The sequence below is a fragment of the Ascaphus truei genome, chromosome 4 (genome assembly GCF_040206685.1).
Source record: "Ascaphus truei isolate aAscTru1 chromosome 4, aAscTru1.hap1, whole genome shotgun sequence".
Classification (NCBI taxonomy): Eukaryota; Metazoa; Chordata; class Amphibia; order Anura; family Ascaphidae; genus Ascaphus; species Ascaphus truei.
Genome location: NC_134486.1, coordinates 304,283,254 through 304,355,342, shown reverse-complemented (window position 1 = coordinate 304,355,342; position 72,089 = coordinate 304,283,254). Strand labels below are relative to the sequence as shown.

Here is a 72,089-nt window from a genome sequence, read left to right as displayed (position 1 = left end):
TAAGCTTAGATGCGGAAACGGCCTTTGACAGGATTGATTGGCCATACCTGGAGTCCACGCTTGGCGCATTTGGGTTTGGAGGCAAATTCCAACAGGCTGTTAAGGCATTATATACGGCACCATCAGCCAGGGTGGTTCACCAGGGATTCCCCTCGGAACTATTCCCAATTAAAAGTGGTACGAGACAGGGATGTCCGCTTTCGCCCCTGCTATTCGCCTTATGCATCGAACCACTCGCAGCACAAATTCGGAGTAACGCTGATATCTCTGGGGTACAGATTCATTCGCAGGAGCACAAAGTGGCTCTGTACGCGGATGATATTATTCTAACCCTTGCCAAGCCGCTCATCTCGTTGCCCAATCTGTTCGAGCTTCTAGAGCGTTTTGCCCAGATCTCTGGCTTCAAAATAAATCAATCTAAATCAGAGGCCCTAAGCCTATACATGCCAAGAGAAATGGAGAAGCTGATAGAACTCAACTTTGAGTTTAGATGGCGCCCATCCGCCATGAAATACCTAGGAGTGCAGATCACAAAAAAGACGAGCTCCTTACATTCGGCTAACTATCCCAAACTGTTGAGGACTCTCAAAAAAGAGCTACAGGAGTGGAAGGCATATGGTATTTCTTGGTTGGGGAGGATCTATAGTGTCAAGATGAACATCCTTCCCCGAATTCTATATCTGTTCCAAACTCTCCCGGTTGCCGTGGTTAGAGCAGACATTGCAGGGCTCCAAAAAGCTATTTCTCAATTTATTTGGAAAGATAAAAAACCACGGATTAAAGGAAAAATTATGCAGAAAGCTAAGGAAGCTGGTGGACTGGCAGTTCCGAGCGTCATATCCTACTACAAAGCGGCACAATTGTGCCAAATCACGCAGTGGCATGGGGACCCGGGGCTCAGGAGGTGGGTGGCACTGGAGAAGGAGGTGTGCGCCCCGCTTGAGCTCAGGGACCTGATCTGGTACCCGAGGACACGGGTGAAGGATATACTCATTCCTCTGTCCTCTGTGCTCAACTCACTCTCGGTCTGGGAGGCTTCTAAAAGTAGCTGCTCTTTGACCTCCAAACACACACTGATGGCTCCTTTGTATGGCAACACGGACTTTGCTCCTGGGCTGGCAGAAAAATGCTTCCCGCGCTGGCGGCAATTAGGGATTAGTCGATTGAAGGACCTGGAGGTTAAAGGCAAGATCAAATCTTTTGAACTATTACAGTCAGAAACGGACTTACCTAACACTGATTTTATGAGGTACCTCCAGGTCCGGGCATTTTATAATGCACACCCGGTGAGACCACCGCTGACCAAATTCGAACAGCTCTGCGTGCGCGGAGCAGACACGCGGGGACTGATCTCTGCCTTGTACAGAGAGGTGGTGAATACTGACTCAGACAGGACAGTCAAACCCCGTTTCGTGGCACAATGGGAAGAGGATCTCCAGGCCCAACTAGAGGACGAGGACTGGGCCGCGGTGTTCAAAGCTGCGGCCTCGAGCTCCATATGCACGACATTGAAGGAGAACTCATATAAGGTATTATTAAGGTGGTATCTCACCCCAATCAGATTAGCTAAATTCGTCCGGGGGCTTCCCCGCTCTGCCCCAGGCGGTGCGGGGAACAGGGGGATCTGGTGCACATGCTGTGGTCTTGCCCGAGATTAGTGCCGGTCTGGACCCAGATCCGAGATTGGCTGCAGAGGATCTTTTTAGGGCTCAAAATTCAGCTGGACCCGTGGCTATTTTTATTAGGTAAACCTTCAAACGAGGTATCTAGATCGGGTAACAAGCTGATAGCACATTTTGCTACCGCTATGAGGTGCGAGACCGCAGCACTGTGGAATCAGAATGCGATTCCTTCTATTGATAAAGTCAGAAACAGAATTTGGTTCATTTGCAAAATGGAGAAGTTAACGAGTTTAGTTAATGACTCAGCCGACAAATTTGAAAAAGTATGGTCATTATGGCTTGCCCAGACTGATATTCAGGGGATGAATGAGGCCACAATATGGCTTTGATAGAGATAGGTGGGTTCTCCTTGGATGTTGGGCTGGGAGCTGGACGGGACGATCGGACAGCAGGGCTCCCCCCGAGGTACAGTGGTGAATCGATTCAACGATCAATGAAAAACTGATGTGAACCGGATTTGGGCTCCTCTGAGAGGTGGACTGGAGCAGAGCAATGGCAGTGGTGGTGAAGGACTCCTGAGAAACGAGGAATCAGCGCTTCTCCCAGGCCGCTCCCCATCCCTAGCCCCCCCCCCCTCCCCGCCATCCTCCCCCTCTTTGCCCTGTCCCTAGATGTTGTCAGTCTGTCTGTGTCCTGTCCTGTGGTCCCCCCAATGTTCGTCCGTTACTCGTAAAGTGTTCCTGTAAGTTTGGTGTATACCTGAAACACTTGACAATATTCTGTATTCTATGATGTGTATGCACAAAAAACTAATAAAAACAAAGTTGAAAAAAAAAAAAAACAAGGCATGGATCCCCTGTACATACAAAACTAAGCATGTATCCTCCAACAATAAATCATGTCAAATCTGACAGAAAATGTACTCTAGTGTACCTGACTAGGCGAGTAGTTAATACAGACAAAAAGCCAAAGCAGAAGTGGCTATGGCCAGAAGGTCAAATCACATAGTAGTCAAAGCATTGTAATCCCAACTAAATCTATGGGAAAGTCTCAGTGACACAGTGCAAGGTTATATGATAAAGCCAAGAAATATACAGCCTAAAAAGGCACACCTTTATGCTAATTGTCATACATCACCAATTGTCAGGCACACAGCAAAATCATGGACGGAGCATGGAGCAAAAGCTCAGAGCATGTTTACGTGTCCCTAGAGGGGGACAAACCAGGGGGTCCTGCCTACTGCACCTGCTCCTATGCGTTTCGGCCAAGAGCCTTCTACTGGGAGTGGTGAGGTAGGCAGGGTAACAAGCACGCTTAAAAAGGATGTATAATTGGGCCCGTGAGTATAATCACCTGATTAGAATCAGCTAAATATAAAGTACACAGATGGTAGACAGGTGTATGCATAGTAAGTATACTTGCTGCGTAGGTCTATAACGCGTCACAGTGAGGAATCCTCTGGTATTGTACCATCCCAAGAGCGCCCTCCCTCTCAAAAGAGGGCAGTGTTGGCGAGTCTGCCTCATTCTGTAATGTGCGCATGCGCGTGACGTCATAGCCAGTCGCCCTACACATAACCATGTCGCTTGACTCTATGACAAGTCCGAATAGTGGGCGTGCCTATCACGAAGGCACAGGAGGGAACTGCTGGCAAGTCGCGCCTCTCAAATGTCTCTGCACATGACTAAGATGTAATCGGGAATGATCCCGTGTCTCACTGTGGTCCTCTGCTCTGGCTCATATCCAGGCAGATACGTGGGTCGCAAAAGTGCGTCCCACTGCGCACGCGTGCCTAAACAAGAAGAGTTCCCATACAATAACGCGCCGTCCTCGCGCAGAGACACGTAATGCGCATGCGCAGTTTAAACCAGACATTGGTCCTGTTATTAAAGCAAAAGTGACACGTATAGAAGTTGTCAAGCAACCAGTGTACATATAAGTATAGCAAGTGCTAGTAGCACAGCTAATGACCTCTCCCTATATATGGAAGGTCTTAAAGTCACCAGTAACAAGATGAACATTATACTTAACCCTGTGAAAAGAATATTGTACAACAAAGCACACTAATATCTAATGAATACATGAAAAATTTGGCATTAATGAACATAAATATAAGGGATGTATATACAGTTCCCCTCGTATTAGATGGAGTCTCATCCACCATCACACTGCTGTCCCATTAAACACAAACATTGTGCAATGATGAAGATTCTTATATAAGAACAGCAATTAAATAATGCATGTTGTCATATTAGTCCGATAAGGAAGTGGCATGACTAATGTCACAGACATGTGTAAAAGCATAGTAGATAATCCATATGTTGGCCTCCCCTGGGATGCTAGAAAAACTAATTCCTTAGGAATCGCTCAAGATAGTTCCAACTGTAAGAGAAATCCAGTAAATGTCTCCTAATTATATCAAGATAAAGATAGAAATAGTGTTGTCATCAAGTAGTTGGCATCGGCACAGAAGTATATAATGGTGAGTCACTCCAGGATAACAGCGCACAAATGTAGTAGGTCGGTCCAGTAAATTGAAGACCCAAGGTTGTATATGGGTGTTTTCCAGTCTTCTAACGGGATGACAGTGTACAAACCCAGGACCCTGTAGGTAAACAAGGAAAGGGGAGAGGCGAGAAAGAGGAAAGTGTATGAGATTCTCATCGATCAACCAAAAATATCTATATGTCCCAAGCTGACCACCAAAATGTAATGGAGACATCTTGGTATGCAGCTGGGTGTGGGTAAGGAGGGACCTACAAAAACATAGAGAAGCCCAGGTAGTCATTGAGACCCCGAGGGATCATGGAGTCCATCTGGACAATCCACCTGGACTCTCTACGCAAAAGCACCTACTCCAAATCGCCACCCCTCATCCCCAAACTCACTCTCTCTATCGCAAACGCTTGCAGGAGATTAAAATCAGATCCATGTACCAGATGGAAATGCCGGGCCATCGAAGTAATTTTTTTGAAATTTTGAAGGTCTCTCGAGGCATTTTTGATATTCCTCACATGCTCGAGGACTCTAAACCTGAATTCTCGTGTGGTCATACCTATGTAAGGGAGACCACAGGGACAGGTAATGCAGTAGATCACACCCTTGGATTTGCACCCAAGATGATCTTTGATTTTAAAGGTGTTTTTATTTAAAAAGTCGCTAAACACATCCGTCTGTACATGTATCTGCAAGCAGAACAGTTCCTGCATTTAAAAAAACCCTCCTTCCTAGCAGTCGATAGGAAAGTTTCATGAATGGTAGGGACAAAGTGGCTAGTCCTTAAGACACTAGCTTGTCCTTAAGAATTGGGGACTTGCGACTAGTCATAATGATCTTGTCACCCAATACTCGTTTGAGATCAGGGTCTGTCATGAGGATATTTCAGTGATTTTGGGGTGTTTAACGTAGTAAAGGCCACTGTTTATTATGTGTTCCTATGAATCTGATTTTTTTTTATCTGAGGTGGTTTTGGTTTTCGGACATAGTAGAGTCTCTCTTGGAGTATTTAATGCATGTTTATAGCCCCTCTCTACACACCGGTGGCTATACCCTCTCTGGTGGAATCTCTCTTTCATCTCCCCTGCCCTTTCTATGAAGCCTGTCTCAGTGGACACATTGCGCTTAAGGTGCAAAAAGTCACTCTTAGGGATCCCCTTAATTTGGTGTTCCGGGTGAAAACTGGAGGCATGTAGTATAGCATTTGTGGCCGTTTTTTTTACGGAAAATGTCCGTGTGAAGGATGCCATCCGGCCCAAGATTAATGTGCAGATCTAAAAACTCCACTTGTGTATGGCTACAATTGAAGGTCAATTTAATGTTCATGTCGTTGTGATTGAGGACATCGACGAAATCCCTAAACCCCGTGGCGGTACCCTGCCAGAGGATAAGGATATCGTCCATGTATCTCAGCCACAACGACACATGCTGGGTGAAACCTATATTCTCCTCAGAAAACACAAACTCCCTTTCCCACCAACCCAGGAAGAGGTTGGCATAGGAGGGTGCACATGTGGCACCCATCGCAGTACCTCTCTTCTGCAGATAGTACCTGTTCCTGAAAATAAAGTAGTTGTGTGTGAGGATAAACCTCAATAATTTCAGGATAAGGTGCATAAGTCCAGCGGAGACGTTCTTCATCGACAGATAGAATTGTGTGGCGCGCAAGCCATCGTTGTGATCGATGCATGTATAGAGTGATTCCACATCACAGGTCGCGAGAAGGGTATTCTCATCGACCGTGATGTGGTCCAAGCGCGCCAACACATCCATCGTGTCTCTGATATATGATGGCAACGTCTCCACTGAGAACTGCAGAAAAGAGTCTATAAATCTGCATATGGGCTCGCACAGCCCCCCTATGCCAGAAACAATTGGTCTTCCTGGAAGGTGGGTGAGATTCTTGTGTACTTTAGGTAGCAAATAAAATGTAGGGACTCTAGGGAATCTTAAGGTAAGTGCCTGGCAATTGCGCTCTGTAATAATCTCATCCAGCACTGCTGACCTCAAAATAAGCTCAATTTCCGCTTTAAAGCGAATTGTTGGGTCTGAGGCAATTTCCGTATAGCATTCACGGTTCTTAAGCTGTTTAAGTGCTTCCTTCTCATACATCACCTCAGGCCAGATGACTATGTTGCCGCCTTTGTCGCTGGGTTTGATGGTCACCTTCCGTAGGGACTTAAGTTCCTTGATCGCCATCATCTCTGTTTTTGTGAGGTTTGTATCACCCATCTGGGTTTTGATCTTCCTGAAGTCCTCCAACACCATTTTCATATAGACATCTACTGGTGGACAGGTCTGCCAAGGTGGACAGAAGATTGACTGGGGTTTCAAGTGTAAAAGAACATCCTTTTCCTCTATCTGTGCAACACCCTGGTCCTCCAGTAGTGATTCAAGGTCTTGTAAACACATATCTTCCTGTGTGGTTAGCTGTATGGTTTCCCCATTGTCATCGTTGTTACTATGATCTTTGGAAAAATATTTAAATAAAAGGAGTTTTCTGCAAAATAAATTCAAATCTTTTGTCCACTCAAAGTGGTCTATGCAGGAGGTCGGGGCAAAGGAGAGGCCTCGTCGCAAAACATTATTTTGTTCTTCTGTGAGGATAATATTGGAAGAAAAAAAAAAATAGGAGCGCATGAAAATGAAACCAGAAGAAACCAGAATTAATACATATATTTTTATCATGAAAAATCATTCATCATACAAAAAATACACATGATACAGTAATATAATAATAACCTTGTCTAAATTGACACAAATAAATTATGCACGAGCCCTAGCCACACAGGAATAATGGATGAAAACACCCAAATGCACAACCCTAGATTGTGACAGGGAAGGAGAGGTGCTAGGAATGCAAGATGTTATAGAAAAAACAGACCTTAGGCACTAGAATTCCCCTTTGTGCTCCTCGTGGCAGATAGGGCTCCACCAGCTACACAAACTGACCGTCGTCACGGACGTGCGTCGCTGCGTTATGACATCACCAACATGTTTCGTGTCACATGACACTTCATCAGGGCTTGGCCATAGACACTCAGAGAGGCACTAATATACCTCCCCTGGTTCCTATATTAACCAATTAGGAACCATGTCTTATTTCAGGCTATCAAACCATCCAATCAACTGCTCACATATTAATTGACAAATCAATATAACTAAATGCTAACAGTAAATTATAAAAATGATAATAAATGCATGACACTTACAAAATCCACACAAATACATAACTTGACAGAACTTAAAATAATAAACTATAATTGATTTAAAAATAAATTTAAAATGACACATAAAAATAAAAACAATTTAAAATACTTGGAACCAAAGCAATGACTATTAATTAGTCTATTGTTCCTCATAATGCAACATAATTATAATGAATTAATTTGTAAACATAAATTTATTCAGAGCTATTTAAGCTCTAGACTCCTTACAATTACATCATTGTCCATACCTCAAAAAATAAAAAAATATAAATATATATATTATAAAGAACAAGAGATAAACACAATTATCTTCAGCTTGTCCTGATTAACCTATGAGTGTCAGAGTAAAACCTCGCAGGACACCCTTAAGAGGGTACACAGATAAGTACCTCCTTAACTAGATTAATTTTTTTATTAAAATTAGAACCATATGGACATAAATCTACATTCATCACACACTGAGTACTTATGTAATCCATAAAAATGAATTATATGTTACTATCTAATGTGATAAAAGCCTTAGTAGGAGATGTTAAAAATTACATGTGTTTATACATACATCGCAGCCTACTGTATAAATAGATGAGTCAGAGCTATGCTAGCAGGACTCAATAACTTTATATCAAAATCTGTTCCATATTGTCATTAGGTGAATACATTTCACAATTAACCATATGAGGAACAATAGACTAATTAATAGTCATTGCTTTGGTTCCAAGTATTTTAAATTGTTTTTATTTTTATGTGTCATTTTAAATTTATTTTTAAATCAATTATAGTTTATTATTTTAAGTTCTGTCAAGTTATGTATTTGTGTGGATTTTGTAAGTGTCATGCATTTATTATCATTTTTATAATTTACTGTTAGCATTTAGTTATATTGATTTGTCAATTAATATGTGAGCAGTTGATTGGATGGTTTGATAGCCTGAAATAAGACATGGTTCCTAATTGGTTAATATAGGAACCAGGGGAGGTATATTAGTGCCTCTCTGAGTGTCTATGGCCAAGCCCTGATGAAGTGTCATGTGACACGAAACATGTTGGTGATGTCATAACGCAGCGACGCACGTCCGTGACGACGGTCAGTTTGTGTAGCTGGTGGAGCCCTATCTGCCACGAGGAGCACAAAGGGGAATTCTAGTGCCTAAGGTCTGTTTTTTCTATAACATCTTGCATTCCTAGCACCTCTCCTTCCCTGTCACAATCTAGGGTTGTGCATTTGGGTGTTTTCATCCATTATTCCTGTGTGGCTAGGGCTCGTGCATAATTTATTTGTGTCAATTTAGACAAGGTTATTATTATATTACTGTATTATGTGTATTTTTTGTATGATGAATGATTTTTCATGATAAAAATATATGTATTAATTCTGGTATCTTCTGGTTTCATTTTCATGCGCTCCTATTTTTGTTTTTTGTATTGCTGATTATGCCCCGGTTATCACGGGAGATTGGGAGCTGCGGGGTGACACCGGGTAGCCGTGAGAGGGGGGTTGTTTGGAGAGACAGCGCGCTCAATACAAATGAGGATAATATTGGACAAGTTAATTATCGTCATTTCACTTTCAGTACTTCTTATTTTTGTACTCACTTGGTTTTTTGTGTGACAATTGTCCTCCCTCTTAGTTCTCTTTGATCCCCTCCTTGTCCTCCTTCGGCGGTTGCAGTCTTGGTTCCTGTATCTAAAAAATGCAGTTTGTTAATATGTTGTGATGTTGAAGGTACGCTCTCAACGTCTGAAAGCTCTAGGTCAGAAGCAGATACCCCAGATGAGAGGGAAACTGAATTAGTGTGTTTCTGAGATTTTTTGTTTCCTTTTTGTTTTTAGTGGATCGCCTTCCTTTGTGCCACTTGTATACAGTATTGGTCTTGTAATCTTCTTGATCACGGTCAAATTTGCTTTTCTTAAATGCAATAAGGTCTTTCTCATATTTGTCCAGATCATTCGCAATTCTTTTGAATTGACTGACTTCTGTCTCAGTAAGATCTTTCTCAATTGATTCAATTTGTATAGTGAGTTCCCTTACGCGGGCCTGATCATGCTCTATTAATATTCTAAGTAGTTCAAAGGTGCTAAGGCTGTCTTCCCACTTTTGTTTAAGTGTGGTGTCTGTGAATTCGAATGATGGAAACGTTTGGACCCGTAGGCCTCTAGGTATAATTTGATATAATATATATTTTTCAAGTACAGTCTTATTCCACCACGACCGCAGTCGTTTTTGGGATAATTGTTTCAACACTTCAATCTTATCACCACTCCCTGGTGTTTGAGAGTCTAGGGTTTGTACAAATCCTGCTGTATTAATATTAAACGCCTCATTGGCGTAAGCACGACGGCGCTCTTCACGGGCCACAAAATCCATTAAAAATAAGTTCTGTGACAAGAAAAGCTAAATAGCTATAAGTCAAGGGAGCTGGGATCCAGAAAACTAGCACGGTAGTGTAATAATAAATTGTAAGAGAGAGAGCGGACCCCGCATCCACAAGACAAATGAATGATACTAAATACCGACTTGTAAATCAATATGCAATGATAAGTCGGTGGTGCTAAATATATTTATATATATAGTGGTCAACAAATCACCAAAAAATCTACTCGCCGAACAAAAAAATCTACTCGCCACCTAGTACCACACGTGTGCTGCTTGGGCCAATAGGAGCTCGCCACGATGTTAAATCCAGTCGCCCGGGGCGTGCAAATGTATAGGTTTGTCGAACACTGTATATATATATATATATATTAGTCATGATGAAGCCACTGTACAAATTAATGGGTGAAGGGTGGGGGTAGTTGCCTGGGTGGGTGGTTAGGCCTCGTGGGTTGGTATCAGGGCAGGGTGGGTTAACCCCTTAATTACTTTCACGGTTATTAACCACTAAGTTGAATAAGGGGTTAGGGGACATATGAATGTATTTTGCTATGTATTTTTCTGGCAACAGAGGACCTTGCAGTATCCTGACGAGGATGCCTATCACTTTGCCAGGGGTAAGTAGAACGGGTTTATTTACTTTATTTATGCTTGTTAATTTGTTTGATAATGGGCAAATAATCTATTATCCATATCTGGATAATAGTTATTTTGCCCATTACTGTACGTATGTGTTTGGTGGTGAGGGGTGGGGGGGTATTGATTTATTTAAATGTAGGCCCAGGTTTTATTTTTTTACATACAGGGTTGGTAACTTAGGTCTGCAGGGACCTATGGAGACCACCCGAGGACCTCCGGACGCCCACCGGTACCACCTGTGGACCCACAGGGGACACATGTGGGCAAGACCCGGGGGCCCCACAGTTGTGAGGGCCCCGCGGACCCGCAGGGACCACCCGAAAGCCCCAGACCACTGTGGGAACCACCCAAGGGCCCCAGACACCTGTAGGATGACCTGGGGATCCCCAGACACCAGCGAGACCACCTGTGGACCCCATTGGGGATCACCCGGAGGCCCCTAGACACCCAAGGGCACCCACCGGTGTGCACTGTGGGGCCTGCGGACACCCGTCGGGCCCACCGGGGACAACCGTCGGCCTGGTGTATTAAGCCTGTATGTAAAATAATAAATCATGTTTTATGGGGGGTACAGGGGATGGGTGGGTTATGTATTGCTTATTAAATATTGTAATGTTTATTGTGGGGCCTAGGAGGTGGTTAATGGGGCTATTCTCTGTATTGTTTTTATTGTGGGTAGCGGGGTTGGGTGAATTGGTATTGTCCCCAAGGAATGATGGATAGGCCTACCGGGTGGGTAGTGGGTGAGGGTGGTTAGGCCTCCCAAGTGAGTAGTGGGGAAGGGTGGGTTAACCCCTTAATTACTCTAGCTGTTAATAACCGCTAAGGTTATTTAGGGGTTAGGGAACATTAGATTGTCGCTTTTTATTCTTGTGTATTTTTTGCAGCACCGGAGGGCATGGACGGGGTGAGGATGAGGACGGCCTTCACTGTAGCAGCCTGGCAAGGGTGAGTGCAAGATGTATTTATTTTATTTATTGTAATTAATGTATTTTAAATGGGCAAATGCATTATTATCCATATGTGGATAATAGTAATTTTGCCCATTATTGTACTGTATGTGTAGGGGGTGGTGGGGGGGCTGAGGGGGGTGTATTTTTTTTAAATTATTGTTTATTTTTTTGCTGCACACCATTGGTACCGCAGGCCCACGGGGACCCCCGGACACCGGCGGTGATCACCCGGAGACCAATGCGGGGATCAGCCGGGGACACCCACCAGCCTGTTGTATGGATGGTGTGCCTGAAAAAAGGTAAACAAAAACTCTTTTCTAAGTCCATCTCCTTTTGCGCCTGCCTTTAGCTGGCGCGTTTTTCGGTGGGCTTTTAAAGCACGATTCACTTAGCGCTGTTTAAAGAATCCCGCGGACTGGCAAAAATCAGCGCGTTTGCCTATTTTTGCCTGGTCTGGCTGATTTTGCATGCAGGCCAGATAAAAATGTCCTTTTAAGGCCGATAAAGCGCTGTTATCACTGCTTAGTGAATCGCACAGCAGCCTATATCGGTCTTAAAAGCCACTTTGCGATCTTAAAACGATTTATCGGAGCTTAGTGCATAGCCCCCATAAAGTGGGCATCTAGTGCAGGTGATGGGGCTTTACTATACAAGACTCTAAGATAATTATTTTCTAGCTGAAAACCACTTACTAGGCCTAGGGAGTCTTTCACGGGGTAGCCTATTGGACCAGTATGAGACCCAGGTACCCATGTAGGGTTTTGGATTGATGGCCAGAGCAATGATCTTTGTAAGACTTCAGCATGCCAATCACTGTGGAAATTTTCCCTAGTTAGTGGGTACATGGCAGTATTGAGGGTCCCACCTTCTAGGCAATCGTTTAATTTCATGGTTGGTGGGGTAAGTAAACAGGCAGAAATAACTGCTGCATCAGCAGGAGCATTCAAATGAGGAGATGAAAGTGTGGCAGTGGAGTCAATTGATGAGAAAAATAAAGATGGGGATGCTTAGGTAGAGAACTCTAGCTTTTGGCAGACTTACCTTTGCAATGTGATCATGCTAAGTTTGCATCTTGCCCCTGCCATAAAGGAGCGAATATGGAAAGGGGAGTAAGGGGGTTACTGGGGTTACTGGGGCCTGCCTTTATATAAAATGCCTTTAGTTGCAGATAATGGGAAAGTTCCATGCTAGGAATATTTTTGTCTTTTTGAAAAGCTTCAAAAGTTTTAGGCTTCAAGTGAGTCCTAGGACCAGGTTGAGAACGTCCTCCCCGATAGCCCCGGTTCAAATCTTGGGTAGACAAATAAAGGGGACATTTTGTGATTTGTTTTAATGGCTGATCAATAAATATATTTTTTTACATGAATTCCACTCCTTTGTCCTCCTCGTTCTTGTTTGTTTCTTTTTAATCATTGGATTTAACCACTAGAAATATTACAGTAAGAAATCTAACCTCTATCAGGTAGGCACATTTAAGCTTTTGCTGAAGACTAGAGAGATCAACATAAAACTAGAGGCTTTTGTTTACATGCTGTACCTCCAATTAGAGTCTTGCATCTCTCTCCAAGATTTCTGGGTTTGAATTTTTGGGAGAATTGCAATCTTGCTCTTTAAGAGGTAGCTTCATTAATTGCACAGGCAGAACAAAATGTATTAAAGAAATGATCATAAAATATCTGCTTAATGAATAGGGTGAGATGTAAATCTGTACTTAAACAGCCATTTTCACAATGAAATGCCATTTTCACAATGAAATGCCATTATCACATTTCATGAATAGGCCCTTATGTTCCAAATGTGTGAGAAATACTCAAAATCCATTAAGACTGACAGAAAGTCAGTAAGAGTTAACAGGCTGTCTTTTATATATACCATGTATGTTGCCTTTCTTGGAGGAAAGGCACAAGCCTAACAGCACAGTTGGGGAGAGGACTCATGGATTATTTATAACTGGAGACTGATATCTGTAGTAGGTTAGGCTTCTCAAGGAAATTAAAAACGTACTGGTAGATGTATTACCTGATAACCGAATTTAGCATCAGTTATATACTTCAATCATAAATAAAGGTTTACTGCATTGAATGGAAATCTGAAAAAAACATCTGAGATTCAATTCGATAATGTATTTCATATTCTCTCCCCTGAATGAATATGTATTTTCAACACATCAGTGCTTTTTTTCAGACAGTGTATTCAAACTGGTTGCCAATTCTTGTTTATTGAACAACATAATGTTTGAATGCTTTATAACAAAATATATTTAATTATGTGGATTTAGTTTATTAGAGAACTCAGTATATTTTCCAAAACATTTTCCCGTCATGTATGGCTTAATTTGAAGGAAAACAAATCGACTATCTAACACGTGTTCCCTTAAGCAGTGCAAGCCCTTAATGCCTATAAATTGAAAATAATAACTGTATAGTATTTCTAAGAGGTGACTTTATTCCTTTCAGGATCACTGAAAATTAAATGAACTGGAACCACTGGTTGCAATACAAGACACAAAACCAAACATATCCTATTATTAATATACAAATGAGTAGAGATGGGTGAAACTGCCAAAATCCTTTTTTAAGGAATTTTTCAAGCTTTCCATTCAAAAGCCATTCCACGGTAGGCTCCCCTTGCCTATCAGTCTCAGTCCTCAGTTCTGGTGCTCTCCAGTATCTGGGCACCTATGAATAATAAACTCCAATAATAATTCCATCTCTGTCCTTAAGATTCCTGGGAGAATATTCCAAATGTAACAAGGAAGGAGTTGTCTAACGCAGGGGGGCGCAAACTTTTTTCCCTGCACCCCCCTGCCGGCGGTCCCCTCACTCCCACGCCCCCTCTAACCCCCTCTTACCTGCACTCCGGAGTCATGACGTCACGTTGCCATAGCGACGCAGGAAGGAAGCCGCCGGAGCCTAGGTAAGTAAAGGTTTACAGAGGCCCTGCAGCTCCCCCGGCACTTAATTTAAGTGCCTTCGGAAAGCGCGGGGCCTCTGTAAATCCCGCGCCCCCCGCCGGCAGTCTCGCGCCCCCCCTGGGGGTTGCGCCTCCCCAGTTTGCGCACCGCTGGTCTAACCCACAGAAGAATTAAGCAATTAGCAATACAAGCAACATACTAGCTTAGAAGGTCAAGTCAGGTCTTGGCAAAAGACCGCATGACCTTGCTGGGGAAATTTACTTCAACGCTAAGCGTTATAGATTAGACGTGGCTACACATAAAGCCACTCCAGATAAATTTGCTAAATCAATGGAACAAAAATCCAAGATCCTTACACCAAAGAGTATGTCTCTATCCTCAACAAAGCAGGATTTAAAATGGTGGGAGAATTGGCAGAAACTAGAGAACACCTTTTTCTATCCAGGATGAAAACTGGTTAAATGTCACCCCAGATGCCAGCAAGTCAGGTTAGGGGGCACATACAGGACTTCAGTGGCACACAAAGTTTTGACAAAATCACTGCCCATCATAGTTGGTCCGACATTCCATTCGGTGCAAGTCTGTTGCTCTGGCGTCTCTATTTGGATGACATTATGTTCGTACAGAGAGGGAGCTCAGAGAAACGTGAGAATTGTAAGATTATTTAATTCCAATTAAATTCATTTACAGTTTACTTTTAAAAGTCATTCCGAACACTTTGCCTTTTTGGATTTGGTACTCTTTATAGAAAACAATAACATTCACACTAAGACTTTTTATAAACCTGTGGGTGCAAATAATTATCTCCTAGCATCTAGCCATCATGACCCTAAGTGGGAGAAAAATATTCCTCAGGGACAATTTTAAAGATGAAAAAGGAATTGTTCAAAAGAACATTTCTCCATGAAAAAGGAATTGTTCACAAGAACATTTCTCCATGAAACAAGCAGATGAGCACAAGAACAATTTCCTGGAGAGATAGTATACAAGGGAAAACATTGAAGGGGCGATAACAAAAGCAATACAAGTAGATGGAGAACAATTTATTACATATGACAACAAAGGGCCTCATGCAGTAAGCAGCCGAAAAATGCATTAGGCAGTTTAGCAATGCGCCATGTTTTTGGCGTGTTAAACTCGCTGTATGCAGGAATGGGCCAATCAGCGGCGAATGAGTTAGCCACCACCATTTGATGAAATGGCGTGTAACCGGTGGCGGGATGGCTGCCTGGTGAGAAACTGCCGAGAAGCCGTCCCCTGCCGAGTTGTGTTTGCACCAGAGAGAGATCCGCTGCTCTCACGTCGCAAACATCAGCACAATAAAAATTATTTTTAAAACCATTTTTATTCATAGTGTACATGTGCAGGGGGTCTCCGGAGCTGAACCGCATTGGTTTCAGGTCCGGGGACCCCCCTGCTTCCCGAGATACAGGCCCCTTTATGAGGTGCCGGTATCCCTCTGCATTTAAAGGTCCCGATCACGTGACCGCGGAATGTAAACAAAGCAGAGGGATACCGGCACCCCATAAAGTGGCCTGTATCTCGGGAAGCAGGGGGTCCCCGGACCTAAAACCAAAGCGCTTCAGCTCCAGAAACCCTCTGCACATCTACACTATGAATTAAACACACATATCAATAAAGACTCGTTCCTTACCTTACAGGGTATCTGCTATGGTAGCGAAGCTGCATTAATATTTATTTAATAATACTTTACAGTGAGCAGGGGGTCCCCCGAGCTGAACCGCATCACTTTGTGGACCAGGGACCCCCTGCTTCCCGAGTTACAGGCCCCGGTATGTGTGATCGGATGGGCAGTGTCGCCGCCATGTTTATAGCGTCCCATACGCTACGTGCCTGCAATAAACATGGTGTCCACACTGTAACCAGTGCCCCAAACCGGGGCCTGTAACTCGGGAAGCAGGGGGTCTGTGAGCCACAAATCAATGCGGTTCAGCTCAGGGGGCCCCCTGCTCCCGCACAATATTATTAAAATACAATAATGCTGCTTCATTACCATAGCGGAGAGCCGCTAAGGCAATGTAGGGGTTAACACATAATAGCATGTTTATTGGGGACAAATGCCCCCAATAAACATAGCAGCAATACACAACATACAATACAGTAATGGGCAACATTATTATTATCCACAAATGAATAATAGTGCATTTGTCCATTTAAAATACATACAGAACAATAAAAACATTAAATACATATAGCACTCACCCATGTGCGGCTGCCACGATGAAGGCCATCCTCATCTTCATCCTGGCCATGCCCCATCCGCTTCTGAAAAACAGACACAAGAATAAAAACATCCAATGTAATGTCCCCTAACCCCTTAATCACCATAGCGGTTATTAACCGCTACAGTCATTAAGGGGTTAACCCACCATCACCCACATACCCTCCCCCACTAACCCCCACACCCCCTGAGGCCTAACCACCCTCACCCACTACACACAGGGGAGTCCTACCAAATACCCTTGGGGCCAAAACCCCCATCCCCCCAGCACATACAGTACAATAATGTGCCAAATAACTATTATCCACATAGGGATAATACATTATTTGGCCATTATTAAACACAGTAAATACCGTAGTTAAATAAAGAAAATTCTACTAACCTCATCAATAAGAAGGCTCCGTCGCCAGAATCGTCCTTGGGGTCCGTTGCCAAAATAATAAATAGCCAATACATATCAATGCCATTCACATACCAATGAACCCCTTAATCACCTTATCGGGTACTAACCTCAAAGGTAATTAAGGGGTGAAGCCATCCTGCAATGGCAACACCACTTATGCATAACATACTCAATGAATTAAAAAGCAAATTCCTAAACAAATCTCATGTAATCATTCAATCTAAAGCCTCAAATGCCACTTAAAACATTGCATTTACAGTGTATACATGTAGCATAAAATGTAAGCTACATGTACACGCTGCAAATCAATGTTAACAATACAATAATCCAACTAAAATAGCATTACATCACAAGAAGAATACTATGTCATCCAATAAAGTCACCATCAATGAAGTAACAGACATGAATTACATCCCTAAACAATTAAAATACCATCCATACCAATTACACAATTAACTATAGCTATCGTTACAGAGAACAAGTTCACAACATACAAAAAAGGACACCAAAAATTACAATATACTAAAGCAAGCCTCTCCATAACCTACAATACAGCATAGAAGCCCAAAAATTACATCTCTCTAATAATAAAATACATTTAACACACATCTATGCATAGCAGCATAGCCACAATCATTTACAATACAGTAAATCAAGCTTTTACAACACTATCATTTCGTACCCTGTATGTATATCTCTCTCTAGACATACATACATACATACATACATACATACAGTGGCAAGAAATGATATGCATAAAAAAAAATAAACACATGAAAAAGCAAAAAAAACCACAGTTACATTAAATACATTTATTTATTTAACTTACCATTACTTGACCCCACCGACTCCCGTTGATCAGCTTACTCACGAAACAATCCACGAACAGGAACCCATAAAATAATAAACCAGAAAATAATAAACATTAAAATAATAAAACACGACAATCCAGGGGTCTTCTAGTTGTAATCCATCTTCATCTGTATTCTTCTACCTTCTTCCGGGGTCTTCTTCCCATCTGCGGCCACGCCCTGGTCTTCTTTCTTCAGTAGGTGGTCCTTCCTCCTCGGCGTCTGGCTTCAAAATGAGACGACATAGGCTTTTAAAGGCCTATGACGTCACATTTTCGTCATATGGTTCCCATGGCCCTCATTGGGCCGTGAAAACCATGTGTTTTGGCCAATGTAAAAAAAATGATAACGTCACTTAAAGGCAAAGAAAGCATAGCCAATCAGAATGGCTTTGCTTCAATTGCCTTTAAGATGACGTCATGAAAAGAAACATGGCCACCCTCACATGGTACGGTAGCCAATCAGAGCATGGGAAGTCTATCCCTACTCTGATTGGCTCTAGTAGACCATGTGACAGAGGCTTGGGGAAGAACGGATATGACGTCATTGAAATAGAGAGAAAAAGGGGGAGCACAGGTTGAAGAGTTTGGGGTATGTATAGTATCTTATTAGATATTTGTGGGTGTGCACGAATCCATTACAATACGGAAGTATATATAGAAATATATGTATACTTATATAAGATATCATTTTAAGACATTTCTTTAAAGTGTGTACACTCTATGGTACTAAAAGGCTACAATATTAATAGGTATTATCTCCATCTATTATATGTGAAAACACATTTTGATTTTTATCATTTTTATTATCTTTATTATGAATGTTTATTAAAAATTAGTGTGCAAATAAGCACATATTTATTCACTAAACCCCACCCAACACTTTAGAATAAGTATAATAAGGAACACAGACAACCAAGTGCACTGTCTTATATCTATGTTTTTTAATCACAATGTATAAAAATATTCGTTTATTTAATCATTCACAAAAACACCATAGAAATATTACATGCACATTAATCACTCACGGAATTTAATCCAAGTTTCACACATGGCATAATCAGCATTTAATAATCTTGCAGGCATCTTCACAAACTACACACATTTATTTGTTATATCACACATCATCCCTCACTTTATGTAGATCACGCTACTAATTGTCTTTCAAGTTATGTATCAACTATATTTTTACCCTAGATTTCATTTATATGTATGAATGTTCGGGTTTTTAAACAGTATATGCGTCTATTTAATTATTTATTAACTGAGTCACATCAAAGCAGAAAACGGAGTGCAACACATAGCACTCATTAGTTCTAATTGAACAACAGAGGACATTGCTTAAAGTGGAATGGGGATTGGCTGACATCTACATAAATACCTGCAACTAACCTTAACCCCAAACTACATAGCCTAAAGAAGACCAGAAAGGGTCGAAACGCGTTGCTCTCACCACTAAGCAATTTTGATCCATCACAGCCACCGTCAAGGAGTGGATCAGAGAGGAGGCAGCACTATATCCGGACGCGGAGCAAGTTAGCTGCGCTCCACGAGATCCACGAGCAATTTCCTATTGACGGGCTGCTTCTTCTTTTTATGCATTTTTTCATTGTTTTTATATATGTTTTGTTTTTAGAGCTTTTGAGAATAAAATTTATTGTAGCCTACCAGAATCGTGACATTGTTCCAATTTATATCTACACCAAGGAGGGGTCATCTACCTACACTTGCCCACTTGGAATTTAACATTATCAGTACTACAAAGGAGTTAAAGACACCTTGATGTGCATTCACTCACACAAGGCCGTGTGAGTATCATTTTTAGTTTTACAGATCCCTATATATCAGACCACCATTACCCTTACAAGTCAGCAGGTGTAAAGACACCAACAGAGAAAAAAGATACCTTCCTCTAGGATTGCACTCACACTTGCCCGTGTGAGTGCCTGCAGCATTTGCTGCTTTTACATATCTGCTTAGGTTTTTCTAGTGGATTACCACAGAATTATGTTGATATTTTCCCACTAACAATTGTTTTCAAATTTGTTCACACCGAGGGGGATTTCCTCACTGGGAGTTGAAGACCGCCGAAGAAAACCAGGAAGAAGATCAAGAACCTGAAAAGAAGAAAGAAAATATTCAAGTTAAAGACACCTTGATGTGTATTTACTCACACAAGGCCGTGTGAGTATCATTTGATTTACATTTATTATTATATACCAGACCCTAATTACACCTATAGATCACCACGTGTGAAGACCAGTTTGGATAAAAAGATACCTTCCCCTAGGATTGTACTCACACTTGCCCGTGTGAGTGCTGGCAGCATTTACTGCCGTTGTATATACTGTATATATATTTAGAGTTGAAAGCATTGGACATTATAACATACCGTCTATATTCCCCTCTAAACAACTGTCTTTCAATCTGTTCACTCCGAGGGAGACATCCTCACTGTAAGCCGAGGACTGTTGAAGAAATCCAGGAAGAAAACCAAGCCCTGAAAAGAAGAAGGAAACCAACCAAGGGAACACAGAGACAAGTAAACCTTGCTGTGAGAGCATTTACACAAGGCCGTGTAAGTGATTTAATATATCTTTCAAGCACACCCACAAATATCTAATAAGATACTATACATACCCCAAACTCTTCAACCTGTGCTCCCCCTTTTTCTCTCTATATCCCTGTACAAATAAGGATCCTGGATAAGGATCCTATTGAGGTCAGAGCCATAGGACAAGAAGACGAACCAGAGGGGACCTTTGTTTATAAGGTTGTAATATTCATTGCTATATTTCCCCTGTTCTAGAATTTCATCAGGGAGCGCCCGGGTTTTTCCTTGACGTCATTGAAAGCCTGTGCCCCTCCATAAAAACATGATTTATTATTTTACTTACAGGCTTAATACCCCAGGCCTACGCTTGTCCCCAGTGGTCCTGACGGGTGTCCGCAGGCCCCACAGTGCACCATAGGAGGTGCCCACAGGGTCTGGGGGTCTCTGGGTGGTCCCCGCTAGGCACCGTGGGCCTCCAGGTGGTCCCTGCGGGTCACCGTGGACCAAAATGGGGTCCACGGGTACGCCTGTGAGTGTCTAGTGGTCCCCGGATTAACCCCACGGGTGTCTGGGGGCCCTCAGGAGGTTCCCCCGGGGTCTGGGGAGCTCGGGTGGTTCTGGCAAGTCCGTTGGGCCCCCACAGCTGTGGAGCCCCTGGTTCTTCCCCGCATGTGTCCCCCGTGGTACCCGTGGGCATCTGGGGGTCCTCAGGTGATCTCCATAGGTCCCCACAGACCTAAGGTACCAACCCTGTATGTAAAAAAAAAATTATGTCCTACATTTAAGCAAATCAATATCCCCCCCCCCCCCCACCACAACCACCACCGCCAAACACATGCAGTACAGTAATGTGCAAAATAACTATTATCCTGATATAGATTATTTGCCCATTATTAAACATATAAACCATCATAAATAAAGTAAATACATACAGTTGTACTTACCACAGCAATATGATGGATATGGATGTCAGGATACAGGATGGAGGGGTTTTGTCACTTTTTTTACCCACCATAACTTAACTAAGTATATATATATATATTGTTAATGTGTTGTTAATACACTTTATTTATTTCATTATACTGCGGTGTGCTGTCTGTTTGTTACCTGGATTTCCCTAGTCACCTTGTACGTGTTTCTATACGGGACGAGCATCTGCCTTCATTTGAGAAACTATGAGTGCAAACTATTTTTTCATTGACTATATATATATAATATATAGGCACGATTAACCAATATAAAAATAAATGGTTAAGGATTAACAAAACATGCCAAAATAAAAACATCACATTGCTAAATCAAAACACAACATAGCAAATCAAAATAATAAAATCATATTGCTAAATCAAAACATCACATCTCAAAATCAACACAGCACATAGTAAATCAAAATAAAAAAATCACATTGCTAAATTAAAACAGCGCATCTCTAAATCAAAACATCACATTGCCATTAAATATGTAACAAATGCCAATCAAACAAATTAATTATACACTGTGTACATGATGCAAATAATATGTGCACCATGTAACACTATGCCAATCAATGTTCAAACTAAAAGAAACAATTACAAGCAATATACAATGTCATCCAAACAAAATAAAATAAAAACAAAGCAACAAGTAAACCAAAATAAATGTCCATCAATTAATCCAATCTATAATCAATTACACAATTCATTATTAAAATTCCAAAACAAAACAATTATGAAATAAATACAAGTTCAAAGTAACACCATAAAACCAAAATCTAACTACCAAAAAGAAGCCACTATAAAAAATAAACTATTTAAACCACCACACAAAATTACATCTAACTAAATAAAAATACAAATGACATTGCCGAAACATTTCTAAACAAACCAGCAAACTAAATATAAAAAACATCAAAACAAGAATTTGCAATATAAGCATTTATTGTCCATGTATGTATATATCCATATGGAAACCCAGTGACTTGGAATGGCGCTAAACAACAGTGCTAGTGCAAAAGAAGATGTGTAAAAGTGAATTATATGGTGTAACTGAAAAAATTCTCAACCTTCACAGGGAATATGTACTGATTCCCTTACAAGTAGTGATGCATCCAGGGTAGGAAGGGAGCGATGGTATCAGGAACACCCAAAAAGAAAAAATGGGGAATAATGGTGCAGCAAGTAAACACAGAATGTGAATCTATGGCAAATCTTGGCTCTAATAAAATGCCTACTTACAACAAGTAGGTATTAAAACAGCAAATATTGATGTTGGAACAAGAGGTGGTTCATGGAGACTTCCACTCGTAGTAACAGGTAGGTGTTACAGCAGCATAATGGAATCGGAGATGATTCATGCAGGCTTCCACTCGCAGTCAGGGTCATGCAAAAGCACTTAAGACATGTACTCACATTGTGTATGTAACGGCTGGACCCCCCTTGTCTGACCCACCCAATCTCACATTGGCCCGTGTGGTCTAACCAGTCCCCATTACAAGGTCGTGTGTGGTGGTGCACCTGCAAGTAACAGGACTCCTGAGTCTCCCGCTTGGTGTTACAGAGGATATCATCAGGACAGGTATCTGAGGTAGTGGTTACGAGTCCAACTTACTTCACGTGCAGCGCCTCCACCTCATCAGGATCTATGCTTCCGCAGGGAGATTGTCCTGGTGAGGAACTCCTTCTCGGTGGTGACTGCCACTGCAGAGTAATCTCACACTCACACAGTGGGGTTTTCTTTGAACATGGCATCTTTATTGTAGACTGGGATGTAGCAGACTGCCCCATGCAGCTGCCGGCTCTAGCCGCACATCTTTCCGTGCTGTCCCTTTGCCAGGTACGCCCTCCCGTATTGAAGTGGGATTCCCTTTCTCCTAGGGAGATCACCACTGCGCCAGGTCCCTGGACACAGTGTGGCTTAGACAGACTTGATTGACTCAGAGCATACAGCCACTCCCTTCCATACACAGGGCACCACACCAGGGTGTGAGGGAAAACCTCCATAACTACTGTTGGCAGGCCTGTACTTACCAGGGCTTACTGCCAACAGGGAAGATGTACGCAGTCATTATTATGCATGGCTACATACTCCCCCTGGTTAATACCCACCGTCCCGGCTGGGACCTAAATTTGGTGTACCTTGCACCAGGAAACACTGCAAAAGAACACACAAATAACATGGCAAACATCATCACATTGACATAATAATGCAAGCCCATCGCACTCACTGACCAGCAGGGAGCGCTAACAAAAAAGCAGGCCACTCTAATTTGGCACTCAATAGTAATGTCGAGGATCTGGCTTCTTCACCTCCCGCCACGCGGCATCATGCACAGTCACGCTGTATTCCCGTGGTATCCCTCGCTCATTGCAATACACCACTTTGTGCATGTACACACTGCGTCCTATCTTCCAGACCCGCATAAGTTGAGCTACCCTCTGCTCGGCCTGAATTCCTTTAATGGCTCCCCCTTTTTCTATGATATAGTGCTGGATATCGTTTTTAAGCCATCTCTCCCTATTCTCCTCTATCTCTCTCATTAGAGGTTCCGGGACATACGGGTAATCAAGCCCATGCGACCTTCTGTATTTTGCCGCAATAGCCCGTTCAGCTCGGCAAGTCCTAGTCAATTTACTTTCACCAGCCGCCCCGGGCAGCACCCATGACAGGGGCTCATCGGTCTCTACCGGGTCCTCCAACCCTGCGGACCCCTTTGGGATAATAAGGCCTGCCTGGATGCGATCCCACCTTACCCTTAGGGCCCTAAGGTATGCCTCGTCATCAAAGTCCCCGGCAGCCCACCAGTGATCAACCACCCCCTCCCTCTCTAGGATAAATCGGGTGCGGTCGAACCAAGCAACATACCCCTCGTACAACGGGGCCCACCACCTAGTCTCCTTCCGTTCTTCGGAACTAGGTTCTATAGACTCCTCTATCGATTCCTCATCAGACCCACCCGAAGATACCCCGGACGTACCCTCAGATCGTCCCACTTGGCTCTTACTCTGTGACCAGTGTCCGCCCTCAATACCCAGCGCGCTATAACTCTCACTGGCCATCGACCCACGTCGAGAAATCCTCCCTCCACCCTCCGATCCATCATCGGACGTTCCCCAGTCCAGGCTTCCAGTCCGTTCTTGGATAGGACCCCGGGAATCCCCTGACAACCCTAAGCTAGAACTGGACCCGAATGAAATAGTGACGGGGACAGGGGCTTTAGCTAGGGCCTTGGGGCTAACCTTGGGTGTGGACGGGGTTTGGGGACGGGACCGAACCGTAGGTATAGGCAGGGTTATGACCTGCTCCCCAGCAATACCTGTCCCGGCTTCGGCACAAAGTCTCTCTTTCTCACCGGCAGTTGGGCTCTTCACTCTCCGACTCGAGCGCCCATTCCGTCTGGCAGGAGGTGAACGACTTCCGCTGCTCGACCGTAGAGGCGCGATCATCTCCCACTCGATGCCGCTCTGGTCATCCGGAATCACCTCCGTGCACGCACGTGCTTCGACGCCATCTTGGGTTGGATCCCCAATCGGGATCTCTTCCTCCACGAGGACATCCGGCAACGCCCGTCTGCTGCGCGATCCAGTCTGGCTCTGGACTCGCTCTTCTTTCTCCTCCACCCCCTGGATCTGCAACAGGCACTGTGTCATCTTAGTACCTCGCAGGGTCGGGGTGAATCGACCTCCTTCCGATCCACTAGTCACCACGGCAGTGGAACTCCGGCGATCGGGTGGTCGCGGTACTGGAGACACTCTACTCCGCGTCTCTACACCACGGGGAATGGCATCTCTCCATGGCGTACCAATAGTATGACAGTCTCTCGTTATGACCATCTTACTCGACAGCCGAGCACACTCCTCGTCCGAGGATTCTAACTTGCAATTCGGCCGAGGCATCCCAGTAGGAGACCGGCGATGGGCTCCTCGGTGATCACCTCTCCGATGGCTGGGTTTCTCCGTCGGGAGCACCGAACCTGACTCCGACTTCGCGGGACCTGCACCCTCAGTCCATAGTGCTCCCGGCTGCTCGTCGATCGCCATCAGGACATTTCCTGCCACTCCCACCGCTTGTACCGGTACAAAAGTGGTCATGGGCCACATGTACTGCAGTCCACAGTGGGGGCATCGGGCCTCGCTGCCCACAGCTCCTCCCGGCAGTCGGCACTGCAGGCAAAGACACGCCACAGTCTCCACACCCTCTACCCGGATGATCAGGAAGCCTCCTGGAGCCGAGTAAGGATGAGTAGAGATCAACGGACTCTCGTCCACTTTATCAGCAACTGCAGCCATATTCACCAGCGGAGGCACTCGTTTCAGAGGTCTGTACTGGTCAATGGCTCTTCGCAACTGAAGGGCAGGGGCGGGTTTGGCAACCCCTCCTTCTTCTTTCTCCATCGATATCCGGTGGAACTGCAAACCACTCCTCCTGGTTGAAACTAGGGGGATGTCTCGTAGACTTGTAGGCTGACCCAGCACAGGGGCCGAGTGAGTCATAGTCCATGAGAGCGCGGCTCCAGCTTTCGCGCCAAACTCCCCATCGGGGTGGAGTTTTCTCGTTGGCGCCAATCCTGACCAACAATTAGCAAACTGCAAAGTTGCAAGACTTTCTGCAGCATGCCCACGCGGTGTCCCGGGAACGCGGGAACCGCCATTTTGGTAAGTATTGTCCTTTTTCCCATTGAAGGCAGCGTCTGGCTGTTTGTTAATTGGGGTATAACAAAGTCCATTTCGTTCCTCCCGTCGGATAACACTGTCATGCTCATTATTCTCAGGGGTATCATCCCGAGAACAAAAACATGATAAACACGGCGCAGCCATGGTTGTCACGCCATTCCACAACAAGCTCACAAAAGTCTCTTCTGTAGCTTGTTCTTTGTCCACGCACAGTTCATATGCGTGTTCTTCCTCTGACCGCAATCCTGGACCTTCTACTCTATGCAGATCCTCCATTCTTGCGGTTCTCTCTCCCCGCCATCCTGGACCTTCTACTCTGTGCAGATCCTCCATTCTGACGGTTCTCTCTCCCTGCCATCCTGGACCTTCTGCTCTGTGCAGATCCTCCATTCTGACAGGTCTCTCTTGATCGTTGAACACTGATTTCCTGTACGTGGAGCTCCGCTCTGCGGGGCAGCTACCACATCCGTACAATAAACATGCCTTGTGCACCACCTTGTGTACCTAACGTAGATCTGACTCGTGTTTGCACTACCTCAGGCTAGGCTCACTCTTTCTGTGTCTACTGTAACACGTTCCTCCAGTCTGTGCTCCTTGGTAAGTGATCTGGAATGGAGACTAGAGTACTCTGGCTCTTCCATGCAGTACTTTGGGCGTCGACCTACTTTTGGCTAGCCTAGTGCGGACCCTTCCAGAATTCCTGCCCTAAGTTACCAGTTTACCCCTTCAGGCGTCCCCCGCTAGCGCTACCTCAAGGCGACTAGAACAGCAATAGCCCCCTGCTCCAGACTCACTAACCCCTAACGGATCCCAAGGCGTCTTTGCGGCATGCAGCTCCAGCATCTCCCCGACTACCCCTGGCTCCGTCCCACGCAGCACAAAGTGGCAGCAGACACTTTCCCTGTTTCCTAGCGTGTGCCTAGCAAAAGCCTGTCCTGTTAACAGGTATCTCAGCAGCGCATCCAATTGTAACGGCTGGACCCCCCTTGTCTGACCCACCCAATCTCACATTGGCCCGTGTGGTCTAACCGGTCCCCATTACAAGGTCGTGTGTGGTGGTGCACCTGCAAGTAACAGGACTCCTGAGTCTCCCGCTTGGTGTTACAGAGGATATCATCAGGACAGGTATCTGAGGTAGTGGTTACGAGTCCAACTTACTTCACGTGCAGCGCCTCCACCTCATCAGGATCTATGCTTCCGCAGGGAGATTGTCCTGGTGAGGAACTCCTTCTCGGTGGTGACTACCACTGCAGAGTAATCTCACACTCACACAGTGGGGTTTTCTTTGAACATGGCATCTTTATTGTAGACTGGGATGTAGCAGACTGCCCCATGCAGCTGCCGGCTCTAGCCGCACATCTTTCCGTGCTGTCCCTTTGCCAGGTACGCCCTCCCGTATTGAAGTGGGATTCCCTTTCTCCTAGGGAGATCACCACTGCGCCAGGTCCCTGGACACAGTGTGGCTTAGACAGACTTGATTGATCACTCTGCTACCGCTAGTTACAGCACTAGGGTCACAAAAGTATTCCTCCAACCGCTTCACACAACTGCTGGCCAACACTTTCAACTACTTTGCCACTCTCTAACTGACAGTGTTGTGCCCTTTATACCTCAGGGGGCAGGTGTATGCTCTGATATCACTATCCAGGGACTCAGAGCATACAGCCACTCCCTTCCTTACACAGGGCACCACACCAGGGTGTGAGGGAAAACCTCCATAACTACTGTTGGCAGGCCTGTACTTACCAGGACTTACTGCCAACAGGGAAGATGTACGCAGTCATTATTATGCATGGCTACATGTACATAGAAAAAAATCACATAAGATTTTACTTGAGGCAGTCTGTCAGCAAACGAGGTGTTAGAGCTGCAGCCACTTCAAAGTCCCTCCACGAGAGTGCCCCCTCGCCGGATCGCAGATGGAAAGCATCTGACGTCACGTCCGGGCCTTGGACTGACGACTTCCGGCTTGGAGTAGACAGTGAAGGGGACGGCAGGATCGCAGTGTTGACTCTGTGCCTTCAAAGATGGAGCAGCTTCCAGACTGTGTTGCAGCTGTGCTGCAAGTGAGCTAACTCAGACGCTTTCCATCTGCGATCCGGCGAGGGGGCACTCTCGTGGAGGGACTTTGAAGTGTGCAGCTCTAACACCTCGTTTGCTGACCGACTGCCTCAAGTAAAATCTTATGTGATTTTGTTCTATGTACACAATGTGAGTACATGTCTTAAGTGCTTTTAAATATAAATATTACGTTTTTATGATCTACACTATGGCCTCTCCCTGTTTTGCATGACCCTGACTGCGAGTGGAAGCCTGCATGAATCATCTCCCATTCCATTATGCTGCTGTAACACCTACCTGATACTACGAGTGGAAGTCTCCATGAACCACCTCTTGTTCCAACATCAATATTTGCTGTTTTAATACCTACTTGTTGTAAGTAGGCATTTTATTAGAGCCAAGATTTGCCATAGATCCACATTCTGTGTTTACTTGCTGCACCATTATTCCCCATTTTTTCTTTTTGGGTGTTCCTGATACCATCGCTCCCTTCCTACCCTGGATATATCCATATGGAGACACATAAATACAGGGGCAATAAATGGGCATAAAAAACAATTAAATGACATGAAAAATAAAAATGCATAATAACCATATATTGTCTATGTATGTATGTATGTATAGCCATAGGGACATATATAAAAACAGGTACAATAACTTTTCCAAAAAAATACATCTGTCACATTAAAAAAATAAATAAAACCTGAAAAAATACAATAACATACATTTATTTTGTTTACTTACTGTACCTTTAGATGACTTCACCCACCGACTCCCGGGGACACTGCATGCTCTCGAACCAATCCACGCAACAGGAACCAGGTAAGCAAAAAAACCAAGTGTTTTTCTTGTTTTTAAACATTTGTAATCCATACCGTCACTCTTCGGGGTCTTCTGTCTCTTCTTCTGGCACGCCCTGCTCCTCTTCTTCCTTCCGGAGGTCCTTCCTCCTCGGCTTCTTGCTCAAAAATGAGACAACATAGGCCTATGACCTATAACGTCACATTTCCATGAAATGGTTCCCACGGCCCTGATTGGGCAGTGAAAACCATGTGATTTTCTGGGGGGGGGGGTTTGTTTGTTTTTTTGGTGACGTCACGTAAAGAAAATGAAGCCAGCCAATCAGAATGGCTGTGCTTTATTTCCCTTTAAGATGATGTCATTAAAAGCAAGATGGCTGCCGTCACATGGTACTGGAGCCAATCAGAGCATGGGAACTAAATCTTAACTCTGATTGGCTGTAGTAGACCATGTGACAAAGGCTTGGGGGAGAAAGGATGTGACGCCATCCGAAGGCAGTCACATGGTACTTGAGCCAATCAGATTGGGGATTTAGGGCCTCATGCAGTAAGCGACGAATATATGAAATCGGCAAGCTTACCGATTAGTCATGTTATTGGCGATTTTCCCTCTCCGTATGCATTAAGTGCCGAATACATTCAAAATCAAGCCGAAAACAAATCCGCCCACTCTCACGATGATTTGCCGATCACACACAGGTGTATCGGCGTGCGTGGCGGGGTGCTGTTAGGTTGCCCAATCACAAATCTTGCTGAATCAGGCGAACCAAGCATGTATTGGATAGCGCACCATATTTAAAGGCAACGTGTACTGGTAATCATTCTCTGTGTTGTTGGGAGTGAGAGAGAGAGAGACGCACAGAGCTGGGTGATTTAAGATTTGCATATTGACTGAGAGACTTGTTGTGTATTGTGAGAGCTTTGTCCTTTGTTGTTTTGTTTACATCTTTGTCTTGTTTTATATGTGGAAGTGTTTTGTGTGATTGGCTGTACATTTGTTGTCTGTTTTTTGTGAGTGCTGTAAGTATGCCCGCAAAGCGTGGGAAGAGTGATGCTGGTGGGAGTGGTAGTGCTACTCGTGCGAGTACGCATCAGAGTGAACGTACTGTTCAGGGGAGTGATATTGCTAGGAGTGCAAGTGCTGTTGTTGGGAGTGCTGTTGCTGCGAGTGCTGTTGCTGCGAGTGCTGTTGCTGGGAGTGTGAGTGCTGTTGCTGGGATTGGGAGTGCTGGTGCTAGGAGTGCGAGTGCTGTTGCTGGGAGTGGGAGTGCTGGTGCTAGGAGTGCAAGTGCTGTTGCTGGGAGTGGGAGTGCTGGTGCTAGGAGTGTGAGTGCTGTTGCTGGGAGTGGGAGTGCTGGTGCTGGGAGTGGGAGTGCTGCTGGTGGCTCAGTTGCTGATGGGGTGTCTGGTGGTGGCGTGCTTGCTGGTGGCCAGCTTTTGGAGTCTCTTCCATTGGAAGAAGGAGAGTCCAGTCAGCACCAGCCAAGCTCTGAGCCTAAACCTGCTCGGAAGAAACGTGTGGAGAAGCCACGTAATCCTCGCTTCAATGACCAGGAAAATAGAGCTCTTGTCACTGGGATTCTGGAGCACTATGACAGTATCTATGGACATTTAGTAGGTAAGTGTACCTTTCCATTTATTCTTCAAATACATGTGATCCTAGGTCATGTGAGTTTTGTTCATATGCAAATATGGGTACAGAATATCTTTCTATGTTAATTAGTGTGGAAACACAGCTTTTTATCATGCGTTACAAGGACAACTAAACACAGGCGTTCAATTTGCCATAACTGCATACAATATGAATGCAAGCTTGCTTACATGTCTAGGTTTAGTAGTGAATGCTCATGTGCTTCACATATTACACCTAAAACAGCATGTTTGCTATCTCTTGGAACAGCTAGCAGTGTAGGAAACTGGTGCTTGTATTATTATTAATTAACCTCATATATTTTCAATGTTTTTCAAGGGCGGACAAGTTCATCAAGCAAAAAAGAAATGTGGGACACAATAGTCATTGGTGTCAATGCGTGTGGGAATAGTGTCAGGGTCAAGGATAATTGTCGCTAGAGACACCACAACGTCTGATATTAACTCCATTGGAGGAGCTGCTTTGGGCAAAATTACTTCCCGTCGTCGTGGAGGGCTTGGCCGGTGACCGTGATATTGGAATTTATCCCTCACAATTTCCACCAGGTGAGAAATATTACTGTACTAGGCGTGTCGTTGCTTACAGTTATTTTGCATATTTCCGCTGCTTTTTATACTGTCTTCACAATATAAGCATACCTGCATCTATATATGTATATGTCTGATTCTGTATATATATATATATCTCAAAATAGACATATATGTTGTAGTCCTACTAAAAGCAGTAACTAATATAGCACGTGCCATTGCGTGGTCATTTACATGTGAATTCCCAAAATGCATTGCTGCAGTGGAAGCAATTGATGGTGGGCGAAGATGGGGAACAACAGGGTAGTATACATGTGTAACACATGCTAATGAGAAATTATTACTAGCTACAGGTACAGAACATAAATATGTATAATATTATTGTGTATTTTATTTATTTTACTCCTACAAACACGACATTACTGCCTATTTTAAGCATGCATCAAATATATTGCATGCAACGGCCTACAAACATCACTTGCACTAACACATCTATAGTTGTTTAGGAAAAGGTCCATTTTTGCTTTATGTCATATACAGACAGCATAATGAGGCACACGTAGCATATGTTATGTCATTGTGTTCATAACTTAAACACTGCAGACGACTATTTAGCTCCTCTACCATTGTGTTAAAGCAGCTGCAATGAATATGTCATCACAGCGTACACGTCAACAGAGGGGGTGGGGTTCAGCACAAACACAAATTACAGGGTCATCTTAGGGTCAACTTAGTTCACACCATTTTCACCTGTTTGAAGTAATTGAAAGGTCTGGCTGATTAGGCTTTTTGGGGAAGGGAATACCGTTCTTACAACCTGACTAGCACAACTGAAGTTAATCACACTCATTTGAAAGCTTAACTCTAGCTACTAAATGCCCCAACAAGTCATTAGTTATCAAACCGTACGTCACACATTAGTTCACTCATATCTATAGTTGAACTACTATCAATGACACATTATCACACACTGCATGTGTTGTCTTGTTGAGTGACAGCCACATTCAGGTGTGCCACATCTTCTATTAATGTACCACACATATCCTGTACCAAAAACAAAACTTTTTGCAATATGACCACCTTCATGATAACCATTGTGAATGTTCATCTCATGATAGTTATGTACATTATGATACTGATATGACTACACAACATATGATTTTTATGTACAAATTTAATCAATTTATCCTCACGCATTACTGCAGAAACATAGTATGTTGTATGTTAGGGAACTCAAAAGTTCTAAGTACACAGGCATGTACATTGTTATAACAACTATTTATGTTCACTTTCACACACACATTTTCGGTTAAGGAACTGATGCTGTTAGGTACTCATAAATACAGAACATACAATAACTGTTTGTTCAATATTTACACATGTAAATGTACAACTAATGTTATTGTTATATATAGTTGCCCCTGGAGGACATGTGTCACCTGAGACGGAACAAGTGTCTTCACCTGGGTCATGCAGCTCAACACACCTAGAAGGTGAGTGTATCAGTTGGTGGCCATATAATATGTGCACTTCTATATGTTATGTTGTCATGTTCATTATTTGTTTTGCACATGTTCTTTAAATAGGATTACTTAGTGTCAGTGAAAATGAAGTGTAAGGCAACATGTATTGTGTTAGTGATGTGAACTATCATGTAGGAGTTCTGAGTTTAGAGCAAGTGTTCATTCATTCATATTTCATACTGAGTCCAAACATTATTCGTAAGTCAAGGTAGATTTTAATGTGAGGTTATGAAACGTATGGAAACATGTTAGGTGTTACTTATGACACAGTATAATGACATAGTAAAACAGCAGAGATTAACATGCCATTTAATAATGTGTACATTTATTTTTAGAACATGATGATGAAGATGATGATGATGATGCCGCCATAGACACAGAAATACAATCAAGTGACCATGAAGAGGTTCCAATTGAAACAGTTATACCGCCAAATCGTCCATCAACTAACACATACGATGCAATAGTAGCTTCTGAGGGAAAAATTGTGGAAGCAGAAAATCGTCGCCATTCTGATCTGATGACAGTGCTGGAAAGGATGATTGCACTGCAGGAAGAAACGATATCACAATTGGCACATCTCCACAGAGTCTTCATTGAAGTGCCTAAACAGTTGCAAAAAATCAACACCTCATTCGAAGCATTAGTTGTTCAGCAAACCCAAGCTAATTACTTGAGAATGACTACTGTACCACATTTCAACTTCAACACCTCACAGGCAGGATCTTTACATGCTGGTAATTTTTCACCACATGCATCTGATCTTCATTCCCCAGGTCCGAATGTTACCGGTCAAGTAGCAGACATTGCTGTGCAGGTTCCTGACGACATCCTACCGCTGCCATCTGTACAAAATCAGGAGCTGACACCTACAAAGGAGGCGACAAAAACAAAACAGCACAAGCAGTTACTACTGACCAGTTTTTGGACACAAACAAAAAAAGACACACATGAAACAGACCAACCATCACTTGTGCAGTGTCTACCAGCTTGCTCACATGTGTCAGTGGGCACAAGCCCTGTCGGTGAGTCACTGGCCAAAAGCCCTGTTGGTGAACAGTCACTGCCCACAAGCCCTGTAGGTGAGTCACTGGCCAAAAGCCCTGTCGGTGAACAGTCACTGCCCAAAAGCCCTGTAGGTGAGTCACTGCCCAAAAGCCCTGTAGGTGAGTCACTGCCCAAAAGCCCTGTAGGTGAGTCACTGGCCACAAGCCCTGCCCGTGAAGTGCCAGAGGCCACTCAAAGTGGCTCTGTTGTGGCTAAAGTTGTTGCAAAATGAAAAAGGAAAATCCAAGAGACAACAAGCAGGCCTGTTACTCGCTCTCAAAAGGAACAAAAAAAATAAATGTTATAATTCACTAAATATGTCTTTGGCCTTGTTTTGTTGACTTCAGATTATCTAATTAATATTGTATGTATGCTGAAGACTGTGTTGTTTCCAAACTTTCAAGTATGTTCTTGTACACGTGAAGTTTTGGAAATGTAAACAGTCCTAATTAATGAATAGTATTATTAATATTGATGTATTAATCGTCTGTTCAGTAATGGTCCACCAGGAGGCAGTTGCTATGTTTAGAGAATCTGCCATTGACTTACCTGCAAAACATTGTATTTGGGTGTGTTACTTGATGTAATCATTGCATGTGCATATTATTCACATGCAATTAAAAACACACATCTATTTAACTGCAAACATCTTTCTTGTCCGTGTACAGCAGGATTATGTGTTAAATATTACTTACCTTTGCCTTGCTTGGCCATTGTAATGTTGTCCTTTAATCATTTATGTGTTCTTGTTTCAAGAACATCTCTGAATGTATACTAATATATATGTAGTATGTATGGATATATGCACACACACACACACACACACACACACACACACACACACACACACACACACACACACACACACACACACACACACACACACACACACACACACACACACACACACACACACACACACACACACACACACACACACAGTGTGTGTGTGTGTGTGTGTGTGTGTGTGTATGTATATATAGTACTATCTAAACTGGTATAGATGTATTTACAAAAAACATACACTTCATGCTTCCTTGTGAAAACACAGTATTTTAATAATACAGGCCTAATGTTTGTGAACTATACTACCTGTGAGCCTATAACAGTATTGGCCTACAACAAATTTTTATTACTTAATTCACTCATGTTTATCACCATTTAAATAGGTTTCATACAAGGCCTACTTACTGGCATCAATATGTTGTGTGTACTCCTGTATTATATATATATATATATATTATTGGTTTTAACACTACAGCCCTTCTAAATAAAAAAAAAAAAAATTTTGATGGTAAATCACATTTACCATACAGGTCAATGCAATAGGCCATAAAAGTTTAAGCCTCTATTATGTTAACCTTTAAATAAATCACACCAATATAAAAATCCCTCTTTACATACAGGTATAAGCCCTTAAAAGTTGTAATATACACACACAGACATGTACAGTTTGTTTTTACAGACATATTGTTTTATATATATATATATATATATATATATATATATATATCAGTATATATATATATATATATATATAGCAGTATATATATATTATATAGCAGTATATATATATATATATATATATATATATATATATATATAGCAGTATATATATATATATATATATATTTATATAGCAGGATATATATATATATATATATATATATATATATATATATATATATATATATATATATATATATATATATATATATATATATATATATATAGCAGTATATATATATATATATATATATATATATTTATGAGAGATATATATATATATATATATATACATATAGACACACGTAGTTAAACTGATGCAGACAGGGAGTTAACCAGACTTTCAAATACACACTGAAATTTATGAGGGAAAAAAACATTTACTTTTGCAGGTGTGTGTATATTTCATTATATGGCTGTGTAAGCACTATTTTCAGACAGTGGTCAATGTTATTTTTCCTCAACCCACAATGTTTCTTAATTAAAAGTCTAGCAATGTTGTGAGAAAGTAGATAAAAAAATGATACATGTTGGTCTGACAAACGCCTATCACAAACCACAAACGTGAAACCAATTATTTCTACACATCCAATTGGTGCTTCAAACAAGGAGTACAAGTTGATACTTTTTATGACCTTGAAAAGTAAAGACAGCAAATAGTTAGCAATTGAGCAGTTTCATTCTTATGAGCAAAGAACAGAGGACTGCAGACATCTTTTCTGTTAATCTGCAATGGCTGATGAATTATTAAAAAATATGCATCCGCACAAAGGATACAAATTCATGATAGCAGAAGTGATTTTGTCCGCGTCGGGACACAAAGCCAACACGGGCCAAATCTACTGTATAAGCTATTTTGTCGACATCAGGACACAAAGCGAACACCGGTCAAATCTATGATTTGATTAGAGCCAAGTATCCTTATTACCAAGAACCTGGGCATGCGCGAAATTTTAAATCCTCAGTAAGATTCACTTTATCAACTAATGACTGTTTTGAACGTGTGCAGGATAAGCTACAAGACAGGTATGGTTTTTGGAAGCTTGCTAAGGATAAACATTTCACCGTGAAAGAGGGCACACATATTGTGCTAAATGGCATATTTATTCCTAATGCCAATAGCAATGGATCCGCTACTACTGTTCCGTGTGAATCGATACCTGCTGCAATATCTGCACCCTCCATTCCTGAAACCCACATTGTACAAGAACATAACTACTATGATTATGTACCAAGCCTTTCAGCTGAAAATGCATTGGAATGGGTACCCGAAGAAATGAACCTACCTCCTGACCAATTGTTTGAAGAAAGCAGTGGCGATTCCTATGAGCGCTTCATGGAGGAGATGTGTGTCATACAGGATTCAGCGTTTGGGTCAAGCGTGGATGCAAATGCCTTGTTTTTCTGGAGCGACCAGTTGCAGCCAGACGAAGTGTTAATTCTACAAGAATGGTAAATATAACAATCGTTATGCGTTTACTCTGCGTTTATTTATTTATTTTTTTTCCGAACCACCATTTTCACTTTAAATGCGTGGATACACCGTAACATTGCAGACTGCATAACATGTAGCGATCACAAACAAATTGTTTCCTATTACAATATAGTAGAACCTGAAATAGTAGTACACATTGCTGACGGAATAAATATACGTACTTTCCTATCCATTTAAACATATTAGCAACATGTTACCATAACTCTAACACATACCTGTTTTGTTATCATGCAACATCTACAAAATACAAAATCGGGTCCACCACGTATGACGTGGGACCCTTGTCATGTGCCAAGGCGTCCTTAAAAAGGATTACGGATGTAAGTCCCGCCCCCAAACGACGTGCGCGCGTCAAAGCCTATTGGCTGTGTTGTTTTGTTATAGTTACGGTAACTGCAGTGTGTCATGCGTGCGGCTCAGTGTTTGTAGGCGTACACTGGGCGTTAGCCGAATGTTAATTGAGTGGGAGGAGTGTTTGCGTGCGCTTCACGCTGCCTTAACATGACGTCACACGTATTGCATTTGCGCATTGTGTTATCGGCCGTGCTTTCTGTCCACACACGTCTGTTTAAAAAGAATACACATGTACTCGTTTAGAACGAATGTAGTTTCGCCTTCATAGTATTTGAAATAAATATTTTATGGTTAATGGTATTTTCAACATGTATTGAACGCACAACGTACGCATTGTTTTGCGCATGCGCTAACAGTTAGTCAACCCAAGCGTGAAGTGCGTGCGCACACTAAGATGTGCGCGCACATTTTACAGTATACAGGCAACGTTCACTTCATATACATAGTTATGCCTGCTCCTAATTTCATGACAGATTACATAATGATGTACACTTGTAGTTCTAACATATAAGTGAGTGACGTGTGTATGTACACAATCATATAGAGGTGTGTAACGCGTTGTCACGGATACATATATAGTAAGGTGCCATCTTTGACCATCATGTGTTTGCTGTATTTCAGAGATGTCGGGGAAGATACAATCGGATCAATGTATGATTTCAGAAGAGTCTACCTTTATATGAGATGATTGTGAGGAGGAGCCACCGACTACTATACTACATATGGAACTAATTTTATATTGCTTGCAGCGCTTATTAACAAACAATTAAAAATGTGATACCCTTATGCCTATATTGCATAAGCACTTAATTAACATAATGATGTTGCAAAAGAGTGCCTCATGAATTTTTATTGAGTGTTCTTTAATTACTACTAGCATTTTATGGCATGGTGTGTTTTATATATAACAACCATTCCCACTCTGCTAACACATTTGTGTATTCTATTGTGTAATGGAACGTATGACTGTCGAAACTATGTAACAATAATAATAATATGAGCATGTTCATGTATAGCGCTGCTAGTTGTACGCAGCGCTTTACAGACACATTTTTCAGGCTGAGGTCCCTGGCCCGTGGAGCGTACAATTTATTTTTTGCCGCCTGAGGCACAGGGAGATAAAGTGACTTGGCCAAGGTCACAAGGAGCCGACACCGGGATTTGAACCAGAACTCCCCTGCTTCAAACTCTCAGTGCCAGTGTGTGTCTTTACTCACTGAGCCACTCCTTCTCCCAATGTAAAGGACACTTACAACCAACTAGCCATTTCTTTTTAAAAATCTCTTGTTACATGGGTATGTTGATAAAATGGTATGGGGCTGTAGCAAATAATGTTATTGGCTAGATGTTGTGGTCCCCTACAATGCATGATGTTCTGAATATTACATCAACATCATGTAATGAAGTACGTTTCTGTGTATATTTCATTAACCTAACTAACTATAGTTTACTGTGTTTATTAAACGTTCTAAAAATAAATTGTACAGTCAATATGATGATATAAGCTACCATAATAAAGCTGCTGTTATCATTTGTCGGTGTTATACATGGATCCTACACAAATTGATACAGACACAAACAGTTGTCTTAAAAAGTGTGCCCATGCTAATGTGCACGTGATTAACGTTTATATTTTCAGAATACTTGATAATTATCATCATGATAATGATGAAGTGACGTGAATGACATTCCAAATATATTACCAACATTGTCATAGTGGGAAATTAGAAATGCAAAATTACAGTAACATTTGCGACAAAATTGTGGTTTTGTTTACACTTTGACACTTGTTACATGTAGGTCACATCCACACACATGTGAGTTATACATACACATGTCACAAATTTAAATTAATGTTGACTATTAATTCCTAGCATTAATAAACAACTACATTGCTAAATATAAGATGTAGTACGCATTGTTGTGATTACAGGTATTCATGCATGGAGTGTTATGATCAGTCAATTGCATCCGTGATGAATGAGCTCCCGTAAGTAAACAAATAAGTACAGTTATCCCCTTTTCTCCAAACACCTCTATATTACATTAATGGAATTTATAAGGAAACATACATAAAATGTGATGAAATGGGAGTAATCATTTTCTAATACAATGCACATAAAACCTCAAGAGTAGCTAAATGCATATACATGATACAGAAAGTACATGTATGTTACATTTGGCTTTAAACCAATATGTTGGGTTTTTACTTCAAATAATTATAGGAAGATTTAGGTAGGCACATCTTATGAGAGATGTCAGCAAATATACATACCATGATCAGTCATACTGGATATATACCTATAATGCAATGGAACAATATTTAAATTGCAAACATTGACATGCCATCTTCAGTACCGTAAGCAACACAGAAAAGTGTGTATTTGGTGTTAAATGTGCAACACCATGTATATTTAATCACATTCAAAATGTAAAGCAGGCTGGTGTACACATCATATGGATGTACATGTTACACTGCACCAATAACATTGTATGTTAGCATACTGCAAGAATGAATGACTATGCCCATACTATGTGTATTGTGTTAGCATAAGGAACAACACAATGCTAAAATATTAGTGCTTTGTTACCCCAGTTGTATTCACATACACACAACTAATGTACAATTTAAGAGGGATTATATAACCTGTGCAACAATAACATACCGGTGCCACATCCCTTTGTGCACACAGCAGAGAAAAGAAAGGTGTGCAACCCATATTCATCTGTGTCCTAACAGAAGGTTATATAAAAAAACATTATTGTTAATATAACATAATTGAACTATAAAAGTAGTACTAGGAACATATATGTTTTTACTTACAAGAAAAAAATGAATTGATGAGATTCTGGCGTGTCTGGCCACCACTGGCTGTTTGTTCATTTTCAGCAGCTACATGGGTGGGATGCTCGTCTACCAAAGGCTCAGCTAGGTCTGATTGTACATTGTGCCTGAGTGCAACATTGTGCAAAATGCAACAGGCAAGGATAATATCAGACACTTTTTGAGGCTTGTATAGAAGAACCCCACCAGTTCTGTCCAGACACCTAAATCTGGTCTTGAGTAGGCCAAATGTCCTCTCTATAACAGATCTTGTAGAGATATGGGCTGCATTGTACCTCTCCTCTGCTTCAGTTTGAGGGTTTAGCACCGGAGTCAAGAGCCACGGCCTAATTCCGTATCCCGAGTCACCTATAATGAATGGAGCACACATAAGCTTACATTAGTGATAAGATTCTACAATGCCAACATTCCTAAAGAAAAATGTGTTTTGTGTTAGAACATCTAAATCTGTACTCACCCAGCAGCCAACCATGTTCAAAATGTCCCTCTTGGAACGCATGGAAGACTGAAGAGTTCCTCAGGATAGAGGAATCGTGACTGGAACCAGGGAATTTGGGTACCACATGCATTATCCTCATCGTGGCATCACATACCACCTGTACATTGAGTGAATGGTAGTGCTTATGATTGCGGTAAACATGCTCACTCTGACTAGGTGCAATCAAAGCAACATGTGTGCAATCGATTGCACCCAGCACACATGGTATCCCTGCTATATTATAAAAGCCAGTCCTGACTTCCAGCCACTCTGTCGCCTCTGTAGGAAAATGAATATAATTCCTAGCGCGTCTATTGAGTGCATAGAGAAACTGGGTAAAGGCCCGCGAGAATGTAGATTGCGAGACCCCGCCCACTATGCCCACAGTTGTCTGGAATGACGCGGAAGCAAGATAATGTAATGAGCACAGCATTTTAACAAGCCCAGGGACTGCACGACCTCTGGCTGTCACAAAATCTAAATCTCCCCTTATCTCTTCATAAAGAGATAAGATTGCTGCTGAACTCAAACGATAGCGACTTACTATCTCCTCCTCACTCATCCCATCTAACAGGGTTCTCTCCCTGTACACACGCGGACGAGGCACAACTTGTCTCCTCTGTCTTCTCCTCTGATCTCCTGTCCCTCTACCTGTCCCTCGGCCTGTCCATCTCTATGTCCCTGTCGTATCCGCGTGCATGTCCCTGTCACTGTCCCTCGGTCTGTCCCTCCCTTGCCCTATATCATTCTCTTGATCAGCAAGCATGTCATAGAAAAGAATGTTCCTCCGTCTCCTAAACAATCACAACATTTTGAAATGAGTAGCTGTGAATGAGCAGGTAATGGGCGTCCTTTAAATAGGTATGTGATGATGTCAGGTGACATAGTAAAATGCAAGGTGTTACATTAACATAATAAAGTACTTCTGTGCCAAGCTGTGTGCAGTTGATGTTAGAAGTATTTGTTGTGTGAATTCTGCAGGGAATGATGATATTTGCCAATGATGTGACGTGAAGCTTTGTACAAACATTGCTTGAAAATAAATAGTTTAATGTGCAATGCATGTAACACTTCTGAACGCAACAGTCAGTCATGTAATTAGTCAAAAAGGCTGAGATTGACGTGGGAAAAGTTTGGTGTAACATGTGTAATTAGCCATGTTATTGTCACATGTTGACAACAATGAATTGTCGTGTGCATATGCATGCATTTCTGTAATGAGGATAGTTTCTATAGAATGAGTTTACAAGGTGTCACAATGATTAATTACTGTACATGTGTGTAGAAGTTAGGTTGAAGTGCTTGTAATGCAACGGTTACAATGTAAACATGCAATGTGATTGAGCGTCCAATAAGTGACGTCATGAAAATAGGGAGGACCAAAACTAGATGTAAACATGAGAATAAAGATGTACATGAACGTTTAAAGATGCGTCACACATTACAAGCATTGTGTAATGTAAAGGAACATGAATATACGGTGTATGTGTGACATGTGTGACATGTGTAACATCATGTAAATAATTGTCGCTCAGTTCAGTAAAATGTGTGATATGATGTGAGGTTCTCCTTTAAGAATTGAGTATAGGATTTTCCCTTGACACATCATCACATGATGAGTAATGTGACACGCAAATGCTGAAAACATGTAAAAGTACAATGTTATGCAAATAATACACGTCAGCTGTGACACAATGCAGGGAATGCCCCCCACACTGTAATGCAAATGACGTTTGTATTGTGAGCAATGAAACGTAAACAGTACTATACTGTTATACGTCCCCGCTCCATTGATTCCATTGATGTACAGAAGAGTTTTTTTTTCTAAGTGCCGTTCCGGCAGCCTTAGCGATCGTTCTCCCCTCCAACCTGCCAACTTTAGTTGGCGGGAGAAATTGGCCATAACATCTCAATTTCGTAGTGCCGATCAGCCCGATAAGCTGATTTTGGTTCTTGAATCCAGCCGATTTTAAAAAGTGGCGATCAGTGGCGAAAACAGGCTTATCGCCAGCCGACTGGCCATAACAAAATTATCGGCTACGAAACCTGCCGAAATCAAGCACTTATCGGCGCTTACTGAATCTCAAACCCAATTTTGGCTATAAAATGCCGAAAAAATCCTTATCAACACTTACTGCATGAGGCCCTTAGTTCCCACACTCTGATTGGCTCAAGTATATAGCTGGAACATCAATAGATTAAAGTCAAAATGAATGTGTGTTATTGCATGGACTCCTAATCTTAGCTGACATATACATCAAATACATTATATACAGTGTTCGACAAATGACCCAAAAATTTACTCGCCCAACCAAAAAATCTACTCGCCACCTAGTCCCGCCCCCAACCCCGCCCCCAAGCTTAGTCCCGCCCCCAACCCCGCTTTAAAATAAAATATATAAATAAAATACATTTAATAAATTCCTAGTCAGAACAACATTTGTTTTTGACATAAATGTATTTATTGTATTACATTATACTACAATTAGTCCTTGTTACGTGTGTGTGTGTGTGTGTGTGTGTGTGTGTGTGTGTGTGTGTGTGTGTGTGTGTGTGTGTGTGTGTGTGTGTGTGTGTGTGTGTGTGTGTGTGTGTGTGTGTGTGTGTGTGTAAATGTCGGATCTAGAAATAAAAGCCAGGTGTGAATGACTAGTTTCCTGAACCCCTTAACCAGTGTCTGGACGTCCCCGCTTCACAATATCTAAAGCAGCAATCCCGCCTGGGATCTTACCTGATCCGCAGTCCCCCAATGTCCAGGTACCCTCATTCCCACAATGTTATACATTGGAGGGGAAGTGTTCCCTACCTGTCTTCTGGGTTAGGGGGGATTCCGATGTCTTCCGTGTGAAGCTTGAGTCATATCTGGAAGAAAGCAGTATAGGTTATTTCGGTGTAGTATAGGGCAGTTAAGATATATAAGGGTAAATAAGATATCCAGATCCAGAGTGTGGGAGAGAGAGAGTGTGGGAGAGAGAGAGAGAGAGGGGGGGAGAGAGAGAGAGAGAGGGGGGGAGAGAGAGATAGAGAGAGAGTGGGGGAGAGAGAGAGAGTTGGGGAGAGAGATAGAGTGTGGGAGGGAGAGAGAGAGTGTGGGAGGGAGAGAGAGAGTGTGGGAGGGAGAGAGAGAGTGTGGGAGAGAGAGTGGGAGAGAGAGAGTGTGGGAGAGAGAGTGTGGGAGAGAGAGAGTGTGGGAGAGAGAGAGAGAGTGTGGGAGAGAGAGTGTGGGGGAGAGAGTGTGGGAGAGTGTGGGGGAGAGAGAGGGAGAGTGTGGGAGAGTGTGGGAGAGTGTGGGAGAGTGTGGGAGAGATAGGGAGAGAGAGGGAGAGTGTGGGAGAGAGAGGGAGAGTGAGGGAGAGAGAGGTCGAGTGTGGGAGAGAGAGAGAGAGTGTGGGAGAGAGAGAGAGCCTGTGGGAGAGAGAGAGAGTGTGGGAGAGAGAGAGTGTGGGAGAGAGAGAGAGTGTGGGAGAGAGAGTGTGCAAGAGAGAGAGAATGTGCGAGAGAGAGAGAGAGTGTGGGAGAGAGAGAGCGTGTGGGAAAGAGTGTAGGGGAGAGAGAGAGTGTCGGAGAGAGAGAGAGTGTGGGAGAGAGAGTGGGGGGGAGATAGAGTGGGAGAGAGAGAGAGTGGGAGAGAGAGGGAGAGTGTGGGAGAGAGAGGGAGAGTGTGGGAGAGAGAGGGAGAGTGTGGGAGATAGAGGGAGAGTGTGGGAGAGAGAGGGAGAGTGTGGGAGAGAGAGGGAGAGTGTGGGAGAGAGAGGGAGAGTGTGGGAGAGAGAGAGAGAGTGTGGGAGAGAGAGAGAGTGTGTGGGAGTGAGAGAGAGAGTGTGGGAGTGAGAGAGAGTGTGGGAGAGAGAGAGTGTGGGAGAGAGAGAGAGAGTGTGGGAGAGAGAGAGAGAGTGTGCGAGAGAGAGAGAGTGTGGGAGAGAGAGAGTGTGGGAGAGAGAGAGTGTGGGAGAGAGAGAGAGAGTGTGGGAGAGAGAGAGTGTGGGGGAGAGAGAGAGAGAGTGTGGGGGAGAGAGAGAGAGTGGGAGAGAGTGAGAGAGAGAGTGTCGGAGAGAGAGAGTGTGGGAGAGAGAGTGTGGGAGAGAGAGAGAGTGTGGGGGAGAGAGATATAGTGTGGGAGAGAGAGAGAGACTGGGGGGAAACAGAGGGGGGAGACAAAGAGGGGAGAGACAAAGAGGGGAGAGACACAGAGGTGAGAGACACAGAGGGGAGAGACACAGAGGGGAGAGAGGGTGGGTGACACACACACACAGAGGGTGGGTGATACACACAGAGAGAGAAGGGGTGAGTGACTGACTGGGTGGGTGACTGGGTGGGGGGTGACTGACTGACTGGGTATGTGACTGAGTGACTGGGTGGGTGACTGACTGGGTTGACTGACTGGGTGGGTGGGTGACTGACTGGGTTGACTGACTGACTGGGTGGGTGACTGACTGGGTGGGTGACTGACTGACTGGGTGGGTGACTGACTGACTGGGTGACTGACTGACTGGGTGACTGACTGACTGGGTGACTGACTGACTGGGTGACTGACTGACTGACTGACTGGGTGACTGACTGACTGACTGACTGGGTGACTGACTGACTTACTGACTGGGTGACTGACTGACTGACTGACTGGGTGACTGACTGACTGACTGGGTGACTGGCTGACTGACTGGGTGACTAACTGACTGACTGAGTGACTGACTGGGTGACTGACTGACTGGGTGGGTGACTGACTGACTGGGTGGTTGACTGACTGACTGGGTGGGTGACTGACTGGCTGGGTGGGTGACTGACTGACTGGGTGGGTGACTGACTGGTTTGACTGACTGGTTTGACTGACTGACTGAGTGGGTGGGTGACTGACTGGGTGGGTGACTGACTGGGTGGGTGACTGACTGACTGGGTGGGTGACTGACTGACTGGGTGACTGACTGGGTGGGTGACTGACTGACTGGGTGGGTGACTGACTGACTGACTGACTGGGTGGGTGACTGACTGACTGGGTGGGTAGATGACTGACTGGGTGGGTAGGTGACTGACTGGGTGGGTAGGTGACTGACTGGGTGGGTAGGTGACTGACTGACTGGGTGGGTAGTGACTGACTGGGTGGGTAGGTGACTGACTGGGTGGGTGAATGACTTACTGGATGGGTAGGTGACTGACTGGGTGGGTAGGTGACTGACTGGGTGGGTAGGTGACTGACTGGGTGGGTAGGTGACTGACTGACTGGGTGGGTAGTGACTGACTGGGTGGGTAGGTGACTGACTGGGTGGGTAGGTGACTGACTGACTGACTGGGTGGGTAGGTGACTGGCTGACTGGGTGGGTAGGTGACTGACTGACTGGGTGGGTAGGTGACTACACACACACACAAACACACACAAACAAACACACACACACACACACACACACACTCTCTCTCTCTCTCTCTCTCTCTCTACCCCCCCCCCCGAGTGTGAGTGGTGCTTTAAATGTTGGTGGTCTGATGACATCACTCACCCCGTATCTCCTGAGTAGATCTCTTGGGCTGATGCCTCTCCTCGGGGTTCCCCTGAGCCGGTGTCAGCTCAAACAGGCACCTCTCCCTCCCTCACGGAGCAGTGTCGGCCATCTTGCGCCCGACGGGGGACGGGGAGTGGGGGGAAGCACCAAGACTCGGCTCTCCAGCCTCCTCACCCTGTGCAAGCACAGGAAGGGGCCAAGCACGGGAGCGAGCCAGCATGGGAGCGAGCCAGCACGGGAGGGGGGCAAGCACGGGAGCGAGCCAGCACGGGAGGGGGCCAAGCACGGGAGCGAGCATGCACGGGAGGGGGCCAAGCACGGGAGCGAGCCAGCATGGGAGCGGGCCAAGCACGGGAGCGAGCCAGCACAGGAGGGGGCCAAGCACGGGAGCGAGCCAGCATGGGAGGGGGCCAAGCACGGGAGCGAGCCAGCATGGGAGGGGGCCAAGCACGGGAGCGAGCCAGCACAGGAGGGGGCCAAGCACGGGAGCGAGCCAGCACGGGAGGGGGCCAAGCACGGGAGCGAGCCAGCATGGGAGGGGGCAGCGCACGGGAGCGAGCCAGCACGGGAGGGGGCAGCGCACGGGAGTGAGCCAGCACGGGAGGGGGCTAAGCACGGGAGCGAGCCAGCACAGGAGGGGGCCAAGCACGGGAGCGAGCCAGCACGGGAGGGGGCCAAGCACGGGAGCGAGCCAGCACGGGAGGGGGCCAAGCACGGGAGCGAGCCAGCATGGGAGGGGGCCAAGCACGGGAGCGATCCAGCACGGGAGGGGGCAGCGCACGGGAGGGGGCAGCGCACGGGAGGGGGCAATGCACAGGAGGGGGCAGCATGGGAGGGGGCAAGCACGGGAGCGGGGCAAGCACGGGAGCCGGGCAAGCACGGGAGTGGGGCAGCACACGAGGGGGCCAGCACGGGAGCGGGGCAGCACGGGAGGGGGCAGCACATGGGAGGGGGCAGCACAGGAGCGGGGCAAGCAGAGGAGCGAGGCAAGCACATGGGAGCGGGGCAAGCACGGGAGAGGGGCAGCACATGGGAGCGGGGCAGGGGCAGCACCCCACCCACGTGCACAGCCACGCAACACAACCCCTCCCCCTATCTCCCGCATCCCAGGTGGCGGACACCCCAGGGCAGGGGGGGAGGAGATCAGGAGGGGGAGGAGATCAGGGGGAAGGGGCTAACCCAGCACTGCCTGCCGGCCCTCTTCCCCGCGTTAGCCCAATCAGGGAGGGGGATTATTTATTTATTTATTTTTAAAAAAAAATTGCCGCGAGCAGGGGAATTCATAGAGCCGCAGCAACTACTCGCCAGCGGCCAAAATCCACCCGCCACGGGCGTGTATTTATAATGAATTGTCGAACACTGATTATATATATATATATATATATATATTATAAACTACATTTTTACAAATATAAATGAATATAAAATAACAATAAAAACTATAAAAATTATGCAATTCTAAATCACAAGGAATGAGGAGGAAAGGGGAAAAAGAGAAACCAAAATCAGTACATATTATCAATTGATGGTGATAAAGAAATATTATTTAAAATTATTTTTAAAATGCACCAATATCTATGTCCACATTAAGTCCTTTTGGGACCAATGTTTGTAAGTTATGGATCCAGAAGGTTTCCCTTCTGGCTAGCTGAATTAATCTATTACCACCTCTCCAATCTATAAGTACTTGTTCGATGTCTTTCTACATTAGATATTTGGGGTCAGATTGGTGGTGCAAATAAAACTGTTTTGAAACAATGTGTTAAAACCCCATTTCTAATATTCTGAAGGTGTTCTAAAATTCTGACCCTCAGTGGTCGGGAGGTAGGTCCTACATATTGGTGGCCACATGTGCACTCCAATATGTATGCAGCATAGGGGGATCTACAATTAATATATTCCTCTATTTGAAATTCTTTTCCAGTTTGGTTAGACTTGAATATCCATTTATCGGGATTTTTATGTAGACAGGCCTTACACATGATGCAACCGCAGTAGCCCTTGGGCTTACTGAGCCAAATTGAAGCATTAATAGTTGTTTTCTTAAATACTGTTGGGGCCAACCGACTCTTTAAATTTGGTGCCCTACTGAATATCACTCTAGGTATATCAGGTACATGGTCTTTGAGTACAGGATCGTTCCTTAATATGTGCCAGTGTTTAAATATAATGTTCTTAATATGTGTTGCTTCTCTGTTGTATTCCGTAATGAAAGACATATTAAACCTATTTGATTCTATCGTCTGATTTTTTTTCTATTACTATTTATGTGTGTAAGTTCACTTCTCTGTATTTTGTTTGTTTTGTCAATGGTCTTATTAATTGTCCGTTCATTATAATTCCTTTCTTTAAATGTATTAATTTAAATTTTAGTTTGTTCAACATATACTTCTTCCTCAATGCAATTGCGCATAATCCTTCGCAATTGCCTGTACGGAATGTTTTTAATCCAATTAGGACCATGGCAACTGGATTCTAGAATGTAATAATTGAAATCTACTGTTTTAAAATTAGTTTTAAGTTGCATGTCCTCAACATATAATACCAAATCCAGAAATATGACTTCTGACTTGCTTACCTTAGCGGTGAATTGAACATTAAAATTATTCTTATTGATAACATTTAAAAAGATATCCAATGAATCTTGGTCTCCCTGCCAGATAAAAATCACATAATTGATTAAGTAATGCCATAGGACTGTGAGGATTCGGGGATCGCGGCACCCGCGGCCCGGCCCCTCCTCACCTCGTTTGCCTCCCGCTGCTGCCGTGGTGCGTGCCAGTCACCTTCCGCTGTCCTGGGGGTTCCCCGCCATCCCCGGCGCTCCATCTCTGCTTCCAAGCCGTCCCTCTCCCATGCGGCTGCCATGTGTCCCGGGCGCGCGCGTGTACAGCGTGCGCCGGGTGAAGATAATTTATTCACTGCACTAGCAGTGAAATCACGCCCCCAGCATACGTAAAGGCTGTCTCCCAGAATAAAAGTACTCACCTGCCTGCCAATCAAGCGGACCTATCTAAGACAGCTCCACGCACTCCTCCAGATCTGCCCCCACTTCTGATTGGTCAGCTGCACTTTATATTGCCTGTCCTGTCTCCCACTCATTGCTCAACATAGTTTCCACTTGTGGATCACTACGCTGGCACTCTCACTCTTTATTCTCTCAGGTTACGACTTGGCTTGGCTGACGTCTACCTCTGGCTCTCGACCCCTGCTTGGACACCGACCTTCCGGAATTCTCCAATCCCCGACCTAGGCTAAACGGCAGCGACAACGGAACTTCTTTAACCGGTACCGGCAAGTATTGCTAGCAAACATCACCTGGCCTGGCAACGCCTAATTCACCACACTCCGGACACGCTCCTTCTGCTGCGGGTGTGTGTTCCTTTACGTCCCCACCTCAGTATAAGGGATGGGTCTGGTCTGCGGGCAGCACCGGCGTAACATTATGTCGAGCCCACAAGATGCAGACCAGACTGACATGGCCTCTATGATGACGGCAATGTACCAGCAAATCCAGACCTTAACGGATCAAGTGGCTCTCCTCTCTCAGCAGGTACAGGACCTTTCTCTTCAGGCACCACCTGTGGCTGCACCGCCGGCGTAGTCAGATCCGGTATCCACTTCATCCCCAGGTCCGAAGATTCCGACTCCGAAGCCCTACGCGGGGGATCCGCACGCCTGTCGTGGCTTTCTCAATCAATGCGAGATCCAGTTCGAGATGGCTCCGCAACAGTATTCCACTGGTTATAAAAAGGTGGCTTACATTTACAGCCTGCTCACAGGTAATGCACTGGCATGGGCCTCCCCGATCTGGGAACTGCGTCCCGATATTACACGTGATTATGCAGCCTTTAGACGAGATTTCAGACAGGTCTTCGATACCCCCGCACGCCAAGAGACTGTTTCTGACTCCCTGCTACAGCTTTCACAGGGATGTCGGCCTGTGGCCCCATACGCCTTGGAGTTCAGGACCATAGCAGCTGAGACACGATGGGATCAGGAGGCCTTAGTCTCTGTCTTCTGGAAAGGCTTATCGGACTCGGTGAAGGACGAACTTGCTTCTCAACCCAGGCCAGGACTTCTGGAGGACCTTATCTCCCAAGCCATTCGTATGGATCAGCGACTTCAGGGACGCCGCGCTCAGCGCCAGCAACCCCGGTCTACGCCTTTCCGTGCTCCTTTTTCCAGGTTCTCTACTACCTCGGGACCCGCTTTCTCCCCGCAGCCTGCTCTGCAAGCTCCGGAGCCGATGCAACTCGGAGTCCAGCGTCCTCGAGTACCCTTACGACAATTGCGCCCAACCAGAGAGTCGTGTTACCATTGCAGATCTTCTGAGCATCTGACCCGTGACTGTCCACCATCTCCGGGAAACGACCAAACCCAGTGAGTACGAAGGGGCTCTCTCTGGGTGCTAAATCTTCTTGTCCCCTTTCCAGGAGGGAACTTCCAAAGAAATTCACCTTTCCCGTTTCCCTCTCTGGTCCTACCTTCCGCACCTCCACTGCAGCATTTATCGATTCCGGCGCAGGAGGGAACTTCATGGACCAGACCTTTTCTGAACAGAATCAGATCCCGCTCTCTAAGAAAAGGTCCCCCGTTGCCTTGGTCGGGATTGCTAATCGGCCACTCACCCCGGCATATATCTCCTTGGAGACCAGACCCATCACCCTTTCTTCTCACTCCCACAAGGAAACCCTGGACTTTGACGTGATTCATGCTCCTGGTACACCGGTCACACTTGGTCTGCCCTGGTTGCAGAAGCACAATCCGCACATCGATTGGGTATCTCCTAATCCCATTATCTGGAGGTCAAGGTCAGAGGAATCTTCTTCGTCTACGGAACGCCCGCCTCATTTACTAGCTAACACATCCAATCCTAAGAAGGAATTACCCTCCCCTTACGCAGAATTTTTGGATGTTTTTAGCAAAACACAATCTGAGCTCCTACCCCCTCATCGTTCATACGACTGTCCGATTGACCTAGTACCTGGATACACCTTGCCCAAGTCTAAATCCTACCCCATCTCGTTGCCCAAGACGGAAGCCATGGATGAATATATTCGTGAGAACTTGAAGCGGGGCTTTATACGTCATTCCAACTCTCCCGCGGGGGCTGGATTTTTCTTCGTTAAGAAGAAGGATGGTACTCTCAGACCGTGTATTGATTACCGGGGCCTGAACCACATTAGGGTGAAGAATCGTTATCCACTCCCACTCATCTCCGAACTCTTCGATAGACTTCAAGGGGCCAACCTCTTTACCAAACCTGACCTTCGTGGGGCATATAATCTCATCCGCATCCGGGAGGGTGACGAGTGGAAGACTGCCTTCAATACCCGTAGCGGGCACTACGAATATCTCGTGATGCGCTTCGGCTTATGTAACGCACCGGCGGTTTTTCAGGACTTTATCAATGATATCTTTCGGGAGGTCCTTAACCGCTTTGTAATCATCTACCTGGATGACATCCTTATTTTTTCAAAGAACTTACAGGACCATATCATCCATACGAAATTTGTGCTCTCTCTCCTCCGAGAGAACCGGTTGTTTGCCAAAATGGAGAAATGCCTTTTTCACCAGTCTACCACTTCCTTTCTTGGGTACATTATCTCCAACAAGGGCTTGGCCATGGACCCAGAGAAGCTTAAAGCCGTATTGGATTAGCGCAACCAGACTCCCTCAAATCTATTCAGCGATTTTTAAGGGTTCACTAACTATTTACGGAAATGTATCCACAATTTTTCCACCATCATCGCCCCTATCACCGCACTGACCCAAAAAGGTGCAGATCTTTCGTCTTGGTCTCCCGAGGCAGTCACGGCTTTCAAAGTATTGAAACAAGCTTTCGTCTCTGCTCCCATCCTCCGACATCCAAACTTTCATTTTTCATTCACCCTAGAGGTTAACGCTTCGGACTGTGGGGCTGGCGAGGTTCTATCTCAGAGATTTTCTCCCCAGGACAAACTTCACCGTTGCGGGTTCTTCTCTAAAAAGTTTTCTCCAGCGGAGAGAAACTACGACGTGGGCAATAGGGAACTTTTGGCTGTCAAATTGGCTCTTCAAGAATGGAGGCATCTTCTGGAGGGGACAAAAGAGCCATTCATGATCCTCACGGACCACAAAAACCTGTTGTACATCGAAAATGCCCATCGCCTAGGTCCTCGCCAAACTCGCTGGTCGTTATTTTTCTCCAGATTTAATTTTATTCTGTCATACATCCCCGGCACCAAAAACGTCAAGGCAGATGCCCTCTCTAGACAGTACTCTTCTGAAGAGAGACCAGAAAAGACCACCGAGTCCATCCTTCCTAAACAAAGAATCCTCGCAGTCGCTGCGTTCAAGAATCTTGAGAAAATCATCAAGTCTCAAAAACACCTTCCGACTGGTCTTGAGGTTCCGAAGAACACCTTGTACGTAGTTCAATTCCTGAGATACTCAATTGGGGACATGCTTCCCGCTCGGCAGGACATCCTGGATTCAAGAAAACTTTGGATCTCATCCGTCGCACCTTCTGGTGGCCCAATATGGCCAAATCCATTCTGGAATTTACACGGGCCTGTCCGGTATGTGCACGCAATAAAATTCCTCGTCAGAAACCCCATGGTCTTCTTTTACCTTTACCTATTCCGGAGCGCCCCTGGTAATACATATCCATGGACTTTATTGTTGAATTGCCTAGGTCGAATGGCATGAACACCATTCTAGTAGTGGTGGATCGGTTTTCCAAGATGGCACATTTCATCCCGCTCAAAGGATTACCCTCCTCACCCACCCTAGCCGATATCTTCTCCAAAGAAATTTTTCAGATCCATGGCATACCCACATCCATCGTGTCGGATCGTGGCTCTCAATTTGTTTCCAAATTTTGGAGACTCTTCACCAGAAGACTGGGCATTGTTTCCTCATTTTCTTCGGGATATCACCCCCAATCTAATAGACAGACCGAGAGGGTTAACCAATCTCTCGAGAAGTATTTAAGGTGCTTTGTCTCTGATTCACAGCATGACTTGGCGGAATTACTTCCCTGGGCTGAGTATGCCTTTAATTCCTCCAGGAACGAGTCCACTCGTGAGACACCTTTCTTTACCAATCTAATAGACAGACCGAGAGGGTTAACCAATCTCTCGAGAAGTATTTAAGGTGCTTTGTCTCTGATTCACAGGATGACTTGGCGGAATTACTTCCCTGGGCTGAGTATGCCTTTAATTCCTCCAGGAACGAGTCCACTCGTGAGACACCTTTCTTTATCAATTACAGTTTCCACCCGGCTCACATACCTATTTCTAATATCTCCTCTGGAGTACCAGCCGTAGACAAACACATCTCCCTCCTACAGGACTCTTGGTCTAGAATCCAATCGGCACTTCAAAAGACCTCTCTGATGTCTAAAACCCAGGCTGATTGTCATCGCCAACCTGCACCCAACTACAAACCCAGGGACAAGGTTTGGTTATCTACCAAGAATATCCATCTCAAGACCCCTTCCCCCAAATTGGCACTTAGGTTTCTGGGTCCTTTTCCTATCATGGAGCAGGTAAACCCGGTGTCCGTCCAACTTCAATTACCTCAAAGTATGAGAATCCCAAATGTCTTTCACACTTCGCTTCTCAAGCCGTTCATCTTCAATACCCTCTTTCCGGACCACACTCTTAAACCAGACCCAGTGATTGTACAGAGCAACAAAGAGTACGAGGTCCAATCTTTACTAGATTCCCGTCTTTCGAGAGGTAAGGTCCACTTCTTGGTCCATTGGAAGGGGTTTGGAACCGAAGAAAGGTCGTGGGTACCCCTTAAAGACATTCATGCACCCGGACTTCTCAAACGTTTCTGAAAGAAGTTTCCATCCAAACCATGGGAGGATTGTCCTGAGGCCGACCCTGAGGGGGGGGGTACGGTGAGGATTCGGGGATCGTGGTGCCTGCGGCCCCTCCTCACATTGTTTGCCTCCCGCTGCTGCTGTGGTGCATGCCCCTCGCTGGCGCCGGTCACCTTCCGCTGTCCTGGGGGTTCCCCGCCGTCCCCGGCTTTCCGTCTCTGCTTCCAAGCCATCCCTCTCTCATCCGGCTGCCATGTGTCCCGGGCGCGCGCGTGTACAGCGCGCGCCGGGTGAAGATAATTTATTCACTGCACTAGCAGTGAAACCACACCCCCAGCATACGTACAGGCTGTCTTCCCAGAATAAAAGTACTCACCTGCCTGCCAATCAAGCTGACCTATCTAAGACAGCTCCTCGCATACTCCAGGTCTGCCCCCACTTCTGATAGGTCAGCCGCACTTTATATTGCCTGTACTGTCTCTCACTCATTGCTCGACATAGTTTCCACTTGTGGATCACTACGCTGGCACTCTCACTCTTTATTCTCTCAGGTTACGACTTGGCTTTGCGGACGTCTACCTCTGGCTCTCGACCCCTGCTTGGAATCCGACCTTCCGGAATTCTCCAATCCCTGACCTAGGCTAAACGGCAACGACAACGGAACTTCTTTAACCGGTACCGGCAAGTATTGCTAGCAAACACCACCTGGCCTGGCAACGCCTAATTCACCACACTCCAGACACGCTCCTTCTGCTACGGGTGTGTGTTCCTTTACGTCCCCACCTCAGTATAAGGGACGGGTCTGGTCTGCAGGCAGCACCGGCGTAACAAGGACCAAGCTCACACCGAGCTCATGTCTGGACCAGACAAAATTGTCTTCCCAATGGCCCATGAAGATGTTAGCGTAGCTCGGCGTGAACCTGGTCCACATGGTCGTGCTACATCTCTGTAGATAAAATTTCTCATCAAACCAAAAAAATTTCTAATATAAAAATGATTGATTCCAAAATGAATTGTATCTGGTCTATATGAAGCTCTTTATCTGCTCTCAAAATATTTTCTACCGCATTTAATCCATCTTGTGTGCAATCGAAGTGTACAAAGAAGTTACATCAGCGTAACCAATATAAAATTATCCTGACATTTAATTTTTGCCAGAGTTTGCAAAATGTCCGTTGTGTCACAAATGTATGATTTAAAAGTTTTCACATATTTCCGTAAAAAAAATCAGTATGCTCAGAGAGATTTGTGGTGAGTGAGTCAATACCTGATATAATAGGTCTTCCCGGTGGTTGGGTGATATTCTTTTGTATTTTTGGGAGAAAATAAAACAGGGGTAATTTGGATTTGTCCTTGCAAAGGTATTTAAATTCATTATCATTGAGTATTCCAATGATTTTCCTTTCGTTAATATCGACTTTAGTGTTTTATAGAACTCTGTGGTAGGATTCTGTTTCAGTATAAGATAAGTCCTGGCACTCACTTCCTCTATGTTGTTTTGTTCTCTCACTCTCGCTGGCCTAACTCCTTTTGGGGATTTCGTCATTTCTCCCGTTGCTCCTGGATTCACGCCCCCTGGGCCTTTATCTCGTGCCTTTGCCTTGGGTTTTTGTAAGAACTTTTCTGCTTCCTCTGCCATGTTGAACACTCTCGTTCCTGCATCCATGAATTCTCTCAGTGTGGCAGGGAAGCTTAGTGTAAAATATTTGTTGCCCTTAAAGAGAGCGGTGCACACCTTGCTGAATTCCCACCTTTTAGCTGAAACCAGTGCTACTGTAAATAGTCTTGGAATAGCAGGATCCTATGTCCTTCAAATATTTGGCTACCAGTACTTTTATATGACCATAGCAGGTTCGCTTTTCTGCAAAATCTAAGACTCTAGCCTAAACTGGCCTGGGACTGTTTTTTTGCCTTGGTCTGTGGGCCCTCTCCATCTTGACCTGTGCTCCACCCTGAGAAATTCCCAGTGTCTCTGGTATCCTTTTTGAGCAAAAGTCCATTAATTGTATTGGTTTCACAGACTCAGGAATCCCAATAATCCGCACGTTATTCCTCCGTGATCTATTTTCCAGATCAGCCATGTTTCCTCTAGGGACTGATTCTCTCTTTTTAAAGTCTGCAGTTCTAGTTGCAGTGCAGCAGAGTTATCCTCGAGGTTACTCACTCTATTTTCAGTCTCCCTTATACTAGTGCTCTGGGGGGTGAATTCCCCTTTAAGATCCTCTATGGCTCCCTGCAGCTTTTCAAAGCTTTTAATCTGAGTTGGCATGATTTACCTTCCCACAGCTCTGGCCACCTCACCATGTGCCTACCCCTCCACTGTCTTTTTTTTTTTTGCAGATTATTGCCGTTTTGGCTGCGTTCTGATGGGGCCTCTATGGAGCTCGGTCTTCTGCTGCTGCTCTGCCTGGCTTCAGTATGGAAGAACTTCAAGGTTTTTTTAAAAGGCAAAAATCATACCATAGAGCTCAAAAGTTATTTTGTTTATGTAGTGTACTGCATCAACATCCGCTTTTTCAGTGAATGCGCATATAATTAAATAACCTCACATGTAGAAATCCTCACTTGCCATTTTTATTTGGGTAGAAAAGAAAAATGCCTAACATCCCTTGTAGCCACTTCACATACTGTATCACTAGACAACCCAAAGTGAAGAAAGATATATGAAAATACCTTGATAAAAGCAATTTTCGTTGTGAAAAGAAACTGACATTTGTTATTACAGTATATGATTGCAGCAAAATACTAAACAATATGATGATGGTTTGTGTTAGATGTATTGTAAACACATCCAACTTTATTGGGGCAATGTGTGCCTTGTACAAGACCTTAAGTGTAGCTTCACTTGCAATGTTATGTATTCGGATCTGACCACAAGGAAAATATTAAAGAACTGAAAGATCGCAGGGGGAAAAATGATTGATTCTCAAGTCAAGTCTAGAAGCAAGAGAATTGATCAGCTGCTCTGAACATGTTCAGCCTAGAAAAGGGAAGATTAGGGACAGATACAATCACAATGTGCAAGATTTTAACTCCTCTAGTACTGAAGTGAAATTAAACTTTTGGCTGGGCATATAGGCAAAATACACTAATCATGTTTACTTGATTTTGAAATGTCGGCTTTACAAGAGTAATTATTTATTGAGGACTATTTTACCAGGAAAGATACACTGTGAAACCATGGAAGTTTCACTCAAGTCTTTGGGCCTCATGCAGTAAGCACCGATAAAATCTCTTCGGCAAGTGTTGCCGATAGGCCTTATTTTGGCGATTTGCCCTCGCAGTATTCAGTAAGGGCCGCATCCATGCCGATCCCTGCCGAATCACTGCGAAAGCAAAACTGCCGATGAGCCTGTGCCGAAACAGCCTGGCTCCCGATAACCTTCCGATAGGCCTTTTCTGCCGATAGGTGTTTGCAGCAGAGAGAGACCAGCCGCTCTCTCTGCGCAAACATCGGCAAAATATAAAGTATTTATAAACAACTTTTACTGATAGTGTACATGTGCAGGGGGTCTCCGGAGCTGAACCGCATTGGTTTCAGGTCCGGGGACCCCCTGCTTCCCGAGATACAGGCTCCTTTATGAGGTGCCGGTATCCCTCTGCATTTAAAGGTCCCGATCACGTGACCGTGGAATGTAAACAATGCAGAGGGATACCGGCACCCCATAAAGGGGCCTGTATCTCGGGGAGCAGGGGGTCCCCGGACCTAAAACCAAAGCAGTTCAGCTCCGGAGACCCTCTGCACATCTACACTATTAGTAAAACACATAAATAAATAAACACTCATTCCTTACCTTTGCGGCTATGCGCTACAGTAACGAAGCAGCATGAATGTATTTTTAATAATAGTGTACTGTGAGCAGGGGGTCCCCTGAGCTGAACCGCATTGCTTTGTGGACCAGGGACCCCCTGCTTCCCGAGTTACAGGCCCCGGTATGTGTCATCGGGTGGAAGTGTCGCCGCCATCTTTATAGCACCCCATTCGCGCCGTGTCCGCTATAAATATGGCGGCGACACTGTAACCGATGCCCCAAACCGGGGCCTGTAACTCGGGAAGCAGGGGGTCTCTGAGCCACAAATCAATGCGGTTCAGCTCAGGGGACCCCCTGCTCCCGTACAATATTATTAAAATACATAAATGCTGCTTCATTACCATAGCGGATAGCCGCTAAGGCAATAAAGGGGTTAAGGCAGAATAGCATGTTTATTGGGGACATTTGCCCCCAATAAACATAGCAATAAACAACATACACCCCCTGTGTATGTAAAATACATAAACAACAAAAAATACATTAAATACATATAGCACTCACCCATTTCCGGTTGCCAGGATGAAGGCCATCCTCATCTTCATCCTGGCCATGTCCCCTCCGCTGCTGCAAAACAGAAACGATAATAAAAACATCCAATGTAATGTCTCCTAACCCCTTAATCACCATAGCGGTTATTAACCGCTACAGTCATTAAGGGGTTAACCCACCCTCACCCACCACTCGGGACGCCTACATACCCTGCCACACTAACCCTCCACCCCGTGAGGCCTAACCACCCTCACCCACTACCCACAAGGGAGGCCTACCCACATACCGTTGGGAAAAATACAGCCCCCACCACCACCAGTACCCACAATAAAAACAATACACAGCCCCACAATAAACATCATTCTATTTATTAAATACATTACCCACCACCTGTGCCCCCCCCATAAATACATGATTTATCCTTTTACAAACAGGGTTCATACCCCAGCCCCACGCGAGTCCCCGGCGGGCTGGCGGGGAACATGACAGACCTACAGGGTACCAGCAGCTCGTTTCAAACAGGTTCTGGAGGCCTGCTGGTGGGTCCTGCCAAGCGCCATGGCCCCCAGGTGGTCTTCTTGGGATCACCGTGGGCCACAATTCGGTCCCCACGGTAGGCCCGCGGATGTCTGGGAGCCCCGGGTCAGACTCACAGGTGTCTGCGGGGCCTCGAGTGGTTCCCACGGGGGTCTGGGGAACGCATGAGTGCTCACTACGGGTCCGCGGTGCCCCCACGGATGTGGGACCACCGCTTCATCCCCGCAGACTACGGGTCCGCGGTGCCCCCACAGATGTGAGGCCACCGCTTCATCCCCACAGGTGTCACCCGTGGATCCACCAGCCTGATACCCGTGAGATACCCGAGGAGATCGCAGGTGGTCTCCAGAGGTCTCACGCAGAACCACGGAACAAACCCTGAATGTAAAAAAAAATAAACCTGGCCTATACATTCAATACATACACCCCCCCCCCCCAACACCTACAGTAGAATAATGTGTAAAATAACTATTATCCAGATAGGGATAATAGATTATTTGTCCATTATTAAACACATTAACTAGCATATTCAAATAAATAAAGTACTACTGACCTCATCAATAAGAAGCCCCCGTCACCAGCAACATCCTGGTCTTTCGTTGCACACAAAATACATAGCCAATACAAAGCCAATACATTGCAATTACATTCAGATATCAATTAACCCCTTAAACACCTTATCGGATTATAACCGCAAAGGTAATTAAGGGGTTAAGCCACACTGGCCCGATACCCACCCTTCACCCATGAATGTATACAGTGGCTTCATCATGCAACTATATATATATATATATATATATATATATATAGTCAGATAAGGCAGTTGGCACTCCAATAGGTGCTGGTAAGCCACAGGTGCACGTCCCATATAGAGAATGTAGTTATACGTTACCGTTCCAAGGATTGGTAAACAAGAGACAGCACTCAATGTTGAAAATCAAAGTGTATTAGTGAAAGCATAAATACACCCAGAAACCCAACGTTTCGGTCCTACAGAATGGGACCTTCCTCAGGGGGATACAATCTAATCTAATCTAATCACTTTGATTTTCAACATTTAGTGCTGTCTCTTGTTTACCAATCCTTGGAACGGTAACGTATAACTATATATATATATATATATATATATATATATATATATATACACACACACACACACACACACACACACACACACACACACACACACACACACACACACACACATATATATATATATACACACACACATGATGAACCAATATACAAATAAATGTAGAAGGGTTATCAAAAACATGCTGTACTACAAATAACACTTCTCCATACATACACACTACAATAAAATCAATTTCCTTTAATAATCCTATCTGATCTTACAATCAAAATCCTCAAATGCCGATCAAAAACCTCAAATGGCAATTAAAACATTGCATTTACATTGTATATATGATGCATATAATCTATGCCCCATATACATTCTGCAAATGAATGTTAACAATAACATTCAAAACAAAATACCAATACCTCCAAACAAGTATACTATTTAACCAATCCAGTAAACATACATCAATTAGCATTCATTAATGACATCCCTAAACAATTTAAATTCCATTTCTAACAATTAAACAATTAACTAATTCAAGCGTTCAACAGAACAAATTATCCTGTGAAAAAATATAAGTACCAACAAGAATACAATATAGAAAAGCAAGGCTGACCCTGACCTAAACTACACCATACAATAGCAACAATTACTTCTATCTAATTTTACATGGTACAGCAGCCAATCAAAGCGTGGGAACTCCATCCCAACTCTGATTGGCTCTAGTATACCATGTGACAGAGGCTTGGGGAGAACGGATGTGACGTCATTGAAAGTCTGTCACATGGTACTAGAGCCAATCAGAGTAGGGATAGACTTCCCACGCTCTGATTGGCTACCGTACCATGTGAGGACGACCATGTTTCTTTTAATGACGTCATCTTAAAGGCAATTGAAGCAAAGCCATTCTGATTGGCTGTGCTTTCATTGCCTTTAAGTGACGTCATCATTTTTTTTTTCTCGGCCAAAACACATGGTTTTCACGGCCCAATCAGGGCCGTGGGAACCATGACGAAAATGTGACGTCATAGGCCTTTAAAAGCCTATGTCGTCTCATTTTGAAGCCAGACGCCGAGGAGGAAGGACCTCCTACAGAAGAAGAAGGCCAGGGCGTGGCCGAAGACGGGAAGAAGACCCCGGAAGAAGATAGAAGAAAGAAGAATACAGATGAAGATGGATTACAAATAGAAGACCAGTGGATTGATTTGGATTTTTAGTGTAATGTTTATTTTTTTATGGTTTATTATTTTATGGGTTCCTGTGCATGGTGGATTGGTTCATGAGTAAGCTGTTCAACGGGAGTCAGTGGGGTCAAGTAATGGTAAGTGAACTAAAGAAATGTATTTTATTTAACTTGATGTTTATTTTAAAGGCTTTTTACATGTGTATATTTTTGATTCTTTGCTTTATCATTTCTTGCCACTGTATGTATGTATGTATGTATGTATGTCTAGAGAGATATATACATACAGATTAAGAAATGATGTTATTTTAAAAGCTTGATTTGCTGTGTTTTACATTAATTTGGCTATGCTGCTATGCTTAAATGTGTGTACTGTATAATGTATGTTAAAATTAGATAGATGTAATTGTTGCTATTGTATGGTGTAGTTTAGGTCAGGGTCAGCCTTGCTTTTCTATATTGTATTCTTGTTGGTACTTATATTTTTTCACAGGATAATTTGTTCTGTTGAACGCTTGAATTAGTTAATTGTTTAATTGTTAGAAATGGAATTTAAATTGTTTAGGGATGTCATTAATGAATGCTAATTGATGTATGTTTACTGGATTGGTTAAATAGTATACTTGTTTGGAGGTATTGGTATTTTGTTTTGAATGTTATTGTTAACATTCATTTGCAGAATGTATATGGTGCATAGATTGTATGCATCATATATACAATGTAAATGCAATGTTTTGATTGTCATTTGAGGTTTTTGATTGGCATTTGAGGATTTTGATTGTAAGATCAGATAGGATTATTAAAGGAAATTGATTTTATTGTAGTGTGTCTGTATGGAGAAGTGTTATTTGTAGTACAGCATGTTTTTGATAACCCTTCTACATTTATTTGTATATTGGTTCATCATGTGTGTGTATATATATATATATATATATATATATATATATATATATATATATATCTGTATATATATATATATATATATATATAGTTGCATGATGAAGCCACTGTACACATTCATGGGTGAAGGTTGGGTATCGGGCCAGTGTGGCTTAACCCCTTAATTACCTTTGCGGTTATTATCCGATAAGGTGTTTAAGGGGTTAATTGATATCTGAATGTAATTGCAATGTATTGGCTTTGTATTGGCTATGTATTTTGTGTGCAACGAAAGACCAGGATGTTGCTGGCGACGGGGGCTTCTTATTGATGAGGTCAGTAGTACTTTATTTATTTGAATATGCTAGTTAATGTGTTTAATAATGGGCAAATAATCTATTATCCATATCTGGATAATAATTATTTTGCACATTATTGTACTGTAGGTGTTGGGGGGGGGAGGGAGTGTATGTATTGAATGTATAGGCCAGGTTTATTTTTTTTACATTCAGGGTTTGTTCCGTGGTTCTGCGTGAGACCTCTGGAGACCACCTGCAGTCTCCTTGGGTATCTCACAGGTATCAGGCTGGTGGTTCCACGGGTGACACCTGCGGGGATGAAGCGGTGGCCTCATATTTGTGGGAGCATCGCGGACTCGTAGTGTGTGGGGATGAAGCAGTGGTCCCATATCCGTGGGGGCACCGCGGACCCATAGGTGCAGGTATGAAGCAGTGGTCCCACATACGTGGGGGCACTGCGGACCCATAGTGAGCACTCGTGAGTTCCCCGGACCCCCGTGGGAACCACCCGAGGCCCCACAGACACCTGTGGGTCTGACCCGGGGCTCCCAGACATCCACGGGCCTACCTTGGGGACCCAATTGTGGCCCACGGTGTCCGAAGGAGACTACCTGGGGGCCATGGCGCTTGGCGGGACCCACCAGCAGGCCTCCAGAACCTGTTTGAAATGAGCTGCTGGTACCCTGTAGGTCTGTAAGGTACCCCGCCAGCCCGCCGGGGACTCGCGTGGGGCTGGGGTATGAACCCTGTTTGTAAAAGGATAAATCATGTATTTATGGGGGGGCACATGGGGTGGGTAATCATAAATAGAATGATGCTTATTGTGGGGCTGTGTATTGTTTTTATTGTGGGTACTGGGGGGGGGGGGTATTTTCCCCAACGGTATGTGGGTAGGCCTTCCTTGTGGGTAGTGGGTGAGGGTGGTTAGGCCTCATGGGGTGTGGGGTTAGTGTGGGAGGGTATGTAGGCGTCCCGAGTGGTGGGTGAGGGTGGGTTAACCCCTTAATGACTGTAGCGGTTAATAACCGCTATGGTGATTATTTATTTTATTTATTTATTTATTTATAAAATATTTTACCAGGAAGTAATACATTGAGAGTTACCTCTCGTTTTCAAGTATGTCCTGGGCACAGAGTAAAACAAATAATACATGGTTACAAATACAGTTACATAAATGAACAAGGTATACATTTATATACAAGACATTGCATGCACAGTTAAAGAAAATATATATTATGAGCGTATGAAACAGTTACAGACCAGATTAAAGTGTGAGACAGCCTTAGATTTGAAAGAACTTAAGCTGGTGGTGGATATGAGAGTCTCTGGTAGGTTGTTCCAGTTTTGGGGTGCACGGAAGGAGAAGGAGGAACGTCCGGATACTTTGTTGAGTCTTGGGACCATGAATAGTCTTTTGGAGTCTGATCTCAGGTGATAGGTAGGTGATTAAGGGGTTAGGGGATATTACATTGGATGTTTTTATTCTTGTACAAAAACAGCAACCGTGTATGAGCTCCAAGAGCAACTGTAAACAAGTAATAAGTGCCTAGCAGGGCAGTCATGGGAGCTGACACCGGAATAAGGGGATAAACGGCTGGCAATAATAGCCCAGTACACGGGTGTTTTGAGAGAGGGCTAAAGATATATGGGACAAAAGTACTCACTCAGTCCCAAGCCCTGGCCCGATCTGGCCCGGTGTGGAGTCCACGCGACTCACTAAGATCACCGCTCAGCTTCTCTCCCGGTCTGGCTCCAGTCTTGACGCTGAACTGTTGTGAGTGTCTCCCTCTGTGAGACCTGCAGCTGCTTCCGCATCCGGTGGTGGACACTGATCCTCACACGTAGCAATAGACAGAAAAAAGGATCCGGGGCCCATCTACTCCAAAAAAGTGAGTACTCATCAGCAGAGAGGTTAAAAATTATTATGCTTTATTAAACTACATAAAATAAAAAAAACGAACAGCACAAACACTCTCCCACGCATTTCACGCCCACTGTGGCGCTTTTTCAAGGAGTACAGGGAAAGGGGAGGCTCTGAGTATTTAACACACTCCCCATCATACAAAACAGCTGTTTAGAATAATCAATTGATTGTGTTTTGCAGGAAGAAAAGTGAAGGACAAAGAAGACAAGAGAACAACAGGAAAATATCTGAAGATAAATAATAAATTAATTCATATAAACAACTGAAAAAAATACATAAAGCATTGATACAATACTAAAATATATAATACATAAGAATTGTTGTACCAAAGTTGTTCCAATACTTAATTTTTAATTAGTTACATAGGGAACTATTATACCTCATGGAAACTGACCGGCCATATAATAAAGCACTGGTCAACATAGGATATGTGCAGAGTTAACCCATTGCCATATAAGTTAGATCAAAACAACACCTAACTAGGGTAAATGGTTCAATGTACATATCCACTTAGAGGGATAGAAAATTGGAAAATCAGTAAGGTCAACATTTCAAATGAAAATATCCACCTAGCACAAAAAAGACATTATGAAGTAGCATTGGAGTCTGTACTAGCACATCACTGATATATACAGAGAATGATTATGTATAAGACATAAAATTTAATTCAAAACATGACGGGAATTGGCCAAATATTGGCTTAGTACATAGTCTAAAAAAGTAAATGAATAGACTCATGATAAGTTCACTATAACATTATAAATCCCAATCAATGTTTAACCCATTGGGTACTAATGTGTTGAGAGTAAAAATCCAAAATGCCTCACGTCTGTGAAGCAGATTGGCTCTATCACCACCTCTGTAGTGTGGTTTAACAGACTTCAGTGCTACACACTCAAAATTTGTCAGACTCCCTTTTTGGCAGGTGTCAAAATGCCTAGAGACTGGATGCATTTGATCACTCTTTGTGATAAGTCTCATATGCTCAAGTATTCGTTGTTTGAGTTGTCTTGTTGTTAGTCCCACATAACGCTTGTTACAACCACACTTGAGCATATAGACAACATGGTCTGTGTTACATGTGATGCATGACAGTATCTTAAACACTCTACTAGCATCAGACCCTGAGAATGTTTTCGTCTTTACAAGATATTTACATATTTTACAATGGTGACATGGATAGCAACCAATAAGATTAGGAAAAAATCCTTTAGTTTTAGAAATTAATCTAGGCACACTAGGTGATATTAAATTACCCATTGTTTGAGATCTCTGGAAGACCACACGGGGATCATGGGTCACCATATTTTTGAGAAGAGGGTCAGTAGCCAGTATGTGCCAATATTTTTTAATTATCTTTTTGATGTCATTTGCTTGGTTGCTAAACCTGGTAACAAAAAAAGGTGGCAAATTATCAAAATCTTTCTTGCATGATTGATTTCTTTTTGATTTTGAAGTCAAGACACAACCTCGCGCTTGAATAAGATTCTCTCTAGGCTCCAATTTTGCATGAAGGTAGGCTTCCTCAAGGATCCGAGAATCATAACCCCTTGCCTCAAATCTCTCAATCATCTCCAATGATCTTATCTCGAAATCCTCAATACTCGAACAGTTTCTGCGAAGGCGTAAAAATTGGCCCCGAGGTATGCCCTTGAAAAGATTCCTATCATGGGAGCTTTTTGCATGTAATAGAGTGTTACGAGCATTGGGCTTTCTGAAGATGTCTGTATGCACTCTCATATTTACATCAACATAAAGATAAAGGTCAAGATAAGAGATGTGATGGTAATGATGTTGGGCTGTGAAAAGTAAATTGAATGTATTAAAGTTTAAATGTGCAATAAAAGCATGCAATTGAGTGATGGTGCCCTTCCACACTAAAATAAGGTCATCTATGTACCGGTGATAAGTCACTATTAAATGTCTGAAGGGGTTTCCATCCCCAAACACGTGGCTCTGTTCCCACCAACCCATGAATAGGTTGGCATAAGAGGGGGCAAAGCATGTTCCCATTGCTGTGCCACGTGTTTGGAGATAAAAACTGCCCACAAACATGAAATAGTTGTGTGTTAAAAGAAAGGAAATACTATCTAACAGAAATATGATGTGTGCTGGTGAAAGATCAGACTGTGTTTCTAGGAAAAACCGTGCTGAGTTAAGGCCATGTGCATGTGCAATACTGGTGTAAAGTGAGGTCACATCTAATGTGACCCATAATTATTGAGGTGCCCAAGTGAAATCTGAAAATATAGAGAGTACATGGGATGTATCGAGAAGATAAGAGGGGAGGGTGGAGACCAACGTCTGTAAGTAATGATCAACGTAAATTGAAAGATTCTCGCCTAGAGACCCAATACTGGACACGATTGGCCTGCCTGGTGGAGCCTGTAGAGACTTATGTATCTTCGGTAAATGATGAAAAATTGAGATAACAGGACATTTGCTTCTCAAAAAATCAAACTCATTAGCTGACAGAACTTGAAGTATTTTACCCAACTCTAAGAGTTCATCAAGCTCACGTGAAAAGGCTAAAGTGGGGTCAGATTATAACAATACATATGAATCTTTATCGCTCAGTTGGCGCAGAGCTTCTGTGATGTACTAGTCATAGTCAACCACTACTACAGCACCTCCCTTGTCAGCTTTTTTTAATCAAAATTGCATCATTATTTTGAATGCCTGTAAGTGCATTTCGCTGAGCAAGGGTAAGGTTGGCAGTAGTCTGTCTATGAGTACTTATGGTAGAGATACCTTGTGATAAAAGTCTCAGATCCCTCTGAACTGAGGCCTGGAAAACATCTATAGCATGCCCTCTAAGGAAGGTGGGACAAAATGTAGACTGTCTTTTCAAACCAGAGTCTTTTCTTCCCAGAAAGTTCTGAATGGTATCCTCACAACTTGGTTCTTGTTCACAGTATAACTCTGAAAGATCTTGTAAATGACACTGTTCCTTAAATGACAACTGTGCATTAACATCAAAAATAGGCAAAGTCTTAGGTTGCTGGCTGTCAGAGATAATTTGTTTGAAAGACACCCTTGTATCGATATTTTCTTCTTTCTGTCTAAAGAATCTTTTTAGAGATAATTTTCTTGTGAACTTGTACAAGTCCACAATTGTAGAAAATAAGTCGAAGTTTTTAGTGGGTGCAAAAGTGAGTCCAAGATCGAGTACTTCTATTTCAGATTTGGTAAGTGTGTGTTTAGAAATATTAATCACATTAGTTTCTTCTAGTTCTGGTACCTCATTTTCTTTGACGGAGCTGACCACCAGTTTATGTCTGCGTCTTCTCCGTCTCCTTCGTCGTTTTTTGGCGGTTGCTTTGTGATCTTTTGTTGAGAAGCAGGATTGCTTCTTTCATCTGCTGAGGAAACTGCTGACTCGTTCTCTGAAAAAGAAACACTTGGACCCACAAGATCATTATCGGACAAGTCAGACTCTAAGCTTTTGCCTATTTGATAACCAGTTTGTGAGTTTTTCCTAAGGATAGACTTCATAGGTTTGTTGGTCTTATTTCCTTGTTCTTGTTTCTTAGTATTATTAGAGTTATTGCTTTTATTAGAAGATTTGGACCTCTTAGGTCTCTGCCACATGTATATTTGATGTTTAAGATAATCAGCCTTATCACGCTCGTATTTGGTCTGTTTTGCCAGCATAATTCCATTTTCTATGTTATTGACACGTTGGGCTAGTTTTGCATCCATCTCATTGAATTTATCAATATGTGTGAAAGCTAATAACTTTGTTTGTAATTCTTTACCTTGTTTCTCTACAATAGATTTTTCTTTTAACTTGCGTTGTATGATAAGTTCAATAAGTTTGAAGGAGCATTGATCCAGGATCTTAATCCATTGTGTCTCAAAGTCTCTGTCATCAAACCCAAACGAGGGTGCTTTTTTAATTCTTAAACCACGAGGTATTCTTTTGTCTTTGGCATAGTTTTCAAGTGATATTGAATCCCACCAGAGTCTTAAATCTTGTGAAATAAAATTTTCGAGTCTGAAAAAATGTGGTTTCAGATCCTCTGTTGCCTCACATACAAGTGCACAGTCCTTGTCAAATACTGAGCCAGCTTTTTTTGACATTTTTTGACATGGTCTGAATAATTAAAGGCAAAGTGTGTAAACATGACTGCAACAGGACTGGGGTCCAACATTTGTACTTCCATTAGTTAATAGTGCCAGGTGTAAGGTCAGGAAGGGAAAAGGAAAAAAGGGTGAAAAAAGAAAGTCTGAATGGTTACTTGAAAATAAAGTAGGTAATTGACCAAATAAAAAACTTAAAATTGACCTTAAACAAGGTCTGTTTGCTGGTGAGTACAAAAATATGTATTAGAAACACTAACAGCTCTGAGCAGGCAACGGTTAATAGCGAGAACAAAAAACAGCAACCGTGTATGAGCTCCAAGAGCAAGTGTAAACAAGTAATAAGTGCCAAGCAGGGCAGTCATGGGAGCTGACACCGGAATAAGGGGATAAACGGCTGGCAATAATAGCCCAGTACACGGGTGTTTTGAGAGAGGGCTAAAGATATATGGGACAAAAGTACTCACTCAGTCCTAAGCCCTGGCCCGATCTGGCCCGGTGTGGATTCCACGCGACTCACTAAGATCACCGCTCACCTTCTCTCCCGGTCTGGCTCCAGTCTTGACGCTGAACTGTTGTGAGCGTCTCCCTCTGTGAGACCTGCAGCTGCTTCCGCATCCGGTGGTGGACACTGATCCTCACACGTAGCAATAGACAGAAAAAAGGATCCGGGGCCCATCTACTCCAAAAAAGTGAGTACTCACCAGCAGAGAGGTTAAAAATTATTATGCTTTATTAAACTACATAAAATCAAAAAAACGAACAGCACAAACACTCTCCCACGTGAGTGGTGGGTGAGGGTGGGTTAACCCCTTAATGACTATAGCGGTTAATAACCGCTATGGTGATTAAGGGGTTAGGGGACATTACATTGGATGTTTTTATTATCGTTTCTGTTTTGCAGCAGCGGAGGGGACATGGCCAGGATGAAGATGAGGATGGCCTTCATCGTGGCAGCCGGACATGGGTGATTACTATATGTATTTAATGTCTTGATTGATGTTTATGTATTTAAAATGGGCACATTCACTATTATCCATTTGTGGATAATAGTAATTGTGGCTATTACTATACTGTATGTGTTAAGGGGGGGGGTTATATATTTCTAAGTATGTATGTGTTTTTAAACAACAAAACAGGTAGCGCTAACCGCAATGTGTGTGGTGTAGTAACTATTACCTTATATATTAATTAAAACTATACATAAGGGGCTGCCTAGGACACAAAGCCTGACCCCCTGGTCAGGAAAACAGTATGGACAGGGAATAGTTCCGTGGGCGCCTATAAAATTTTACCACTATAAAGGATATACGAAAACCAAGCCTGTTGGTTGTGAAGATTGTTGATCCTCACGGTGGGCTTGAAAACAAAGAGAAAGCACAACACATAGCGTAATACTGTTGAAACATTAAACAAACAACATATAAGACAACATATAACAGCTGAATACTGAAATGGTATTTTTAGGACAATAAAATCATTTAATAACAATTAGGACATTATAGTAAATATTAATTGTTATTAAATGATTTTATTGTCCTAAAAATACCATTTCAGTATTCAGCTGTTATATGTTGTCTTATATGTTGTTTGTTTAATGTTTCAACAGTATTACGCTATGTGTTGTGCTTTCTCTTTGTTTTCAAGCCCACCGTGAGGATCAACAATCTTCACAACCAACAGGCTTGGTTTTCGTATATCCTTTATAGTGGTAAAATTTTATAGGCGCCCACGGAACTATTCCCTGTCCATGTATGTGTTTTTACATTAATTTGGGAGGGCACATAATTGGTACTGCAGGCCTGCACCCGAGGGCCCCCGCCGGCCTATAGTATCATTGATGTGCATATATGTGTATGTTAGGGGTTGTTGTGGTTATATATTTTTTTATATATATATATATATTTATTTATATTCATTTATTTATTTATAATCATTTATTTATTTATCTATTTAGATATATTTATTTATTTTGTGTGGGGCTGCTGTGTGTGTTTATTTTTTATTGTGGGTAGCGGGGGTGGGTGAAGGGGGTATTAGCCCCAACGGTGGTTTGTTTAGGGCTTGCGGGTAGGTATCTGGAGGCCTTAACCCCTTCATGACCGTAGCGGTATTAACTGCTACGGTCGTGAAGGGGTTAAGTGCACCCGCAACCCCCCCGCAAGCCCTAAACAAACAACAAGGGCCAAATACCCCCTTCACCCACCCCCGCTACCCACAATAAAGCTGGCACGGTAGGTTAACCCCTTCATTGCCTTAGCTAAGGTAATGAAGTGGGCTGTACATGCATTTTTCCTGCCTCGGATGCATGCTGGGGGGCTCCGGTACTGGTATCAGCTCCGGAGACCCCCGGCATCAATCCCAGGCAGGAAAAAGGCCTGATATTTTCTAAGTGTCGCCCTTGCCGATGCTTCTCCTCCACCAAGTTGCCAACTTTAGTTGGCGGGCTGGATTCCCGATAAACTCTCCATTCTAGAGTGCCGATCAGCAGCGAAAAGCTGATCGGGGCTACCTGAATTCAGCCGAGTTCAAAAAGTCCCGATAAGTGGCTTATCGGCAGCCGGCTGCCGATAAGTTTTTATCCGGAACAAAACTTCCCGATAATTCCCACTTATCGGCGCTTACTGAATCGGGAGGGCAAAAAATGCCGAAAAAATGCCGAAAAAAGCCTTATCGGTGCTTACTGCATGAGGCCCTAGGTTGCAATACCAAGAAACACACACTGTAATTAACATATTAAACAGTATATATAAATGTAAATTTTAATTGAGACAGGATATAGACAATCATGTGAGGGGAATGCTGTCACATATTGGGCCATATTTACTAAGCAGTCTTCTGTCATAGGTCTCCTTCCAGTGCTGGAAGACATCTTACAAACCATTCAAATGAGTAAAATCAATCAGCTGCATGGCAAAATACTACTTAGTACAGATGTAGGAATACTTACTGTCTCTTTAGCTGTGACTGGAAAAGTAAAGAAGTAAAAAGTGTGTATCCAGGTACACAGACTTAATAAAATAGTGATTTATTGTAGCAAAAGACAACCATTTATTGAGAACAACCATTAATAAATACATTAGTGTTAAATAAGGCACATTTTGCAACATGACCAGATTCTATTTCAGTTTTTAAAGGAACCACCAATGTTGGCCTTTGGAGGGCTAAAAATGTATCTGATGCTCTGATTAAATCAGTTGATAATACATTTGACTCCACTAAACATTTTTAAAGTCATGGCAAAACAGGGAATTATCGCTGTTGTTGCTGCTCTATATGCAATAGTCTCTTTACTGGAGACACGTTTTGCCACCCACACAGTGGTGAAAATGTCAAAGTGTAGCACAGGATCAGTTGTAGATCCACACATGTAGTGTATTTCATCAAATGAGCTTTTGGGCTTCTATATATCGGTAAAACGACGAGGATCCTCAAACAACGTTATATTGAGCATAAGAGTGTTATTAAAAAAGGTACTGATCCTACTGTTTTGATACAACGTGTTGAATATAAACATCCAATTGCAGCAATGAGAGTCATGGGCATAGAAGTAGTACTACCCTTACAAGGGTGCCCTAGAAAAGGACACAGCCCTTCTTAGGAGGGAAGCTTACTGGATACATTTCTTACGTACCTGTAATGGAGGTGGACTTAATTAACAACAAAATCTGAAGTGTTCCTTGACAGGAGATAATTTTCTGTTGCAGTAGTGGTCCTGCGCTTCTGCACTTCTGTCATCTCTGATTCACGCTGGAAGTTTTATTATGGATCTTGAATGAGTGATATGATTAGCTAGCTCCATTTTTGTTCTGTTTTCTCTATGTGTGTTGGTAGTGATTATATGTTTGTTTTCTGTGTTTGTTAGTCCTTTTAGGTTCTGTATACAGTAGTCTATTGAGATTATTTTTGTGTACCACTTTAAATATCCAGATGATCTATTCCTTTATTTATTATATCTATTTTGGGGTGTTTAACTATCAGGCATTCAGACATGGATATTGGGGATTGTACACTCTATCACTCTTGGTGGGTTTGGTCCTTTCTATTTACTCTCTCATAGTGGGGTTCTGTTATCCACCTGGCTGCCAGGAGACTCGCGCTGTTCTATTTTGCTATGTAGCGTCGCATCTCCATGACAACAGAGGTGGGTGAACTCAGGCTCCCTTGTAGACCCCAGCTCATTGGCAGAGTGCAATGCCGGCTTGGTGGCAGTTCATTATGCGCATGGGTGGGTTGCCATGGGCGCCGTGACGTCACAGGGGGCTCGACTTTCGTGCCACAGGACACCTGCAGTGAGGTGACATGGGTG

The 72,089-nt window shown here is 43.6% G+C and overlaps 1 protein-coding gene across 1 annotated transcript; it reads left to right on the top strand.

Annotated features, from left to right (window-relative positions):
* The first annotated feature begins 27,928 nt into the window (after positions 1-27,928).
* Positions 27,929-50,020, top strand: LOC142492393 (uncharacterized). Its single transcript, XM_075595037.1, has 5 exons — positions 27,929-27,967; positions 28,718-28,784; positions 32,356-32,433; positions 32,799-33,488; positions 49,866-50,020. The coding sequence occupies exons 1-5, from the start codon at positions 27,929-27,931 to the stop codon at positions 50,018-50,020; spliced, it is 1,029 nt and encodes a 342-aa protein (XP_075451152.1).
* The last annotated feature ends 22,069 nt before the right edge of the window (positions 50,021-72,089 follow it).

What these genes read in the sequence shown, in the direction of transcription:
- LOC142492393 (XM_075595037.1), top strand. Translation starts at nt 27,929, where the DNA reads ATGGAGCAGCTTCCAGACTGTGTTGCAGCTGTGCTGCAA. An exon ending in CAGCTCAACACACCTAGAAG is followed by an intron (nt 32,434 to 32,798) that starts GTGAGTGTATCA and finishes ATTTATTTTTAG; the next exon opens with AACATGATGATGAAGATGAT. An exon ending in AGTGGGCACAAGCCCTGTCG is followed by an intron (nt 33,489 to 49,865) that starts GTGAGTCACTGG and finishes TCCTTTTTCCAG; the next exon opens with GTTCTCTACTACCTCGGGAC.